Source organism: Ceratotherium simum, chromosome 19, assembly GCF_057802395.1.
Source record: "Ceratotherium simum simum isolate JZ-2026a chromosome 19, ASM5780239v1, whole genome shotgun sequence".
NCBI classification, from domain to species: domain Eukaryota; kingdom Metazoa; phylum Chordata; class Mammalia; order Perissodactyla; family Rhinocerotidae; genus Ceratotherium; species Ceratotherium simum.
In genome coordinates this window covers 34,910,457-34,982,545 of record NC_141918.1, presented here as the reverse complement: position 1 = coordinate 34,982,545, position 72,089 = coordinate 34,910,457, and positions in this window count along the sequence as shown.

Here is a 72,089-nt window from a genome sequence, read left to right as displayed (position 1 = left end):
TTTCTACTTTAAAATAAAGGATATTTCTTTTTCTATTTTTTGGTTGGTTGTTTGTTTTGGGGAGTGTCGTTAGTGAATGAAACCATTATCTCTACCTTGTTGTCTTATGCAATTAAGTTGGATCTCTTTGGAAAAACGAGTATATCATTTTATCACAAGATTAAATCATTGATGTCAGATCTTACAATAATCAGAATATTTAGCATTATATAGAGTTTTATAACTTAAAAATTGCTTGCACAACATTTTAAGAGTGAGAGAAAGAAAGTAAATGTATCACCGAGTAAAGAAAACACACGCTCCTTTTATCAACTCCGTCTCCACCTCCATCCTCCAGCCACACATTAATGGTTTTGTGCCAAGCAATTTCAAGGAGACATCTAGGAGGATATTTATGGGAGCATTTTCTTCCCCTTCTGGATTACCACTCCACTTTTTGCTGTGCCAGATCAGCCTCACAATGACTCATATTTTGAGAGGTATATAAAAATCAAAACATCAAGAAACCAAGAATTCACTAAAGGCTGGTATTAATTTGGAAGTCTACATTTTTACATGCAAGTCATATAACCAGATCTTCATCTAAACATTGCAGTTCGCTTTGCCAGTCCTACACCATAGAATATGAAAACTAAAATTTAGTTGCAGAACAAAGCATTTAAGCTTTCACAGGCTCAAAGAGGAACAATGATTATTTGCTTCCACCAAACTTCATAAACTTAATTCTGGGACGAGAATATTGGCCTCCAATGTTCTTTCCACTAAACTTATCGTTTAATATGAAAGGTTAAAATATCTAAGTATTTTTAAAAGTGTTTTCATTTTTACATTATTTTGAGATCTACAGTTTAACTTGAAAATTTACTGGGGTTGTAATACATTGGTATCAAAAATTAATTTTCTGATCTACCTATAAGTGTATCTTTTGAAAACTTAAGTGTAAATGTAAACTTCTTAGAGACTCTTGCCAAGAATGAATTTTTATATCCTATCATTCAAATTATGCATAGGGTTTACTCAAAGCTCTAATTTGAATTCTGAGGAACTGTTTCCTAAATGTGTATGTACACACACAAATGCATGTGTATGACTATATAAAAAACTCAGAGTGTGGATCCTCAAAGAGGTCAAGTTTAACAAAAAGTATTACTCATATTTTGATTTTATGCACAGCTGTGGTTTTTCCCTCTTCCGTTTTTAGTAGGGCTGTATCTTCTGTTTTTAGTGAAAACAAAACAAAGAGCAAGTTGGAGATTTATTTATGGTGAGACTGAATTTTAGTTAAAATTCAATATTCAGCTAGGGTAAGTGTGTATGTATGTGTTTAATTTCATCCATCAATATGGTTATCCATGATATTAAATCATTTCCAAGGTGAATTTCAATTTTTAAATCTAATAGTCTTAATTTAATTTCTAATAAAGAGAATTAGGTTTAGAATAGCAACATTAACAGAGGTGATATTTGCTTAACATTAATGTAATGTGAGTAATGTAAGTTACTATGTCTTGGAAGCCTAATTGTTAACACACCATCAAATAATCCAGACTGAGTGTTCTCTGATCGTCATGCTTCATTTCATTCATCCATTCAGCAAATCATTATTGTCTGACAAAAGATTAATTCAATTTACTCAATGAATTAACCATAATAGCAGAAAAAAAGTTTGTGAAATTTTTTTAATTAGGATCTAGTTTATTGCCTATCTTCAATTGTTGATAACATGAGGTTAAGAAAAGCAAACACTATTTCAGGGTTGATTATGGAAGGTATCTACACTTTTTAGGCACAAATATTATATTATTTTAGTAATTTCAGGACCATGAAATATTTTACATGGGCCACAGTCTGTTAGTTACAAACGTGCAGATTCTATGATGAGGTAGGTAAAAATGTGTATATAGTTCTAAAAAAAATATGAAAATATAAGACAGAGCATTTGAGAAAAGTGATTTTTTGTTATAATATTTAAATATCTGAATATGTGTGGGATATTTTATTTATATGCTTTGTATTTCATATCAAGCATAAAAATGTTAAAATATACACATTCATAATTTGGATACAATTTTAAAAGGATTCAAGTCATTGTTTTAATAGATTTCAATAGATTTAAAGAAGAATTTAAAGATGAATTAACAGACTTAAAGAAGAATTAATACAATACTTCTCAAGCTCTTCCAAAAATAAAAGAATGAACACTTCAAAACTTATTCTATGTGGCCAGCATCACCCTGATACTAAACCCAGAAAAGGACACTACAGGAACGGAAAATTGCAGGCTAATATCCCTGATGAACATAGATGCAAAAATCCTCAACGAAATATTAGCAAACCAGATTCAAAAGCATGTTAAAAGGATCATACACCATGATCAAGTGGAATTTATCCCCATAATGTAAAGATGGTTTAACATATGAAAATAAATAAATATGTTACACCACATTAACAGAATGATGGATAAAAATCATCAGATCATTTCAGTAGACGCAGAAAAAACATTTCACAAAATTCATCATACTTTCATGATAAAAACTCTCAACAAATTAGGCATAGAAAGAATATATCTCAACATAAAAAAGGCCATATATGACAGGCTTACAGCTAACTTCATGCTCAAGAGTGCAGAGCTGAAAGATTTTCTTCAAAGATCAGGAACAAGACAAAGATACCCGCCCTCACCGTTTCTATTCAACTAGAAGTCTTAGCCAGAGCAATTAAACAACAAAGAGAAATAAAAGGCATCCCAATTGGAAAGGAAGAAGTAAAATTGTCTATGGTTGCAGATTATGTGATTTCTTATGTATAGAAAACCCTAAAGACTCCACCAAAAACTGTTAGAACTAATACATGAATTCAGTAAAATTGCAGGATACAAAATCAATATAGAAATGCAACAGATTTTTGTATATGCTAACAATGAACTATTCAAAGGAAATTAAGAAAACAATATCATTTAAAATAGCATCAAAGACAATAAAATACTTTGGAATAAATTTAACCAAGGAGGTGAAAGACCAGTACACTGATAATTATAAATATTGATAAAAGAAATTGAAGAAGACACAAATAAATGGAAAGATATCCTGTGTTCATGGATTGGAAGACTTAATATTGTTAAAATGTCGATAATACCCAAAGAAATCTACAGATTCAATTCAATCACTATCATAATTCCAGTGGCATTTTTCACAGAAATAGAACAAACAGTCCTAAGATTTATATGGAACTAGAAAAGATCTCAAACAGCAAAACAATCTTGAGAAAGAGAACAAAGCTGGAGGCATCACACTTTCTGATTTCAAACTATATTACAAAGCTATAGTAATCAAAACAGTATGGTACTGGCATAAAAACAGACACACGGACAAATGGAACAGAACTGAGAGCCCAGAAATAAACCCATGCCTATATGATCAATGAATAATTGACAAAGGCATCAAGAATACAGAGGAAAACGGAAGAAAATATCCTTGATTTTGATCTTTGCAATGATTTTTGGATCTGACACCAAAAGCAGAGGCAACAACAGTAAAAATACACAAGTGGAACTACATCAAAGTAAAAAGTTTCTACATAGCAAGGAAAACAATCAGCAAAATTAAAAGGCAATCTATGGAATGCGAGAAAATATTTTCAAACCATATATCCAAGGGATTAATATCTAAATATATTTAAGGAACTTATACAACTCAATAGCAAAAAAAAAAAAATTTAAAAATGGGCAAAAGACCTGAATAGACATTACTCCAAAGAAAATAAACAAATGGTCAATAGGTATATGAAAATGTGCTCAACATTGCTAACCATCGGGGAAATGTAAATCAAAACCACGATGAGATATCACCTCACACCTGTTAGAATGGCTATTGTCAAAAAGTCAAAAGCTAAGTATTGGCGAGGATGTGGAGAAAAGGGAATCCTTATACACTATTGGTGGGAATGTAAATTGGTACAGCCATTATGGAAAACAATATGGAAGTTCCACAAAAAATTAAAAATAGAACTACCATAAGATCTAGCAATGCCACTTCTGGGTATATATCCAAAGGAATTGAAATCAGGATCTCAGAGAGATATCTGCACTCCCATGTTCATTGCAGCATTATTCACTAGCCAAGGGGTAGAAGCAACTTAAATGTCCATCGATAGATGAATGGATAAAGAAAATTGAATATATATATGAATATTATTCAGCCATAAAAAAGCAGGAAATCCTGCCATTTCCAACAAGCTGGAGGACATTATGCCAAGTGAGATAAGCCAGAGAGAGAAAGACAAATACTGTATGATCTCACTTATATGTGGAATGTAAAAACGTCAAACTTATAATAACAGAGACTAGAATGGTGGTTTACAGGGCCTAAGGGATGGAGAAATAGGGACGAGTTGGTCAAAGAGTACAACCTTCCAGTTATAAGATGAATAAGTTCTGGAAACCTAATGTACAGCATGGTGACTATAGTTAATAATAACGTATTGTGTACTTGAAATTTGCTAAGAGAGTAGATCTCAAGTATTCTTACCACACACACATGAAATTTTAGCTATGTGAGGTGTTGGATATGTTAATTAACTTGATTGTGGTAATCATTTCACAAGGTACACGTATATCAAAACATCATGTTGTGCACCTTAAATATATATGATTTTTATTGTCAATCATACCTCAATAAAGCTGGAAAAAAATTTTAAATATGAAATAATGGGTTCGAGTCATTACTAACTGATATGCTTTTTCAGTTTTGTATTTTTAATATTGTTTTAAATCAGGATTTATACTTGTTTTTTTTTAAAGATTTTTGTTTTTATTTTTCCCCCCCAAAGCCCCAGTAGACAGCTGTATGTCATAGCTGCACATCCTTCTAGTTGCTGCATGTGGGACACAGCCCCAGCATAGCCAGAGAAGCGGTGCGTCAGTGCGCGCCCGGGATCCGAACCCGGGCCGCCAGTAGCAGAGCGTGAGCACTTAACCACTAAGCCACGGGCCAGCCCCTATACTTCAGTTTTAATTATATATATATACACATAACATATACAGTATACATATATGTAAATAAGTTGGAAAAATGCCTGACACATATAAGTTTTCAATAAATGTTAGCTAGTGTTTTAAAATAATGGGAAAAAGATATTAACAAACACATTTTACGAAAGAGGCTCTTTCAATATGAAATAAAACTGTTTAAATGAAAATAAAGACGTCAAAATCAGGAAATTAACTGAAAATTTTACCCTTATGTACATTTTGTTGTCATATTGACACAAATAAGAATATTTCAATGTATAAAGTACAGGAAATAGATTTAAAAGCTCAGCATGGAATATTGGACATGGTTCAAGGATCCCAGATGTGGGAAAAAATATGCCAAATTCAGGGAAAAAATATTTGTCTGGATGATTTATGAATATATCTCTGAAACAATTGAGAAGAATCTGAGATTGTGTCTACATATTTCTTATAAAATATATGCAAATAACGGCCTTTATTATTTACTTTTTAGTCAATACCAGTAGTTTCAATAAACTTAGAAATTCAAGTTGTTTTAATGCATAATTTATTTTTATTTCGTATAGGTTTTTTGTTATGTGTTCAGTAATTTTAATTGATTTGAACATCTTGGCAATAAAAATTGTCAAACTAAGCTTTGTATCTAGACATTGTTTGTGTCTTTGAAGAAGATTCAGTTCAGTTCACCAAGCAGGATAATATAAATCTCAACCAATATAGAGAAGCCTTTTTTTTTTAACCTAGAAAATAATCCACATTGTAAGAAGTGTAGAAATAACTTGATTAACCATTCTACTAGGAATAAAGCTCGATTTAAGCAAGATAATGTGGGCCTAGTCAGAGTTGGGATTATTTTCTTTACGTTTAGTCACTGCTTACAGAGGAGGAGGGGGAGGGGGAGGGGAAGGGACAGTGTCACATATGGCTTCAACTCTCAATAACTGAGTACTCAAGAAATGTTAGCTATAGTATTATATTTTGTGTGATTTTTTTGGTATGCTTTTACTTTCTGTCTTGTTTCACTAGTAATCACATATTTGCCCCAAAAGGGTATCATTGAAAGTCATCTTTTTCATTAAGAGGAGAATTGTGGTAACAGTATTTGCTAATTAAAGAAACGGTTGAAGACTCACAGGCATTTTAAGACCATTTCCCAAACAGTGCTTGGCAACAAAAGTCTGAGTCATTAAAACAGCTTTAAAATTTACTATTGAATAATAATTTTAATAATGTTTCCTTTTGAGGCATTATACAAGCCTGTTTTCTAAAATTATATATGGTAAAATTTCTCCTAAAGAGCTTAAATTTTTGAAGAAATCTGTGGAAACAATGAAGCAAAGAAAAATTAATCAAGCAGTTGAACATAGCACAAATTTTATTGAAAAGATTTATAGTCTAGGTCTAATAACTTTTGTATTAATTTGTTAGGGCTGCCATAACAAAATACCACATACTGAGTGGCTTAAACAGCAATTTATTTTCTCACAGTTCTGGAAGCTGGAAGTCCAAGATCAAGATTTTGGCAAGTTTGGTTTCTCCTGGGACCTCTCTCCTTGGCTTGCAAATGGTTGCCTTACCGTTGTGACCTCATGTGATCTGTCTTCTGTGTGTCTCTTTGTGTGTCCAATTTTCCTCTTCTTTTAAGCACACCAGTGAGATTGGATGAGGGCCCACCGTAATGGCCTCAATTTAACTTAATCATCTCTTCAGAGGCTTTATCTCCAAGTACAGTCACATTCTGTGGTACTGGGGGTTAGGGCTTAATATGTGAATTTTGGGGTGACACAATTCAACCCATATCAATCCTCTTATCACAAGTGAGACACAGGTGCTTTTAAAATACTTTTAAAGTAACTTTAAAATTTTGCAAACGATGCTTTTAATGATTGAGATTATTTTATTTGAAGTTAGCATATCATAATTCAACTACTTAACTATCTTCAAACATACTGAGGAGGCAATGTTCTAAATACTATTTGATAATAGTAATATTGGCACCAGCAGCAGTAGTAACAGTACTAGTAGTACTAGTAGTAATAATAGTACTAGTAGTAAAGACATTTATTTGTCCTGTACCAGGGGCTCTTTTACAATATTTTTTGCTTTATAACCACACAAAATTGTTATCATCCACTTTTGACACAGGAAAGTATGAGTCAGAGAAGTAAAATAACTTATTCAGTGTCCTTAGCTATGGAGTTTTAGAACAAAGATGCTTCTATCACTGAAAGCCGTAATAGTAATAGTCAGATGTTGATTAAATGATGAAGACACATGAAATTCTTTATAGAATATTGCTTATGATCGTGGAATGAGGAAATATATTCATTCTTTGAGTGATAGTTATTGTACTTCTATTATGTGCCAGGCCCTAAACTAGACACAATTGCAAACAAGACAGACTTAGTATTTGCTCTCATGAATTAAGTACCCAAGGGGAATTTGTAAAGTACCTCACTGGAGAGACCAGCTCCAATTCCTAGAAGACATTTTCCATATTTCCTTTTAGCGGTGGTTTGCAGATATGCTGAGAGCATTATTTTTATAGCTTATTGTTGCTGATGGATTTCAGTCTTAGCCATTTCTTTGGCCTTTGGTGTTTTTTAGCTTTTATTGTTTGGGCTTTTGTTTCTTAATACAACTTGATATAATATTGGTGGGTCAACCTGGTCAAAGTGATTTTATGTTGATACAAGAAAATACTTTTCAATAAATATTTATAAAAATAAATATGTATTTTTAAGGTTGGAGAGTTGAGGGAGTGAGAAGAAAAAACTAACACAAAATGGTCTGTAATTCCAACTTCAAGTCTTTTTTCTCAATAAGCGAGCTTTTTTTAATTGGGCGAAAAACACAGCAAATGATTACATTAGGTGTATATGATTGAAAGGAAATGTAAAAAGAAAAAGTCATCACAAGAGTTTTCATTTGGAGTGGAAATTATCACCAAGGATTTGTCCTTGTCTCATTTCTTATTTTATTAAATCCATGACATTATTGAACATTGTGCCCTATTTCCCTGACATTCCACTGAATGAAAAATGATATAGTTCAGCTAATGATTTGATTATGGGTTAGAATTATATCTGATATGCCAAGATAAATGTTAACACTGATACAGAGTTTATGGATTCGTAGACAGGATTTAATTTTTGGAAAGAACTCTTCTATCAAAATTATTAATCATTTATTATTGTCAACAGAACTGTGTGGCAGGTTTCATTACACTGTAGTAAAAGATGTTGAATGTAAAATCTCTTTCTAGCCTGACTGTCATGCTACACCCAAAGTGTTTTAAGGAGGAACAATTTTTATCTGTCTTTTCACAGCGATTTACGCCATCATCAGTTTTACATAAAGAGAAACCCTGTGCCTGGAGAGAAAATATACCTGCAAGGAAAATGTACATCAGAGTAAATCTGCCTTCATGAGATCACTGGGGCCAGTGGTCTGATTACTAATCCATTTTGTATTTGTAGCAAGGCAAAAAACGATACTAATCTTCTAAATATTGAAAAAAAATTTTCTAGAGTTGCTTTAGTGCAAAATTAATTTATAAAATATTTTCTGTATCTATTGGTTTGAAAATAAGTTCTGCTTTTGTTTCAAGTAAGACAACTCCCTAGTAAGGATGTGTCTATTCAACATCTAACATGCCAATTAAAATGTAAAAATATTAACTTATAAAGTATTTTCAAAAACTGGAATATTTTAAGCATAGTCCTATCCTTCCTTAGAGTGAAATGCTAAATTGAGATGTGGCTTTTCACCTGATTATTTTGGTAGTCGGTACAATTGCTATATAACTGTAGTGCCACTCATCTTAGCAAATTAACTCGTTGTTTTATGCATAGTAAAACAAACAAATAAGCAAACAACAGAAACAAAAAAGGATTATGCCTTAGCAATCTAAATTGGAAAACCTCTGCTATTAGCTTAAAAAAAATAACTAGCTATAACAAGCAGAAACAAATGATTTGATTTCTCAGGATAATGCAACTTGAAGTGATTACATAAATCTAAGATTTAAATCATATATGCTAAAATCATGTGAGTTAAATGCTCTGGTAAATCATTTGAAAAATAATTTCAATGTACTGAAAAACTAAACCCTAGTGGCCTTAAAGAGTTAATGTGTTTTTAAAAAGAAAAAAAAAGCTCTATGTACTCCCAGGGAATAATTTATGCACTGGGAAAATTGGGCTGAAAAATGAAAACTCGTAAATGAAAGCCAATCTTTAATGAGTATTAGCATAAAAATTTATAGAGTACACACAAGATAGCAATTCGGGTTTTAGTTGAACTCTTTTGAAAAGAGACTATTTTGATTAGATCTAAGAAATGGCTCAACAGGGAAATTATATGTGTAGATTTTGAAATAATAATTTATTTTAAATGACCTTACCTTCTGTATGAATATGAGAAAAAGGAAAACTGGAGGATTGAATACGTACTTGGCTTAATTTTTTTTCTAACTGATGACCTTCTACCATGGTGAACATTAAGAACAAATATTCCCCGTGCTCACTATAAATTGAATTCTCCTTTTGCTGTCAGTACCAAATGAGATGGATAGTAATGGAAGAAGACATGAACAGTTTTCCTGCCGTAAATAAGTAGTTTATGTAGGAAGCATTAATATTAGTGACAATAGCTTACTTTTAATAAAAAATGAGGATCAACGCCCACTCTAAATACCAGATAAACAATGGATTTAGAAAAAAACAGGAAAAGTACCATTTACTAAAATGACAAGAATTGCCATGTCCAACGTGGATGTTTAATCCAGACTGACATCCATTGCTGTGCCTCCACACAAAGACAAGCTACACACATCTGATCACTATTTAAGGTTCTTCCCTGAGTGTCCTGATCTTTCTTGAATTGCTCCTGAGTTATACTCATTTCTAATCTGCTCTTCATGTCTTATTTATGGTTTAACTCCTACCTATTAATTTTGTCATTTGTATTTGTTTTTCCTTCATTAACTCTTGGATCTTTCTTAGGGACTTAGCTTAACTTTCCTACTGACTTTTGCTGTTCCCAACTCCACATTCAACTGGTCACAGACTTGTGCTGGTTTTCCTCTTTACTATCTGTAGAATGTGCCACTGCTCTCCCTCGTCACTACACGACTTAGCTCAGAATTTCATCTTCTCTCACTTCAAATATTAATACTCTGCTGGCTAGTTTTCTTGCCCAAATCCTTGTCAACTTCCAATTGATCCACTAAACTTTCCTGGAGTAATCTTTCTAAAATAAAACTTAGGGCCGGCCCCATGGCTTAGCGGTTAAGTGCGCGCGCTCCGCTACTGGCGGCCTGGGTTCAGATCCCTGGACCCGCACTAACGCACCACTTCTCCGGCCATGCTGAGGCCGCGTCCCACATACAGCAACTAGAAGGATGTGCAACTATGACATACAACTATCTATTGGGGCTTTGGGGAGAAAACAAACAAAAGAGGAGGATTGGCAATAGATGTTAGCTCAGAGCCGGTCTTCCTTAGCAAAAAAAGAGGAGGATTAGCACAGATGTTAGCTCAGAGCTGATCTTCCTCACAAAAAAAAAAAAAAACAAGTTAAATCAGTTCCCTGTTTAAAACCATTCAATGCCTCCTTAACCTTTTTGGGTATAATGCAGACTACTTTGCATGATATACAAGATACTTCATGGTCTGGCTCCTGCCTTACCTGTTTATAAATGTTTCCTAACAATCTTCAAAAGAAACACTGTACTCCAGCCATACCGAGCTACTTTTTCTTCTTTGAACAAGTCATATTGTTTCATACCTTTTTTTTTTGGCTTTATTGAGGTATAATTGACAAAGAAAATTGTAAGATATTTAATGTAAATGTCATGATAATACATTGTAAAAGAATTCTCCCCATCTAGTTTATTAATACATCCATGACCTCACATATTTGTCTTTTTTTTTGGGCGGGGGGGAGAACATTTAAGTTCTACTCTCTTAGCAAATTACAATCATACAATACAATGTTATCAACTACAGTCACCATGTTATACATGAGATCCTCAGACGTTATTCATCTCATAACTGAAAGTTTGTACCCTTTTACGTTTCACAGCTTTGTGCCGTTGTACTTCTTATCCTCTCTACTCATACCTTTCCTTATTTGTCTGTGACAAATGTAAATAAAGTTCTGAATACAAAGACCAAATGTGCGCTGCTATAGGAAGGGAAAATATCACGGATGACTTGGAACTTGAATAGCTCCCAAAGTATGAATAGCATCAGTGAAGACTGTCAGAAGGTAGTAGGAACCCAGGTCCTGCCTGAGAACTAGAGTGACTAACTATTCCAGTTTGCATGGGAATCAGGGGTTCCCCAGGACACAATATTTTCATTTCTAAAACCCAATAATCTTGAGCAAACCAGGATGAGTGGTTACCCCAAGACTCAAGAGCTAGACAGAAACAAGTTTTCTCTGTAAATGTCCCCAATGTTTCCTGAATCTCTTCTTGAACCTTTATCACTCACTATTGCAACTGCTTTGTATTTGCATCTGCTTTCCCATACCAGGCTATCAGTATCTTCAGAGACTGGGTCTTATTCACCTTTGTATCTTTAGCAACTACTTTCTTGTCAGTCACATGTTTTGTCCCCAGCAAATGTTTGATAACTGAGTGAAGGAATTGATGAATAAATGAATGAATAACAATGATATAGAGAGATTGAAAAGGCAGGAACAGGACTCATGTCCCAAAGGTTCTACACAAAGAAACAAAATTGATTTAGGAACTGAGACCTGGGGTGCAGATCTCAGAATCAAGCAAGAAAGCCGCTCTTCAGATTCTGGGGTACGAGAGTAACTTAGGTCAACAGAAGTCTCTTGATGTCTGGAAATATGAGGGGTATTAGTTTAAACTCTAGTTCCCACGTTGTGTGGAAGTCTAAATCTCTCTCCAGTACATTCATAAATTCTGGGAGTGGGCAGGATTTGTGGTCTGATGGTCACATCTGTCTTTGGGGTCTTGATTCCTCAAGTACCACATGTGTTTATACCAGCCAAAAACAGATGTAGAATACAGTCCTGGCCGTGGTTTCCACAAACAACCCACTCACTCAAAGCATTTGCAAAGTTGTAGAATGTACTGAAGATTTGGAGCCAGGTTAGAAGAAATGCTTATATTACAAACGTGAAAAAACAGCAGCAGCAACAATAAGACTTCAAATTGAATCTATGGCATCTGTATTGCTGTTCTAGAATATCCTCCGCCCATCTACAACAGGTGAATTTCTGCTGACACAGAACTGTGTGTCTCCTGTCCCTCTTCTTTTTCTTCTCTGTTCTTGTTTTTCTTCTCTCTTCCTCCACAGAAATAAAAAAATTTCTCCTTTTGTTTCCTGCTGAGCAGTGCAGCCTAGGTTCTTTCCAACTTCCAAGTTTCCTAGCAAATGGCTGCTACCCCAAGTGGCTTACCAAGATATATTCCCATAAAAAGACAGTTTTCACCCTGAAAAGAAGTTCTGGCCAGTCTTTTTGGTGATTACATTTTTATCTCATTATAAAAGGTCAGAAACAGATTAATCACCATGGTGCAATGATGATGAAGCTCACTGTTGGACAAAAGCTAATAATTTCTTGTTACATAATGATAGTCAGGACAGGTCCTGAGTGGAACTGGGTTCTAATCTGCTGAGGGTACAGACCATTTGTGACTTATCCACTAATGTGTCATTAGCACTTAGCCCAGTGCCAGGCGCATAGTAACTACTCACTAAGTGTTTTTGAATTTTAAAGAAATGAATGAGTTTGCAAGTTTGATGATGCAAACATTTGATCTAGTTAAGTCATTGGAATAAATGATCAGTTCAGGAAAAAACAATCAGTTAAATCCAGGTAACGAAAACATTGCCAATTTATTAAACACAATCAGTTGTTAGTAATCCCTGAGACTTAGTGATGCAATTTCACAATTGTTTGAAAAGTAGAAAAATAAAAACACTGAATAATCCTTTTCATATCAGTTGAAAAATAATTTTTATACATTAACTAAATTAATTCTTACTTTAAAAAATTATAGAGGCAGAAATAAAACCACCAATGAGCATTTTGCCTAGATGTGATATAACAGAAGGCATGTAATTGATTTGGGTTCAAAATTAATATTAAGGGATTAAACAAATAAATGTACTTATTACTTGGAAATTTATAATTAAATTATTAAAGTAAAGCAAACAGGCCCATAATAGAATGCTTTAATATTGCTAACACTACTATTCAGAGTTATGTGGAATGGTAAAGTCCTAATTTGTTTCAACAAACAATTCATAAATCCACAGAGTGACGTCAACGTTACCAAAGACGTAGGAATGATTTCTTCCCATACCAGGGTTAAAAGAATATCTTCACTGTTAGCAATAGTAAATTTAATCATCAATATAGGTGAAACACATCAAAAAACAAAACAGGAATTTTAACTGCAGAGTCACAGTTACATTAAAAACAATACTTTAGAATGATTTGGTACATGTGTGTGGTGATGGGTTGTAATTAGTATTTTGGTGGTGAACATGATGTAATCTATGCAGAAATAGAAGTACAATGATGTGCACCTGAAACTTTTACAATGTTATAAACCAATGTTATTGCAATAAACAAAAAATTAAAAAAAAATAAAATAAATAAATAAATAAATAAAGAGCTGGCAATACAAAAAAAAAAAAAACAATACTTTAGCATGAATGGTTTTAGAGGCTTTTGTCATTTTAAAAATCCTTTTGTAGTTTAAATATACATATATGTTAGAAATATTTTACTTTTGGGAGCCCTGGAAACAGTGTTTTGGTATTTTACTCCATTTCAGTTATTCTTCTCATGTATTATTTTTACACTTTTAAAATTCAGAGTCAAAGAAACAATTCTATTGACTTTTTTTATGGTGTTGTTAACAGAGACAATTATACATTATCACATAGTGGCATTCTGGTTTCTAATATTCTAGAGAACATTTAATGATGAATAGTAAGAGACTGAGAATGATTGAGAACCCAGATATTGTTTCAGTTCATTAAATCTACAAGTTAAATAATCACGTAAACATTTAAAGCCTATCCATGGGTTCCCTCGTAAAACGGCTCTCTCAAGTGTTTATTCTTCTCTCCTTCCATTTTACAGAGTTCAAAAATGGGAAGGCACATGCCTCTTTTGTGCTGGCCTTCATTTTTCACTGGCTCCAAGTGCGACTCAGACATCACAGCTATTTTAGCTAAAACCTGAGCCTATTCTGTACTGTGAGTAAACTCAGATTGTTAAGCAGCTCCGATTACAATTCCCACTTTGCTATTTTTCTCAGGGCTAGCAAGAGTTGCTAGCATTCCAATTTGAAAAATCTATAAGGGGAAAGAGAACTACATACTATTTTTTAAAAGTCTCATGTGGTGAAAGGAAACAATTTTGATTTGTTGAGTGAATCATTTTTATAAATCTTTTGAATGACCGAAATCTGAATATATAACTAATATACTCATTTTGGTGTGTCATTTTTAGGAGCTTAGAATTTTAAAAAGTTGAAATAATTGCAAATATGGGGCAAAATGAATGATTGAAAATTTTTCTTCTGAAAGGCTCCCCCACCCTTTGCTTCACATCAATTATGAATCCAAAGAGCTCTGTTAATTTTATTTGGATTATTTATGGCAACACAGTTTGCTTCTGACTTCTTTCGGTGGAAAGGTGTCCTAGGAACATTTTTATACAATTCTTAAAATTGCTTTTAAGAATCTTTTTTTCCTCTAATGAATACTTTAGTTGTAGTCATACCACATCAGAAGTGGCTAAAGTTCAATTTTTCAAAGTAGAATAAGGCTGTCCTTAAAAAGAAAAATAACAATATTAACTAGAGGAAATAATATATATATATTTACTTATTTATTTGTTTGCTTTGTTTTCTTAGATAAAATAGGATTACTCAGGGCCTATGTCCTGAGCAAGCAAGTTGTCCTAGTTATGCTCTCACGGGCACCTTGAGAGCTCTCGTGTTCAAGGGGAAGGGAGGTCGTGTGAAATGGCTTACAGTGACTTGAAAGAGTTCAAGCAACTTCCAAAGGTACCTCCTAGGATGTAATTTATATGCATAAAAAATCCACCTCATTTTTCTTAAAGACCAAAGTGTGTGATCTATATCCTCTAACACTTTTTTAGTCGTTATTTATTATCATAGATGTTGGAAAAAGAAACACTTGTTCATACTGCCATTTTCCCAGAGGTATATTTTTTCAAGATATCCTGACAACTTTGCCTAGTCAAACTTTAAATGATTCCAAGGTTTTTTATCACCAACTTGAAAAAATTTCAAATTGGCATCTTAAGTTTTTCCCCTGATATCTGTAATTAATCCTCTAACCTTACTAACCAATCTACCTAAATTAGTCTTCTGTACTGATAGTCTTCAGCATTTGTGGGGTAGAACAACAAAAATTCTTTTGTTTTTTCTTCCATAGAAATTTCTTGAAGTCATTTATTAGTCTTGAGTATTTTTCTTCTTTGAATTGTTAGATACATTTTGCTACATTTTTAAGTCCAGAGTATTTGTGCTACATTTAATAGTAGAAATTTCATTATTGTTTTGCTCTCAAGAAGTATTGTTGAATTATGTACCTACCCGTCAGTTGGTGATTCAGTCTGTATATTCTTGCACTGCAAATACTGATCACTGTATCTTTCTAATGAAATAGTTTAATCTTAAATATAATAATTTTATTTTCCTTATTTTCTTTAAATTGATTAAAAGTTTAAATGTACTCCTTTCCTGTATGTACACACATATTAAATAAATTGCTCTCCCTGCATTTATTTAACTGATATCTATTGAGGGTTAACTATGCCACTCTTCTAAGCGTTTGAGAGATAGTTGTCTCAATAATTTGAGAAATTATTTTGTCTGATAGCATCTAATCATTCTTAAAATTTCAGATAATTACCCCTATTGTATCATTGCAAATGAACTATATATTATCTATTAATCTTGTGCTTAATAGATGCTTAAATGGCAAATATAAGTTCCTAATAACTTAAATGCTCACTGATAAGTCCATCCACAACGTGTTCTGTTAGTGGTATTTATAGTGAATATGCAAGTAGATAGCAACAACTTTCCACAGGATCGTTTGGAGTAAGAAAGTATGCAAGTCTTACCAAGGAAAGTTAACTTTCAGACAAATTGTCTATTCTTTTGCAGTGCAAAAATTGGAAAATCCAGATATGTGATTCTTTTGTCCCTTTGCACATTTTCTATTGGTAATGAGATCTATTGGGCTTGGAAAAAAAGAATTTGTCTTCTTAAAATTTTAAAAATGTATCTTAAACCTATGCAATTAATTTTTTTCTTCTTTAGTTGTCCATTAGAATTTGGCAAACCTTGGGGGCAGATGGTTTATCTTCTTACCTGAGGAAATCATTTGCTAAAAGGATGATTCATAACAATTGTAGATAAAATACTTTTCTTGCTAGGAATTCTGACACCATAAAACTTAAATCATAGCATAAGTTGTTAGTTATTGTAAGATGTGTGTGTCAGTTACTATACTATAGACAACATGTCTTCTACTGAAGAGTTTTGAAAATAATAGCTCACCTCTATGGCTACCTAATCTGTACTGTAATATCGAATCCACTTCATAGAAGCTAGAACTCAAGTGAAAAATAAGATGGGACAAGCAATCTTTCAAAAATTGAATTGTGGGGCCGGCCTGGTGGCGCAAGTGGTTAAGTGCGTGTGCTCCGCTGCGGCAGCCCAGGGTCCGCTGGTTCGGATCCCGGGCATGCACTGACACACTGCTTGTTAAGCCATGCTGTGGCAGTGTCCCATATAAAGTAGAGGAAGATGGGCACGGATGTTAGCCCAGGGCCAGTCTTCCTCAGCAAAAAAGAGGAGAATTGGCAACAGATATTATCTCAGGGCTAATCTTCCTCACACACACACACAAAAATTGAATTGTGTGGTAGCTACTCAAGTATACGTATATGTCTGTGTGTGTGTGTGTGTGTGTGTGTTATATTAAATGCAGAGAGAGGTCTCTTTTATCCTGGGCTGTAACCTCCCAGAGAGTGTGAATATAACTCTTAACAAGGAGAGAAATAGGAGACAAAAGACACAAGTCTAAAACAATAAACATTCACATAAGCATCAACATTCAGACATGGGGAACCTGATACATTTTTACAAAAGTATATGCCTGCTATTGAATATTAATTTCAGGTTAATTCAAACCATCTGTTTTCTTTAGGCTTTTTGAATTTCCACTGTGTGTGTATGTCTCTGTGTATGTGTGTGTGTGTGTGTGTGATATATCTCATGGGACAACTTGCTAAATTCTCCTAAGAGTTTAATTTACATTTTCTATGTTTTTTCAATTAACATAAAAATCAGAGTGGAACTGAACTAATCTTAAAATAATTCATGAGTTAAAGTTTTACCATTAGCATAACAAATAATTCTGATTAAATGTATCCAGTAAATACACATCAAAGGCAAAATGTAAGCTCTTGAAAATTAATGTTATATATGTGCTTAGTAGACTCAGTGTTCACTGGACTTATTTCAAGTTTGTATAGTAGAATACACACATACACACAGGCTCTTGCATATTTAGAATAACCTCCCAAACGTCAGATTTATTTCTCAGTAAAAATGTCTTAACCCAAACGTACTGAACTCAAGTATTAACATCTCTCTCTTTTATATTACTAAATATCTATGAAGAGTATAGAAACAATATTGCATTCATTGTTTTGTGAGATTTAGCACACTGAAAAAATATTGCAGAAGACTTACATTCTTTCCTGCTTTTAAATTTGTGAGAACAATTTTATGCCACCGAAGATTGAATTTAATAGTCTTAAATGCCCCAGAAGTGTTTTAGAGAGTCAGTCTCTGAATAAGACACATTGTCTATCCTCACCTATGTGACAGGTTCATGCTTAAATATTAAATATTCTCAGATAAAACAGTAACCACAGTATTTTTCAGACAGCTGTAAAATAGTTGATTTTCTCACGAGGAATCCATTATGATGTTTAAGAATCCTTATAGTTAAGCCGTGTCATTGCACAGTTAGTTATAATCTTTTCTGTTGGAACTAAATCTCACTTTTTTCCTTGTGCCCTCATCAGAAACAAAGTTTCTGACCCATGCTTAACTCTTAATATATGTATTCAATAAATGAATGAACAAGTGGTCAGTTACAGTGTTTTGCTTATGAACCTCTATTGGCCAATATTTAACTGTCAAAATTAACAACTCTGAAATTGATGTTTCCCATTCTATTTTCATTGCATTGAGCCCTATTGTAATATACTAAATATAATATAGCAGTGTACTAAAGCTGAAAATTTCACGTATGAAATAGATGCTCAATTTATTTCCTGCTTGTAAACCCATAAACTTTCCTGTCTATACTATCCTAGTCTCTCTCTATCCTTTCTCTCTTTAGCCCAAGTCCAATCTTCCTACCTGTGCACTGCATTTCACCCTCCCAGCTCCTAAGGGAACTTGCTCCACCAGTGATCCTGCTCTCTGTCCTGCAATGGCATTTTCTCCCTCATTTATCTAAGGATATTTTCAGTATCAAGTGTCTCCTAGCTTAAAGCAGCAAATATGGAGTAGTTCACACTTACTGCCTGCCCTTCTTTCATTGCTGTTCACACCTCACCTGACTAAGATCTGGACCCCTTCCTCATCATCCCATTTAAGCTACTCATACAGTTTCATTACTGGCCATTTTACTGCACATTTTCCAGTTTTTCGTCTAATTTGACTTCTCAGTAGCATTGACAGGGTGACTGATGACTGTATCTTTCTTGTTGGAAACTTTCTCTCAGAAAAAACATTCAGTCTAGATTCTTCTCCTAATTTGCTTGGTACTGCTTCTCAGGTTTGGGTAGTCTTATTTTTTTTCCAAGAACCTCTTAAATACTATTCCTCCCTTTGCCCAGAGTACAATGGTGTGTCTTCTCGTGAATATAGTCGTGGGGCTTTATTTCTTCTTATCCTGCAAACTCTTTCTGTGAATTCATCCATACTGGCAGCTTCCACTGCCACTAAAAGGAATGATGACTTAAAAAAAAAATCTAAATTTCAAGGCCAGAATTCCTTCCTGGGGCACTTGGGACAAGCTGGATTCCTATAGTCCCAGAAGTACCTCTTGGCTGACCCCTTCAGCTTCTAGGAGGTAGTTATAGTTCTCCTGACTCCAACTGGCCTGGTTTAACTCTTCATGCTTTTGGCATTTTTTTCTACTCAATTATGTGTCATTTAAAAAAAAAAATACAAGTCTTGATTTAAATTGTTTAGCCTATCAATATTATGATTTTAATTCTATTTTATAAATAGCAGTAAAATTTAAGGATTTAATTAAATGAATATCAGCATAGATTATAATAATATAATGTTATATTTATATCATTTTAATTTTTTCAAAGGATAGTCTCATATTTATTCAAATCCTCACAACCATCACATAACTTTATTATTTATTTTATTGTAGGAAACTTAGGCTTCTAGAAGCTTGGAGGCTTGCCAAAGATCACACTAGTTAGTGACAGAACAAAGACTTGAAATACTTAGGAAAAATTACATACATATCTTTGCATAAATATTACGTAGTCTTTAATTGTTACCAATCACAAATTAATCAAATCTTGCTCTGGGCCTGAGAGTAGTTTTCCTCAAAGATGCTATAAAGAAGGAAACATTGTTTAAGTTTCTTATTTTCTATTAACTTGTCCATTTTTTTGATAGAAGTAATAGTTTAGTTCTAAGGCATAAGACAAAGTGGAAGACTAAAGAGGTAAATCGAAGACCGTATGTCACCTACAACTTGAGTTTTATATTCTAAATAATCAACAGTTAGTGACTGTATGTATGCTTTCTTTTGCAAGAGAAGCAAAATAAATACAAGCTAGACAGTATGTATCTAAAATTGGAAAATAGATCTTACATTTTTTTCCTTAAAGAATTAACAAGCAACTTCTCAAAGATTCGGAGAAATGGCCTGTCCCTAGTACATTTTGCTCGGTTCTCCCATATAGTGATGGCCTTGTGACATTTGCCTTAAGGGCCTTTGCTGATCTTGACACTCATTCCACATGTTTAAACAAAGCATGTGGTTTTGCCAGTGTTCTGCCACCAACTGGGAAACATAATCTCTGAATGAGGCAGGAGCCAAGACCCCAGAAGTTCTTCAGAGTTATCCTGGGACGAGACTCCCGGCTAGTAATGAGGGGGCAGTAACATTCCTCCCTGGCGCCTGCTGAAACAAATTTCAAGAATGGTAACAGGCTTGTTTTAGGGTTTTAAAACTATCAGTCTGGGATCAGCAGCCTCTTCTGAGATGCTGTGGATGCCAAATTCCAGCTGTCACAACTTGCTTCTGTGAGAACCTCTTGCTCAGTCAGTCAGAGACTTGGAAGATGAACTTCATTAAGACCATGCGCCACAACTCTTTTTATACACAGACCAAACCCAAACCACAAATCTCCCTCTTGAAAACTCCGGCCCTTCCTTCCTGGTTTGGAATACAGGGTCAGCATAAGGTTATCTGTAGGTTGGGTGTGAGCACCCAAACAAAATATTTAGCCAACTGTATGAGTAGTTTGTGGTTTCAGGTTTTTATTTCAAAATCTTTGCAGCCCATTAATCATTACCATGAAAGAGTCTTCATCAAGAGTTCATGCTCAGTTCACTTAGTGGGCTACAGAATCAGTGTTTGTATTTTCATAGCACAAAGAGAAAAGCGGTAGTTGACCAAATTGAATCAGAGACATGCCTAGAATTTGAGGTCTCCAAGCAAAGATTTTCCTCTGTACAAGATTTTCATTTATCTGTACATGATTGTACAGTAGCTAGTTGGGTGATATTAGTTTTCTTAGGGAGGGAAAGGTAAGGTTTCCTCTCCATCTATGCTTTCCCAGGACCAGAACCATGACGAAAAAATTGCTCATCAACAGGAAGAATAGCTGATCTTCAAAAAGTTAAGAGTGTTTAGCTGGTCATCTGCAGTGAGCCTTATACCTAGATAAAGTGTTTATTGGACCTGAGCAGTCTCTGATTACCCTCCTTAAACAGAATTTCCTAAGTTATTTTCAAGAGCAGTTAAGTAATTGTTAACAATAATTGAATTCTTAATAGGTACAGGGCATTATTCTGAGACTTATACTTGTATTAATGCATTTAATCCTCACAATACTATTATGAGGTGGCTATTTTCATTATGCCCATTTTATTGGCGAGAAATAATAGGCCCAGAAAAGTTAAGTAACTTGCCTAAGATATCACAGCTAAAATGTAAGATCTATTTTCCAATTTTAGGGGTGGAAGAAACAGGATTCAAAATTTGTATTATGACTTAAAATTATAGAAAGCAATGGATGGAAGGCTATGTTCATTGTTGTGGAACTTATTCAGTCTTTTGGCTTCCCTCTCAAAACTTCTAGGAGCCACTTAAACACTAGGCAACATGAAATAATAGTATGATTGGATTTTTAGCAACATTGCTCTTTCCATTATTATGATTTAGCTTTGTTATCTGAGTGGTCATTTTCAATAAGTCAACTGCAGTATTGATACCCTTGGCCAGTGTTTTGGATGGTGCACTAGGTTAGGAGTCAGAAGGCCTGGGTTTTAGATTCATCACTTCCGTGGACAGACTCTAAGTCCGTAACAAGTCACTTAACCATTTTGAGCCTGTTTCCTCTCTCTGTCTTACGGTAATAAGGCTTGCCATTCTCTAGCCAACAAACAGACTGCTTTACACATCAGAGACAAGAAATATGTTAAAGTACTGCATCCATAAAAATATCATATGGATGTAAGCTGTTATTAGTTATTGATAAAATAAACACCCATTAATCTTAAAGCCATCTGAGTGACTTAAAAACTAATAGCTATTTACTTATAATGCCAGCAATTCTGTCAGATGTTACAGTACTTAATTTTGATAAAGTACAACTTACCTATTTTGTCTGTAGTGTTTTTGGTGTTGTATCTGAAAACACATCATCAAACACAAAGTCACCTAGATTTAATTCTATATTTTCTTCTAGAAGTTTTATAGTTTTGCATTTTGCATTTAGGTCTATGATCCAGTTTGAGGTAATTTTTGTGAAAGGTATAAAATCTATGTCTAGATATGTGTTTTTTTTTTTTTTTGCATATGGATGTCCAATTGTTTTAGCATCATTTGTTGATAAAACTGTTCTTTTTCCTTAGTTGCCTTTCCTCCCTTGTCAAAGATCTGTTGACTATATTTGTGTAGGTCTATTTATGGGCCCTCAATCCTGTTTCATTGATCTATGTGTTTATTATTTAACCAGTAAGTCAATCAATCAGTGCTACACTCTTGATTATTGTAGCTTTAGGGTAAATCTTGAAATTGGTGGTAAGATCCCTCCAACTTTGTTCTTCTCCAGTATTGTGTTGGCTATTCTAGGTCTTTTGCCTCCATACAAATTTTAGAATCAGGTTATGAGTATCCGCAAAATAGCTTGCTGGGATTTTGGCTGGGATTATATTGAATCTATAGACCAGTTGCAAAGAATTAATATTTAACTATATTGAGTCTTTCAATCCATTTACATGGACTATCTCTTTATTCAGATCTTTCATTTCTTTCATCCGAGTTTTGTAGTTTTCTGTATTCAGACACAGTACCTATTTTGTTAGATACCTATTTTGTTTATAAAAGACCTATTTTATTTTACTTGTTGACACTGTTGTAAATGTCACTGTAGTTTAAATTCCAAATTCCAGTTTTTTGTTCAGTACGTAGAAAAGCAATTGACTTTTATATTTTTACCTTATATCCTGAAACCCTGCTGTACTTGGTTATTTGTTCCAAGAGTTTTTGTGTTTTTTTAATCAATTTTTTCAGATTTTCTACATAGAAAAGTTTGTCCTGGTATAAAATTCTTTTTACACATTGTTGGATTTGATATGCTAATATTTTATTGAGGAGTTTTGCATCTATGTTCATGAGATATTAGTGTGTAGTTTTCCTTTATTATAATGTTTTTATTATAGTATTTAAATGTATCAAAGAAATATTTCCTAACATAAATCAGAGTGCTAAATCCAATGGACAAAACTAATTTATGAGAGTAGTCAATAGCAAATGACAAGTATTTTTTCTCTGTTGCTGATCCATATTAATATTACATCTACTTGGCTTCCTCAACTCACTAGAACATATCTCCAAACCTGATGCTAAATAAAAAAGGTCTTTGATGACATACAATTTATATATATTAATGAAAATACATAGGAGATCACCATCAGAACTTATTTATTCCTATTTGATGTAAACTATTAACAATCTTGGTAATATGGCCTTCAAATTCACAAACTAGAAAAGACAAGTAATTTTTTTTCATAGTTACAAATTTTTTTCTTCTATGTGTTTGTTTTATTGAGGTCACATTGGTTTATAATGTTATACAAATTTCAAGTGTACCTCATTATATTTTGACTTCTGTCTAGACTGCATTGTGTTCCCCACCAAAAGTCTAGTTTCTGTCCATCACCATACATATGTGCCCCTCTACCCCTTTCGCCTTCTCCCTACCTATTCTCCTGTGGTAACCACCAATCTGTTCTCCATATCTATGAAAACACAAATAATTTGATTGGGGTTGGAGGGATGCCTAAAGAAGTCTTATTTATAGAAGTGAGAAATTACAGATGCCAATATTGGAGCACTGGCCACGTGAACACTGGTCAGAAGAACTCAAAAGAACAGTGGTATGGTTATAGATTCAAAGGCTTCTCTCATGTTATCAGGCAACAGAAGTACTACTATATTAAAACTATACACACTCATTGCTTTCACTTTGATGTCACTGAGTCCTCAAGAAAAGCTTGACTTGTGTCTCTAATGTTTTCATTCTACATACTCATCCACTTAAGAAGAGACAAATACTCGATGTGGTTCAGAAAAATTACCATAAAAAATAGTTAAACCAACAGAGAAATTGTTATATAATAAGTTTCCTTTACCTTTAAAATATCAATGCAGCACACCACATTCCCCAACACTGGCAAAACAAGTAAATTTTTGCACATTATAGCACAGTATTTGATTTGCAGAAGCATTTTTGGACAAAGCATTTCCTCTGAGCTTTTTTTTTTTTTCCCGGGGAAGCAAATCTGAATCAAGGATCTAGGAATGGGTCTATATCCTTGTGAAAGGAAATAGTGAAAACCAGGGAAACAGCACCTTTCAGCTTCCGCTCACTCAGGACCAAGTCTTCTGAGTCAAGTTTCTTGAGGCCGTATTTGGCACTTGGGGCCTTCAGTTCCTCCCCTCTATTTTCTGCTCAATCAATAGTGATCCAGATTTCACCTTCTGCTACTTCAATGAATTCACTCTCGCTGTTGAATCCAGAGGGCACTTTCCTATCGTTCTATTACTTGAATTTTGTGATATTTGACGTGATTGACCACCTTCTTTCTTTAATCGTTTTGCCCTTGGTTTCTTGGTCATTAGACTGTTCTGTTTTTCATCCTCTATCTTTTGCCAGATCCTCTTGGTCGTCTTCACAGCCTCTTCTTTCTCACTCATTCATAGATACGTACATCACTCTTTCCTAGAATTTTATCCTTGTCCCTCTGATCTTCTCACTCTACACTCTACTCATGAGCTATTTTATCCAAAGACATGATTTCAATGATCTCCTGTGTGTAACTCAGGCCTCCTTTTGGCCTTCAATTTTCATATCCAACAATCTTTTGCACAGCTCCACCTGGAGGCTTCATAGATGCCTTAAACCCACCCTGGCCCAAACTAATCTCATGATCTTCCGCCTAACTTCCTCTTCTATCTGTATTCCCTGCTGTATTAGTTTTCTATTGCTGTTATAACAACTTACCACAAACTTTATGGCTTCATACAGCACACATTTATTGTCATAATTCTGGAGGTCAGAAGTCTGAAATGGGTCTCACCGGGCTAAAATCAAGGTGTTGGCAGGGCTGTGTTGCTCTTTAGTGCTCTAGGGCAGAATCTGTTTCCTTTCCTTGTCCAGCTTCTAGAGGCCACGTGAGTTCCTTGTCTCATGGCCACTTATTCTAGTATGTGGCATCTTCAATTATCTCTTTGATTCTTACCTCCCTTTCTACCTTCCTCTTACATCTTAAAGAACTCTTGTGATTACATTGGGCCTACCAGGATAACCTAGAATAATCGCTTGGTTTTAAGGTCAGTTTATTAGCAACCTTAATCCCATGGCCAATCTTCATTTCCCCTTGCCATGTTACATAGCATATTATAGGTTCTGGGAATTAGGACGAAGACGTATTTGGAGGAGGCCATTATTCTGCCTCCCACATCTACTTTTGTGAATAACAGACCCACAAGCCAAAAGCCTGGGGGTTATCCCAAACTCCTTCTCTTCCTCAACTCTGACCATATTTATGTTACCAAGACTCATCAATGCTACATTCTTATTTTTCTTAAATCATCCTCTTTCTCCACACAATCTCTGATCCCTTTTCAAACACAAAAGTACATGTTTTCATCATTTCCAGCTCAGGTAACAGTAGCACCCTCCTAATTGTTCTCCCTGTGGCCAGTCTTGCATCATCCTTGCTCTCATAGTCCTAACCCCCCTGCATATTTCAACACTTTCACTGTACTCTAAATACATATATAGATATAGATATGTATAGAGAGAGATATTTTAAGATTCAGCATTGACTACTTCATTTTTATTGAAAGCCTCTTTCAATGGCTTTTCACAGCATCAGGTTGTAAATATCTGAGACTACCACTCAAGGCCTTCAGGCCTGGCTCCTGCAAACCTATTCACCCTCATCCCCAACACACTCTTTGCCATGTGCCCTATGTTCGAGCTACAGCATAGTCTACTCAGTTTCTGATTAAGTGATGCTGCCTCTTGCTTTATTTGCTTTTGCATCTGCTATATCTTTGATATCAAATGCTTGTCTTCCTCCATCATCTTCTTTCAAGCTATGTGTACTCATCCTTCAAGACTCTGCACAAACAAATCTTTCCTCAGAAAGACCCTCCTGCCCTGTCTGGGTGAAGAGTTATCTCTCGTCTCTGCTCACAGAGTACTGCATTTCTATGAGAATACTCAATCTGCTGTGTTTAATTCTGGTTTACTTGTCTGTCTCCTTCATGACCTCCTTGAAAATAGGAACTTTGGCTTCCATTTGGTACCATCAGAGCTACAGAGTGATTGGTAGAAAGCAGATACACAGAAACTGCTCAATGAATAAATAAGTCCTGTGGATATTAGTCTATTCTAGGCGTTAAAGGAATATTTCATCTTGAGCTTGCTGAGAACAGTACTAGAGTTAATTTAGTCTTCTAGGCTTTTCCCAGGTAGAAGCAGAAATTCTAATCATTGACATCCTAAGAACTGGAGCAAAATTTAGATGCTTTCTATCATAGGAGGTCAGAAAAACATTTCCTCTGGCTCTAGTTTAGAGCCATAGACCATGAAACAGGCTTATGAAAAGCAGTGAGGATGTGCACACCAGATAAATTTTACAGGAGTTGAAATGACATTTCCCTCTTGTCTCAATTCTTAATGGGCTGCTCATGGTCACTGGGGTGTTCATAGAGCCTCAAGGCTGGCTCCATTCTGCTGCCATCTGTCTTAGTTATAAGTACAATACAGGTTCCATATGGCTCCTTAATTCCAACAAGCCTAAAGCATTCTCATGTTCCACAGGGCTGGTTGAGACAAATGACTTACATTATTTGTTTTGGGTTTGGAATAACTAGGAAATGAAATTAATAATACCCCAAATCTCTCAAAATGCATTTCCTTTAATAGAAGAAGCTACAATGGGCAACTGGCATCTATGTCATATCTTCTCACATGTTTACCTACACTCTAAGTAGAGAAGACATTTTTGCTCTTAATGGAAAGAAAGTTACATTTTTATTTGTAGTCACTAAAACTAACATAATATCCACCAGATTCATGTTCAATTTACTATTTCTTTCATAGTATAGATCATTTTATTTGATGATGATGATGGTACTATTTTGTTGTAACTGGGTACCTCATGATCTGAAATTACATATACATTTATTCAATCAAAGATTTTGATTCAATGCAAAGGTTTCTCAGTTAATCACCTGAGCTGGTCTTTCATGAGGACCCTTTGAATCTTCAATTCCCTTGCTCTTTTTTCTATTTCATAACTGCCCCGCAGAGTCCTAATCCTTATCTGTGCAACCATCTGCCTTACCAATTATAGCTAAACAGTGCTGGAGAACCTATGAAACCAGCAAGTTGGCCTCAGTACACATTCACTGTCTCCTGGGTCTGATGGGACCTCAGTCAATTATCAATTCCTTTCTTGTCCTTCAGAAGCTTCTATCCTATCACCGTCAATAAAAATTCTGAAGCCTTACTACCTTAAGCTCTTCATGATCCAAACTCTTTCCCTCCTCTCCCACACCCCCACTCAACTTCCCACTTCTTATAGCCACAGACTACTCAGTGGGGCTACCTCATCCTTCATCGTAATCTAGTAGGATTAATTATTCCATTGAAGGCTAATTCATCCAACTATGCTCTCCCATACACTCCTTCTTCTCAAGGGGCCTTGCTTTATCAGTTGCCTCCTCTGTCTTGAATTATGATCTGCTCTTTTTTTACTGGATCTTTTTCTTCCTCAATAAAACATTCAGGTCAACATACCCTCCCGAAATAAAACATAAAACAAAGACTCTGCTACTGATACTATGTTTAGATTATACTAATCCTTGCACTCCTTTGTCATCAAAAGTTCTTAAATCCGTTCTCTGTACTTGCTGTCTTCACTTCCTCCCCCTTTCTGTCCTCCTACCTCCATTAACTATCTTAAAGGATGCACTCTTATCTTTCATGAAACTTTGTGCTTTTCTTATACCTCTGTTATCTGTGTGGGCTCCTTTCTGACTGTTCCTTAAACTATCAGTATTTCTAAGATTCTGCAAACTAAGTTAATTAGGCAATTCATGATCCTAAGTTTCATTTTTTGGTAGGTAATGGTAGTCATTATAAGAGTATGAGATGGTAAGAGCTACTTCTCCAGACTTGTACTAGATTATAATGAAGGCAAGACTCAAATCAAATTCTGCGTACAGACTACAGACATTTAGTCAACAAATGTTCACTAAAAAAGCAGACATTAAGTGGTTCTCTCTGATATTGATTTGGTCTTTAATTTTTGTACTGAAATCCATCTGCTTCTTTCTTTAGTTTCATTCGATGCCATTATTTGAGTTATTTTATATGTGTATGGGGTGAGTAAATGGGTGTGTGTGAGTCCTTGTATGTTTATGTTGGCATGTCATGAAACAGGTGGAAAAATTCAGTGACAAAATTTCAAACTTTCCCACATTCTTCTGTGCTAACAGCAGACAGAGAGAGAGGGAGAGAAAGGGAGAGACAAAAATATTTTATTTTCTTCAGTTCTGTTTATTTGAAAGTACACTAGCATTCAGAACTATTTTGGAACAAGTTGCAAGAACATCTGATGATAATCATTTGGAAAAATTCTTGGGGATCTAGGAGTTAATTGTAATGGCTTTTTATTTCCTTTTTTTAACTTCCTCTTTTAGAACAGATTCATGATTTATTTTTAGAGCAAAATTGTATCTTATTTAACTATATTCCACTTTTACAGTGATTTGAAATAGTTGAATGGGGCATCATTGATTTCTAAATCAGAAATATTTATAATACATATAACATTCTGGAATAATTAACTGAGATGATTATAAAATCACTCATAATATGTCAACCTCCCAAGTCAAATGGTTTTTATTTTCTATTTCTTTTAGTACTTATACACAGCATATCATTTTTTACAATTGTAATGATAGCATGGATAAAATTTCTTTTCTAATATTATTCTAATATTTATTTATCCCTGTTGCTACATAGTCTTTATATCACTATGTCTAGTTGTAACAAAATATGTCACATAGTAGATAAATATCCTTTTCCTCACTTACTCATATCCCTATTTCTTGGCATTTGTGTTTTCCCATTATTTGTTATTGTGAATATGTTGTATTAACATTTCCATAGATTACATTTTCTTTCCTGTTGGATTATTACTTAAAATAAATTCCCAGAAGTGATATTACTGGATCGAAAAATATAAACGTGTTTATGATTCTTGCTGCATACTTTACATTATTTCCCAGAAGGTTCAAAAAATAGTAACAATCATTTATTGATTAAACAATAAATTCCAAGAAACATATCGCTGCTAGATATTATATAGAAGTGAACAAGAAAGTCCTTGTCCTGGGGGAGCTAACTGTATATTCTCTCCTTGAGTGATCCATCTATTGCCATAGGTGAGAAAACAATTTATCATACATTAGTGGGCTTAAAAATTATATGGGGTGTTTAATTAAAATGCAAATTTTAAGGCATTAAATTTTCCGAGAGATTCTGAATAAGTGGGCCTCAAAGGGCATCTAGGTTGTCAACATTTTTGACAGTCACTCTCAGATGATTCTGATACAGGTGGTTCACAGACAACAATTTGAGAAATCCTGGTCTATGTGCCAGTGATATCCAAACCTGAGTCACTTGACCTGCCCGGCCCCAAGAGCTTCAGCCCCACTGACTGTAGAGATATACTCAACATATCTCAAACTGAACTCATCATCCCCTTCCTTCTCCCTTCAACAATGACCCTTTTTCTACTTCTAGGATAGTAAATATCTTCTCCCTCATTGCTACATTTATTTTATTGTTTAATGCCCACTTCTTTTTTTTTTCTGAGGTATAATTGCCATATAACATTATATTAATTTCAGGTATATTTCAAGTGTACAGCATAATGATTTGATATTTGTATATATTGTGAAATAATCACCACAATAAGTCTGGTTGACATCTGTCCCCATACCTAGTTACAAATTTTTTTTTTCTTGTGATGAGGACTGTTAAGATCTACTCTCTCAGCAACTTGCAAGTATGCAATACAATATTATTAACTATAGTCACCATGTTGTACATTACATCCACATGACTTACATATTTTACAACTGGAAGTTTGTGTCTTTGGATCTGCTTCACCTATTTCCCCCACCCTCTTCCCCTCGCCTCTGGCAACTACCAGTCTGTTCCCCGTATCTGTGAGCTTGGATTTGTTTTGTTTTAGATTCCACATATAAGTGAACTCACACAGTATTTGTCTTTCTCTGTCTGACTTATTTCACTTAGCATAATGCCCTCAAGGTCCATCCATGTTGTCCCATACGGCAAGATTTCATTCTTTTTATGGCTGAATAATATTCAAGTTTGTGTGTGTATGTGTGTGTTACATTTTTTTAAATGTCCATTCATCCATCAATGGACACTTAGGGTGTTTCCATATCTTGGCTATTGTAAATTATGCTGCAATGAACATGGAGGTGCATATATCTTTTCGAGCCAGTATTTTCTTCGGATAAATACCCAGAAGTGGAATTGCTGGATCATATGGTAGTTCTATTTTTAATTTTTTGAGGAATTTCCATACTGTTTTCTATAGTGGCTGCACCAATTTACATTCCCACCAACAGTGCACCAGGGATCCCTTTTCCCCACATCTCTCCAACACTTGTTATTTCTTGTCTTTTTGGTAACAGGCCTTCTAGCAGGTGTGAGGTTATATCTCATTGTGGTTTTGATTTGTGTTTTCTTGATGATTAGTGATGTTGATCATCTTTTCATGTATCTATTGACCATCTATATGTTTTCTTTGGAAAAATTTCTATTCAGATCCTCTGCCCATTTTTTTAATTGGATTGTTTGGGTTTTCTTGCTGTTGAGTTGTTTGAGTTCTTCATATATTTTGGATGTTAACCCCTTATCAGAAAAATAACTTGCAAATAGTTTCTCCCAATCAGTAGATTGCCTTTTTATTTTGTTATTGGTTTCCTTTGCTGTGCAGAAGCTTTTTAGTTTGATGTAGTCCCACTTGTTTATTTTTGCTTTTGCTGTTTTTGTTTTTGGTGTCAGAGCCAAAAAATCATTGACAAGATCAATGTCAAGAAGCTTACTGCCTATGTTTTCTTCTAGGAGGTTCATGGTTTCCAGTCTTACATTCAAGTCTTTAATCCACGTTGAGTTAATTTTTGTGTATGGTGTAAGAGAGCAGTTCAGTTTCATTCTTTTGCATGGGGCTGTCCAGTTTTCCCAACATCATTTATTGAAGAGATTGTCCTTTCCCTATTGTATATTCTTGGCTCCTTTGTCATAAACTAATTGACCATATATTCATGGGTTTATTTCTAGGCTCTCTATTCTGTTCCATTGATCTGTGTGTCTGTTTTTATGCCAGTACTCTACTGTTTTGATTACTATAGCTCTGTAAAATGGTTTGAAATCAGGGAGGTTGTTGCCCCCAGCTCTTTTCTTTCTCAAGGTTGCTTTGGCTATTCAGGGTCTTTTGTGGTTCCATAAAAATCTGAGGATTGTTTGTTCTGTTTCTGTGAAAAATGCCATTAGAATTTTCATAGAGATTGCATTGAATCTGTAGATGGCTTTGGGTAGTATGGACATTTTATCAATATTAATTCTTTCAGTCCATAAGCACAGAATATATTTCCATTTACTTGTGTCTTCTTCAATTTCTTTCATCAATGTCTTGTAGTTTTCAGTGTACAGGACCTTCACTTCCTTGGTTAAATTTATTCCTAGGCATTTTATTCTTTTTGACGCAATTGTAAATGGGATTGTTTTCTTAATTTCTCTTTCTGATAGTTCGTTAATGCCCACTTCTTTATGAGCATGACTTACAAATAATATTTTCTATATGGACAAGTTAATTAATTAAGTTCCTAAAGTTTTCCCTGAAAAGAAAACCCCCAAAATATTTAGTTTTATATTCATAACTCTTCAGGTATGTTTTAAATTGTTACTCTGGAAATTCTCCATAAATAGTGATCCTGTAGTAAAGTCTTTAGGAAAATATATTTGTACATACATATATATATATATCATATATTGTAAATATATATGTATGCGTGTATGTGTTACAAAGACACTTATTAGAATAAAAATGTCTAGTCTGAAGATATTGGAATAAGAAACTATACTTCTTTACATGTTTATTTTAAAAATGAGAGTTGGAAAGGACAAATTGAACTTTATTAGAAAGGTCCTGTATCTCAATCTTCTGTACACCCCTGCGCATCATTCTACCTTGCCACATTCACCTTGACCACTACAATGAAATTGCCCTTGTCTCTATCAAAAACTGTTCTTATTTCTTACATTACTTGAACTGTGTATGTAACGGAAAATTTAATCCACCTGAAATAGATTTAACTGTGTTTTTTCATTTGATCAGAAGTTACATCTAGTCATTGCCTCTTTAATGAAATCTTTCACGAAACTCACTTTTATCTTGATTTCTGGAACATTACTGTCTGCTGATTTTCTATCTCCTTCTATGTCTACTTTTTCTCAACTATAAAGGCACCTCTGTCTCCATCCATGTCACAACCATTGCTGTTTTATAGCGCTCAGTCTTCAATCTCCATTTTACTCTGATCTTCCTGGGGTTGATCTTATGTACTTTCATATTACCAAATATTGTTTATTTGTTACTATTCCACATCTACTATTAACCTCTCCTGATTCATATATGTTTGACTGTATTTACTAAAAGTATACAATTGTATTTCCCAAAGGTACCTGCAAAAATTATCTAATCGCTATCCTACCACCTGGACCTGTCATCTGTATTCTTTCTGTCAACGAATGTCATTGTCAGGTCAAAATAAAACAAAACAACATAACAACATATGCTAGCAGTATCATTTTACTAATCCTTCACACCCAAGGCCAGCAAATGAGCTGGTGTACCCTTTTGCAAGGCAAAGGATACACTTATGAAAAGAGTAATGTTGAGTGGATGCACCTTGAAGTTTGGCGGTCAGTATAGCCCACAAAAATGAGATAGCTACCAAGTAGAAAGGAAGAAGTCTTGCTTGTTTTTATTTCAGGCCTCTTGCCTTTTATGTCATTAGATTAGTGTAGGAGTTCTGTCAGCAGTCAGGGGTATACCCATTCTCACACGAGTGCTTCCCTATGCCGTTTCTGACGGCCTCATGGGGCCTGCAGCAGCCTGGCTGTAGCCTTTCAAACATACCTTGCTGTCCATGGCCTGATCCCAGCCTACTTGTGTGGTAATCAATGATATCTCATTCATCTATTGCCACCTACCCATCTTACAGTTTCCTGAACAAACCATTTCTGCAGATCTCATCCTTGCCTTTGCAACAGATGTTGCAATCCCAACCGCTCCCCAAAAAAACTTCCCCCCCAAAACAACCGAGACTACTTTTTCTATCTAGACTGAATGACCCCATCTCTTCTTCTTTGCCTGGCAAATTTCTATGTTTTTCAATCTTCAACATCTTCTAGGTAGCTTTTCCTCTCCTCCCAACTCTTCTCTCGTCCTAATTGGATACTGTTTCTACGTGCTCTCTTTGTCTTACTTTTATTAAATTACAATCTAATTTCCCTTCAGGCTGAATACACCATGAACTTTTTCATTAGCGATTTGTAGTTTTCACTACAAAGCCTATACATGTTTTGTTAGATTTAGATCTAAGTATTACATTCTTTGAGCCATTGTAAGTAGTATTGTATATTTTTGTGTGTGTGTGAGGAACATTAGCCCTAAGCTAACATCTGATGCCAATCCTCCTCTTTTTGCTGAGGAAGATTGGCCCTGGGCTAACATCCGTGACTATCTTCCTCTACTTTATAGGGGACACTGCCACAGCACGGCTTGACAAGCGGTGCATCAGTGTGCACCCAGGATCTGACCCTGCGAACCCTGGGCCACCAAAGTGGAGTGTGCACACTCAACCGCTACACCACCGGGTGGCCCCAGTAGTATTGTATTTTTAGTTTTTGTTTCTACATGATTGTTATCAGAATATTGAAATATGATTGAAATTTGCATAATGATCTTCTGTCCTCTGACCTTACTAAATTCACTTATTAGTTCTAGGAATTTTTATGTAGATTCCTTGGCTTGTTCCGTGTAGACTATTATTATGGACTGAAATTTTGTGTATCCCTCAAATTTGTATGTTGAAATCTAATCTCCAGTATGATGGTATTTAGAGGTGGGGCTTTTGGGAGATGATTAGGTCTTGAGAGTGGAGTCTTTATGAATGGAATTAGTATACTTATAAGAACAAACCAAAGAGCTTGCTCATTCTCTTTCTGCCATGTGAGGATGCAATGAGAAGTAGGAAGTTTGCAACCCAGAAGAGGGATCTTACCAGATCCCAACCATGCTGGTACCCTGATCTCAGACTTCTGGCTTCCAGAACTATGAGAATAAATTTCTGTTGTTTGTAAGCCATCCAGTCCATAGTACTTTGTTATTGCAGCCCTGATGGATTAAGAAACAATCATATTGGCTGCAAATATGTACATATTATTTCTTCCTGTCTGATCTGTACACCTTTTATTTCCTTTTCTTTATTGCATTAGCTAGAACTTCTAGCACTATGTTGAATAAGAGTGGTAAGAATAGACGCATCTTTGCTTTGTTTCCAGTCTCAAGGCAAAATAATCAGTCTTTCTCCAACAAGCATAATATTAACTGTAGGTATTTTATACCTGCTGTTTATCAAGTTGAGGAAATTTCTCTCTATTCCTAACTTGCTGAGAGTTTTTAACATGAATGCATTTTGCATTTTGTTAATTTTTTTTACATAAATTGGTATGATCATGTGATGTTTTTTCTTTAGTCTGTTAATATGGACATTGATTGATTTTTGAATATTGAAGCAGCCTTGCATCTCTGGGATAAAATCCACTTAGTCACAAAGTATAATTCTTTTTACATACTGCTAAATTTTATTCTGTAATATTTTATGAGGGATTTTTTGTCTATATTCATGAGGGATACTGATCTATAGTTTTCTTTGTTTTTACTGTCTTTGTCTGGTTTTGATATCAGGGAAATACTAGCTTCATAAAATGAATTAGAAAGTGTTCGCTCCTCTTTTATTTTTTGGAAGAGGCTGTGTAGAATTGGTGTTAATTCTTCTTCAAATGTTTGGTAGCATTCTTCAGTGAAACCATCTGGGCCTAGAGACTTCTTTGGTTTTTTTTTTTTCCCATTGCAAATTAAATTTTGGGTGAGTTGTGGTAGTTTGTGTTTTCAAGGACTCTTCTATTTCGTCTAAGTTGTCACATGTATGTGTGTAGAATTAATCATAATATTCCCCTGTTATCATTTTAATGTCTACAGATCTCCTATTTCACTCCTGATAGCAATAATTTGTGTCTTCTCCTTTTTTCCTTTGTTACTCTTGTGAGAGATTTGTCAATTTTATTGATCTATCCAAAGAACAAGCTCTTTGTGTATTTGAGTCTATTATGTTTTTGTTTCCAATTTCATTGATTTCTGCTCTTATATTTGCTTTTTTCTTCTTGTTTGGGCTTATTTTACTAATCTTTTTCTAGGTTTTTGAGGTAGGCCTTAGATTATTGAATTGAGACTTTTCCTTTTTTCTAATGTAATCACTTAATGCTATAAATTTGCCTTTCAGTACTGCTTTAGCTATCTGTTTAACTCATGGAATATTTAGAAGTGTGTTGTTTAGTTTCCAAGTGTTTAGAGATTTTCTTGTTATACTCCTGTTACTGATTTGTAATTTAATTCCATTATGCTCAGAGAACACACTCTATATGATTTTCAGTTCTCTTAAATTTATTTTATGGTCCAGGATATAACCTATGTTGATACATGTTCCATGGTCACTTAGAAAGAGTGTGTATTCTACTGTTATTGGATATAGTGTTTTAGAAATTTTAATTACATTATGCTAGTTGATGGTGTTGTTGTGTTCTTGTATATCCTTGTTGAATTTTCTATCAATTGTTGAGAGAGAAGAGTTGAGGTCTTCAACCATAATTGTGCATTTGTCTGTTTCTGCTTTTATTTCTATCAGTTTTCCTTCAGATGTTTTGAAGCTCTGGTTTTTCAGTGCACACATTTTAGAATTGGTATGCCTTGTTGATGGATTGAACTCTCTTTTCATTATACAGCATCCTCCCTGACTCCTTTTCTGTGCTCTAAAGTCTGCTTTAACCAATATTAATATAGCCACTCCTGTTATCTTTTAATGTATACATGATAGATCTTTTCTTATTCTTTTTACATCAACCTGCCTATATTGTCAAATTTTGAGTTTCTTTTAGACAGTAAATAGTTAGGTCATGTTTTTTAATCTACTCAATCAATACTCTGTGTTATTTGTGTATTTAGATCATTTACATTTAACGTAATTATTGATATGTTAGGGCTTAAATATGCATTTTTATTTTTTGTTTTCTGTTTGTTGTGTTCCTTTACCCTCCCTGTTTATAATATAATTGTCTTAAATATTTAATTTCCTCTATGTATATTTAGAACTACATTGGATAGTGCTATAATTTTTGCTTCAATCATTAAATATAATTTAGAAAACTTATGAAGAGAAGGAAACTCTTCATTTACCCATAATTTTGCTTACTGTGTGCTTTCTTCCTTCCTGATGTTTCAATGTCTCTCTCTCTCTCTCTTTTTTTTTTATCATTTCCTTTCTGTTTAGAAAACTTACCTTAGTCATTCTTTCAGTTTAGATTTGTTGGAAACAAATTCTTAGTTTTCCCATATCTGAGAATATCTTGATTTCCCCTTCATTTCTGAAGAATATATTGAATATATATAACATTCTATGTTGAAGTATTTTTCTTTCAGCACTTGGCAAATGGTGTGCCACTTCCTTTTAGCATCTATGGTTTCTGATGAGAAATCTGCTGTTATTTAAATAGTTTTTCTCTAATAGGCAAGGTGTTGTTTTTTCTTTCTGCCTTCAAGATTTTTTGCTTGTCTTTACTTTTCAGAAGTTTGTCTATGATGTGTTGTAGTGTGGATTTCTTTTGGTTTATTCTATTCAAGATTTCCTCAGTTTCTTGAATTTGTAGGTTATGTCTTTCACTAAATTTGAGATCTCTTTCTCTTCTCTGTCCAGTTTCCAATAGCATGAATGTTAGAACTTTTTTTATAGTACCACAGTCCTCTGAGGTTCTGTTTATATATTTTTTTCAATCTATTTTTTCTCTGTTGTTCAGATTGGGTGATTTCCATTGTTTTATCTTCCAGTTCACTAATTCTTTCCTCTGTTCTCTCCATTCTTCTGTTGAGAGCATCAATTAAATTTTTAAAATTTTTTTGGTTATATTTTTCGGCTCTAAACTTTCCATTTTGTTTTTCTTTATATCTTCTATTTCTTTGCTGAAACTTTCCTTTTTTTTTTTCATTTATTTCAAGTGTATTTATAACTGCTGTAGAAACATCTTTAGATTGCTGCTTTAAAATCATTGTAACATAATTCTAATACCACTGTCATCTTGGGGTGGACATCTATTGATTGTTATCATTCAGTTTGAGATCTTCCCGGTTCTTGGTATGATGTGTGATTTTTCTATTGAAGCTTGAAAATTTATGGCAATATAGTAACAGACTCTGGATCTTATATAAACCTATTTTAGCTGGTTTTGTCTGACATGACCCCATCAGGGGAAGAAGAGGTTCTCTGCTTTGTTGCTACCAGGTGGAGGCAGAAGTTCAGGTTCTACCAATAGGTGTAGAAGTTCAGGTTCCCCACTCAGCTTTTGTTGAAATTACCACCCTTGCTGTGGGGTGGTAGTGAGATTTCTGGCTCCCCACCAGGCCTCCATTGATATTGCCCTGGCTGAAAAGGATAGGAATGCCTCATTACTGCTCCCTATGTAGCTACCAGCCACATCACAGGGGCAGGGGAATTTTCCTTACTGCTCAATGATGTTGAAAGTCCTGACTCTCTTCTAGGTTTCTTCTTACACTGTCTCAGCAGAGAGAGGGAGGGATGGCTTGTTACTACTGAGTGGGAGTGAAAGTTCAGGCTCCCTCTTGGTCCCCACTAACACCATTCAGTGGGGGACAGATGATCTTGTTAATGCCAAATGTAATGAAAGTTCTGGCTCTCTACTTGGCATCCTCTGACACTACCTTGGTAGTGGAGGGGGGTGGATTGGATTACCTCATTACAGCCTGGCAAGGATGGAAGTTTAGACTTACCATTTAGCCTTTGTCGACATGGATGGGGATGGAACCACATTTTTTTTTCTATGATGTTACGTTGGAGTGTAGTGGTTATTGTCTAAAAGTTTTCTGTCTTGTTATGTTGACTATTTCCTTTTCCTTTGGCTGAGAGAGTAGTTTTTGTTGGTATCTATCTATCTATCTATCTATCTATCTATCTGTCTATCTATCTATCTATTTTACCTGCACCTGTGGGTGTTTCTGAGTTGTCAGCTTCCTCAGTTCTAAGTCAGATATGTATATGGTAAAAACAAAACACAGGGAACTCAGCACATCCCCAGTCCTAGACGGTCTATCTTTTCCTCTCCACCTTTGAGTCTTCTTATGTTTTATATATAATGTCCAGGGTTTTTAGTTGTACTTAGCAGGAAAAATAGGAAAGTATGTCTACTTCATCTTCCCAGAAGCAGAAGTCTGAAAGTCTTTAAGACTTTTAAAACTCGTAAAGTATAACATTTTAACATAAAATTTTTTAGTCTTTAGAAGAAAAATTAAATGCATATTTCATTAGTGTATACATCCAATATTACTTAACATAACAAATCTGTCACAGAATTACCTAATCACCAATGAAATAATCACAGATCTTATTCAGAAATGTCCTGTTTACTGAAATTTGGAAATGACCTAATGAAAAATTGACATCAGGCCCACCATAGAAAGTGTCCAAAGGCTGGAAAATCTGCTGATTAAAGAATCTCATGGGGGTATCATTTATCTTTCTCCATTTCTCTGTTTTCTTAAAATTATACTAACATTCCTAACTTGATCCAATATGATTTCATTTGGGAAGACTACAACTGCAAAGATGAAAACCCTAGAGTTTTAAATTTGTTAACATGTTTTACATTATTTTTCTTTAAAAATTTTTTTCTGTTCCCTAATTTGGCTGGCATAAGAGCAAAAACTTGCTCAATGCTGCTTAGAGTAAGCCCCTACCTTGATGAAACAGTAGGTTGGTAAAAAAGCAGCATCTTGTTTGAGAAATAAGGGATGATCATAGTGCCTCTGGAGGGCTTTCTCCTTGTTAGCATGTGGACATGGGCTTGTGTGTGTGTCGGGGGGGTGTACATTAGGGCAGGTGGAGCCAGTGGGAAGCAAATTTTCCCCAAGTGTCAAGGCTGCCTTGGAATGTTTAGGTCTGGAAGAAGGTTTTCGTCTCTGCTCTGAGGCCAGTACTCATCCATGAGCCTGTGAGGTGGGCCACTTTCTGGGCCACACGTAACCTTGCTCAGATGGTTTCACTTCATCGGCAGTGGAACATTATTATCTCATTCCCTGCCCATTTTTTCCCCCTATTTCCATTCACTTAATTAAGGAAACATTTTTATTTTAGTAATAAACTAGCTCATTCTTAACCAGAGGAAAGAAGGCATTCTGATAATTATTTTTGAAAAAAAAATAGTAATTTAAGATACAGTCTGTCTTGGTAAGCTTAAATGAATCAGAGAATTAAATAGTTGGAGAGTTATACACATATATATACATATATGCTTCAGCCTGTCACATCACATATACTCAATAATACCCCATAAGCAACCCTTCAGATATTTTTTAGAGGCATCCTCCTAGAAATTGCTAACCGTCTGTGCTAATTTTCCTTCTTGCTCAAAGCTTCAAATGTTTATTCAAATTGCAGCCACTTTAGTATGCACAGCAGATTTTCAAAACAGTGAGCTCTTACAGTTCTTTACCATACGCTCAGTATGCTTTTGGGAATCATCAGTATTTAAATTATCCCCATTGAGAAATCAGTTCCTATGGAGGTAAACATGGGGAAATCATTTTTGTTCCTTTGACTTGTAGCTGTGTTGCTCTGCTAAGAACTACAATAGAACACAGAGAACAAAACACAATATTTGTATATTTTATGCAAGTCATTCCTTTAAGCTATGTTGACATCTAACTAGTATGTCTTCGTTTCCAGCCATGTGGGATCACCAGATATTACTTCTGAGCGAAGTTTATTTTCAGAAGTATCACAAGAGAGGGAGGACATGTAATTTGGATTCTATTTTAGATATTTTAAGGTAATTCCATATATATTTCAGAACAGCCACATGTGAAAGATGCATCTATTAAGATAGAAATGTATAAATAAGGATTAATAACTTTTTAAAAACTATGCATATAAAGTGGGGGGAGGGGAGGAATAGTTGTGAACAACCTTTTTTCTGTTCTCCAAACTATATTTCTGAGACAGGAACATTATGCTGGATTAATGGGTCATTAAATGTGAGAATTCAATGACTCTCTTTTAAGAGTGATGCTCTGAGCATCAGGACTCGGCATAAGCATAGACATCTCCCTCTAGCTGTTTTCACTTAGATTATGTTTCAGGCACTCTTTCAACCTTGCAGCGATGACCGTAGTCAAGCATTAGATTCTCTGTTATATGAGTACTGGTATTGCTGGACTATCGCCTGATTAAAGAAATTAGTATCTGCTTGTTTCAGTGGCCATTCTGGAAAACAGAGCACATGATCAAGATGCAGATTATTATTACAGTATATAAGTAAACTGCATTGTTATTGTTGTAGGTTTTTTCCCTTTATACAAGTTGTAAGATGTTAACCTTCAATTTACAAGACATTTCTTCACTCCTGGAAAGAAAACTGAAAATGTATTGTCCTTATCTATAAAGATGACAGGGTCTATTGCCCACCAGAGGTTCAAATTCACATCTAGCTCTAGTGTCTTGTCAGGAAAAGGCAAGCAAAGATGAAAAACCTAAATTAACCAAAGAAAGCTAGCCCAGTTATGTGGCACATTGCAGCAAGCCTCTGTTTCTTGGCCTTAAAATAAATTCTCAGTTTGTAGAATTCAGTAATATATTAATAATTAAATGTCAGGCAATTGGCAACTTTGTGAAGATGATAAAAATAGCATAGTAATGTAATCACATTCTGTAGAACTTTCCATTTTCAAAAGTGCTTTCATATGCATAATCTCATTCACTCCTCACAATATCATACTATATAGACTAGGGAAATGTTATTTTCCTCATTTTTCAAAGGAAACTAACATTCATAGAGTTGATTGACACAGATAAGAAAACACAGAATCAGTTTGGTAACCTGGCCTGATTCCTACCTGGTCCCATGCTCTAATCAACAGATTAATTCCCATCAATTCCAAAATAAAATTTTTTAAGGCTGAGTTCCCTAGAAGCAAAGTCTAAGACAGAAATTTTCTTGCAAATGATTTACTGAGGGAATGTTCTCTGGAGAAACTTCTAGGGTTGTGAGGAAAGCAAGAAAGAGCAGGGGAAGAAGCCAGAGAAAGATGGGGGCTCAGGAGAAGTCTAGCCTCGGCCTGATCCCACAGGCAGCTTTGGAGTGTGAATTGAGCCCGAGGTTTTCCCACCCAAAGGTAAGAGAGCTGTCATTACTGTTTTCTCCCCGTCAGTCAGTCATTAGCTATGGACACCCTGGGGGTGGGGTGAGGGTGGGGAGAGGCTCTCAGGCATAGGCCAATGAGATGGCTCCCAAAGTAAACCAAGGACACCACTCTGAAGAAGGGTATACAGGAGAACAACAGCTGGGGGTGGGGGCACTGGACCACTAAAGGTACCCCGCGGAACCTGCTACAGGTAACTAATTATAATTCTTCTTTGAGAAATGTTTCCTTTTGCATTTTATTGTGAATAATTTGAAGCATATACCAAGTAGCGAGAATAATATTATGAACTCCTATGGACTCATACCCATCATCAGTTATAATCAACACATGGCCGATCTTGTTTCATCTGAGAGTTACGTTTTGAAGCACAATGGCTGTTATTCTCTGTATTCAGGAACACCAGCATACACAGCATAGTTTAAACAATTATTTTGATTGTACAAGTCTCATTAAGGAACAATTAATGGAAGGAGACAAGGATTTATGACATATGCGTTTCAGTCTTGGTTCTGGGAAGTTAGGAGACTGGACAGACGTTCCCTGTGATCATTTGGAGCTTAAACACTTGATAATTTCCTAACCAAAGGTAGCTTAGAATGAATAGCTTTTATCCTCAAATGCATTCAGAAGTTTTGCACCCGTCCTCTAGTGATTGTTGAACCCAAGACAGACTCCCAGGTGCAGCTTGTCCAAGAGCGGCCATCTTCAGATCGCCATAGGACAGATGGGCATGCCAGCTGGAGCCCTAGGGTGGGGGTCTTGGTGGATTCCTGTTGCTCATAGGATGAAGTCCACATTCTTAGGTAGTGTGCGCACAACACCCCCCCAACATACCTTTCCTGCCTTAGCTTCCTCAAGTCTCCCACATCTATGCTGTGTTCTCAGCACGCTGAACTGCTACTCCTATGTCACCATGTCCTTTGGTGTGACTCTGGGCCTTTCAACTTTCTGTCCCTCTGCCTAAATTCTGAGTCTCTAGATTTCTGTGTAGAAAAATTAGTCCTGGTAAAAATTCAGCTCAAACATCATCTACTCTCACAATTATTTTTCAGCTTCCATTTTTTCCTCTTTCCACACTTTCTTTCTCCTTCATCCCTTCTTCTTTCCACCCTACCCCACCCCATCTCTTCTTAGGCAAAGAGAGATTTCTTTGTCTCCGGTTAACAATCTACATTCCTAGAAATATCGATAGTGCCTTGGTGCCCTCTTTACATTTGCATGGATTGGGAACCTAGAAAACGGTGCCCCCAAAATTATTGTTAAATGAACAAATGAATGTAGCTCCCTAGTTTGATTCCCATGGTGTTTGATAGGTGTATTTACTGTGGCTCATGCCACATTTTTTGGTGATTATTTGCTTCCATGCCTGCCTTACCTATTGTGATGGTTAATTTTATGTTTCAACTTGACTGGGCTAAGGGATGTCCAGATAACTGGTAAAACATTATTTCTGGGTGTGTCTGTGAGGATATTTACAGAAGAGATTAGCATTTAAATCAGTAGATTGAGTAAAGGAGATTACCCTTACCAATGTGGGTGGCCATCATCCCAACCACTGAGGGCCCACTAGAACCAAAAGGTTAAGGAAAGGCAAATTCTCTCTTTCATCTTGAGTTGGGATATCCATCTTCTCCTGTTCTCGAACATCAGAGCTCCTGGTTCTCAGGCTTTTGAGGCCAGGTTGAATTATACCACCAGCTTTCCTGGCTCTCTAGCTTACAGATGGCATATTGATAAAGAAACTAATATCTCAGCCTCCATAATCATATGAGCTAATTCCCATAATAAATCTCCTCTTATATATCTTTATACATCCTATTGGTTCTGTTTCTCTGGAGAACGCTGACTAATATACCTATTGTCTTAATTTGGGTTTTCCCAGAAACAGACCTTAAGATAAGAATTCTAGAAGATGTAGCTTATTTGTGGCATGATATCAGGAAACATGAATAGGGGAGTGGAGAAACAAGATAGGGAAGGAAAAATCACCACTGTGGGTAACAGGAACTTAAACCTGATGGGGAATTCTGGAATGTGTAGAACATGGACTTCAGTGTTATCCTACCTGCAAGTGATTAATTTAGGGCTGTTTCTGGGAGGCATTAATTTCCAGCCCTTCAGCCTACTGCAAATGGGCAGAGCAGGATTTGATGGCTAGAAATGGCCCTCAGATAAAGAGATTCAGGTGCTGGCTGTTGGAAGTTAATCTGGCATGCATGAAAATGGTAGTGCTAAGGGAATTGGACATGGCACCGAGAGCATCTATTTTACTTATGGATTGTGGGAGTTGCTGGATTTTAATCAAGATATATTCTTCTTTTACCCCATCCCCTCAAGCTAATGATAATGTAGAGCACCAAATAACTGCTATGAAAGGAATGAATAAATTGATAAGTGAATGGTATGATGAATGGCTCTACTAAGTTACATACATGCTAAGTCCAACCAGGCTTCTGGGTTCACCAAGGATACCTCGGATCAGTACAATAACCCCATCCTGGAATGTGATATACTCTCCCAGACTGACAGATTTTAAGACCCTCAAGCTGAGTCCTTTCCAACACCACGTACCACTGAAATGCCACCCCTGCTATATGTGGTAATTCTACTCTCCAATTGCGGCTTGTTGGCTAAAACCACAAAACACAATCAGAAAAGGCCTTGATATTGGTAACCTAATACATCCCAAATTTTTTCCAAGCCCATTTTCCATTAGGTTGCCAGTGTGTGGTTATTTCAAGAGGAATGCAATCCATGTGGCTCATTTACATTTACCTCTTTAAATATTACTTTATAAAAACAAGTTAATGTCCTGAGGAACATTTTCAAATATATTTTAATTTGAACATATATCTCTTTGCTTCAAAGATAATTTGACCCAGAAAAATGAAATTAATTTTTGAGGATTTTGAGTATCAAAAGGTTTTAGGATCAAGTTGGGTACGCACTTAACACAACCCAGATTCTGCCATCAGTACTGTATAAAGCAATGGAGAATTTTGATCACAGTTACTGTATTTGGAAAATGAGTGTGATTATAATGATTTGGTGTTAAAAAATTTGACCTGGAAAAAAATGCATTATAGCAAATCTTCCAGAGTAAATGAAAAATATGTGACTTTAGATTCTCTGGGATATTTAATATAAAATGATTTATTAGCATATGCTGAAGATATTAAGAAAAACAATAAAACTGTCCATGGACCTTAAAAAAGCAGGTAGCAAAATATTAGTATAAGTTTGTAATAGAACCTCCAATTTTATTTTATTTACCTTATGTTAAATTTTATATATGTTCATGAACAAATATAGTGCATGTATGTGCAAGCAAGCATGCACACACATACATGCTCCCAGGAGAGGAACTTGTATTTTCTTTTACTTGTGAATATGATATTGTTGCTACAGCCTAAACTACATTGATGTCATGTATCATGACATGTATCATGATGCTTAGTAACATCATAGGTAACCTCTTTTATTTTCCTGAAATCTGTGAGAATTTAAGATTTTATGTTAAAATTCTTTTTCCAATACTTTTGTATAAAAAATTTCAAATTTGTGGAAAAGTTAAAATAAATTTATGGTGAATCTCATATACACATCACCTAGATCCTACCATTAACATTTTAATATACTTGATTTACTGCATAACTACACATCTCTCTATCCTTTCTATCAATCCTCAATTTTTTTGGATTCTTTTCAACATAAATTGCAAATCTCAATACTTAAATACTTCAGCACAATAAAGTCCATGATAGATTACCTTTGAACAAAACCATGTTTTGAAAGATAAACAAGGATAATTTTAATACTTTTGCATTTTATAGTCTTTCATAGTTTACAAAATATCTTATCTCAGAACACCTTTATGAAACTCATAAGAAAGATTTACCATTCCTATTTTTAAAAAAGAAAAAAAAACTGAAAAGAATGTAGCATATGTCCTAGCTTATAAAACTAATATGTAGCGGATTCCATAGATCAGAAAGGTAGGTCTTGTGTCTTCCAATCCAATTCATTGCCAAATATACTATAAGGCTGAGTTGTTTACATTAAAGATGCATGGGTACTTTTGTTAAAATATATAGATATTTTTAGGCAATATTATGGTTTTTGCTTCAACAATCAAACATAATTTAGAAAGCTCAAAAAGAGGAGGCAAATCTACAGTATTTACTTATTTTTTTCACTCTTCCGGATGTCTCAGGATTTTTTCTTTTATTGTTTTCTTTCTTTTTCAAGAACTTCATTAGCCATTCTTTTAGGGCAAGTCTTCTGGTGACAAATTCCTTAGTGATAAGAATCACTAAGGATATTGGTGAAGGATACTTTTGTTGTATATAGAATTCTGGATTGACAGTTCTTTCAGCACTTGAAATTTAGTGCCACTTCCTTCTGGCCTGTATGGTTTCTGATGAGAACTCTGCTGTCATTCTAATTATTTTTCTACTTCTAGGTTGCTTTCAAGACTTTTTTCTTCATCTTTAGTTTTCAGAAGTTCAATTATGATGTTATTTGGCGTGGCTTTCCTTGAGTTTATCCCATTTAGGGTTGTACATGCTTCTTGAAGTTACAGGTTTATGACTTTTACCAAATTTGGGAAATTTTCAGTCATTATTTCTTCAAATATTTTATCTGTCTCATCCCCTTTTCTCTCTCCTCCTGGAGTTCCTGATTGCTTGGTCCCCCTATTCTACTGTTGAGCTCATTCATTTTATTTTTTTTTAATTTCAGGGTTTTCTTTTTTTATTTCTAAAATTTCCATTTGATTCTTTTTTATATCTTCATTTTTTTTTGTGAGACTTTCTATTTTTTCATTTGTTTCAAGTGTTTTCATAATTGCTTATGGAAGTATTTTTATGATGGCTGCTTTAAAATCTTTATCAGTTAATTCTAATGTCTGAATCACCTTGGTTTGGGTATCTGTTAATTATCTTTTCTCATTCAAGCTGATATTTTCCTGGTCTTGCTATGATGAGTAATTTTTTTTATTGTATTATGGACATTTTGGCTATTATGTTATGAGACTCTCGATCTTATTAAATCTCTAACATTACACCAGAGGGGAAGAGCACGCTGCCTTGTTACTTCCAAGTGGGGTGGTAATTGAATTTCCCCTACTGCTGGGCTTTGATGGGAGTTTAGGCTCCCCACTTGTTTTCCAATAATACCCCCTTGGTTGCAAGGGGGAGAAGTGCCTAGTTACAATATCTCACATAGCCTCCACTAACACTGTGGTCAGAGGGAGACCTCATTACTGCTGGGTGGTAATGAAAGTCCCTGTTTTCTACTTGGACTCCTCTGATACTCTCCTGATAGGGAGAGGAAGTGGTACCTTGATACATCTAGATGGAGGTAGAAGTTCAGGCTCCTTTCATGGTCCCACTGACGCTGCCAGTGGAGACTCCTCATTATTCCCTAGTGGAAATCAAAATGCCACCTTCTTACTTGATCTTCTCTGATATCACACCTCTGACTTCACCCTGGTGGGAGGGAGGTATGCCTTGTTACAGTCAGGGCAAGGGTGGAAGTCTAGTCTCCCCATTTGGCCTTTGCTCCCATGGGAATATAGCCACTTCTGTGTGTGTGTGGTATTTTGTTGGAGTTGAGCAGTTACTGTCTAAAAGTTTTCTATCTTACTAGGCTGTCCTTTTCCTGGTCCTATAGCTACAGAGAGCAGGCTTTTCTGAGGCTTTTTTGTCCAAGCCATTGGTTGGCGTTGCCATGTTGCTTGCTTCCTCAGTGCCCAGTCTGCTATATAGGGCTAAAAGAAAGCCCAGGGGATTCACCACTGGGTCTTTTCTTGGGTCTTGAAGGTCCTAGCCAGTCAGTCTTCAGAGTGCTCTGATGTTTGTCTTATTTGTAATGCCCATGGTGTTTAGCTAAACTTAGCTGGAAAAATAAGAAGAAGTGTGTCTACCACACTTCACCAGGACTCAGTTCATTTTTTTAACAGAAACGTAGAAAGAAAAAAAGTAAAAATTTCTTTTAATGAGATCATACAATCTGTATTAGTATTAATCAAAACTATGAAAGTTCTACATAAAAAGGTTAGAAAAAATACAAGAGAAAAATATAAATGATAATTAGATATCTACTATAATTGATGTCTAGTCTCTAACAGAGTAACCGTTATGAACAGATTTTGTTTTGATATGTGTACATTTCAAGACAAAAAAATCCATAAACCGGAATATATAGATATACAACCAAATATAAATATTATTTTCTAATATTTTTAAAAAGGAGGGATAATGTTATACTCAGAGATCTATATCTTTTTTGTACTCAATGTTCTCAGAAATCAAGATATCAACACACTAATTTCTATAGTAGCTATATGGATTCCACTGTATGGTTGCATGTTTATTTGTTTATCCCATCCTCTGGAATCACTTAGGCTTTTTTTTGGTCATAAATCACATTAACTATTCAAATAACATAGTTTTTGTTGTCATATCTATAGTATAATTTGGTAGTAGTGGATTTTGTTGGTCAAAGGGCATATGTACTTTTAATTTTTATAGATATTTCCTAAAAAGTTGTCCCAGTTTACACTTTCACTAATAGTAAATGACAGTGCCTTTCCCACAGCCCCACCAACTGTCATATTACTAAACATAAACTATGTATTTTTAAGTGATTATGTGTCTAATGGCTGAAAATCATATATTACTGTCAGTTTGATTTGCATTTAATTATGAGTAAGGTTGCATCTTTTTCCACTGTTTTCCCACTTGCAGCTCTTCATCTATAAACTACTTAATGGGCCATTTTTAAATTGAGCTCTTTATCTTATTTATTCTCAGGAATTATTTTTCACTAGAAGAGATTGTCTTTTCTTTTGATTTTATTGATGATATTTTTGCTGAACAGAACGTTAAATTTTTTTTTCCTTGTCAAATTGGAAAACCTCATACTTCATGGTTTCTGAGTTTTGTAATTTTCTTCAAATGTCTGTTGGGATTTTGATTGTAATTGCACTGAATCTTTTGGTCAGTTTGGAGAGACAACATCTTACAGTGGTGAATTTTGAACGTAATATATTTTTGCATTTTTTTAAGTCTTATTTAATTTCTACCAATAATATGTTGTAATTTTCAGAGTAAAGATGTTCTTCATCTTCCCTTAGAATACTTCCAAGATTTTTATGGTATTGTACGTGTTATTTTAAAAATGTAGTTTTTGATAGTTTTTTCTGGCACATAGAAATAGAATCGAATTTTGCTTGTTGACCTTGCTTTCAGTATCTTTCTGAATTCATTTATTAATTTGCATGTTTGCTTTTTAGATTCTTAGAGTTTTCTATGTGCAATAGCATACCAACTGCAAATAATAATAATAATCTTACTTCTTCTTCTTTATCTTTACATCTTTTATTTATTTATCTTATTTTCTTATTGCACCAGCAAAAACCTCTAGTACAATGTTGAATGGAAGTGTTAATATAGGGTATCCTCATCTTTTTCCTGATTTCACAGAGAATTTAATATTAGTTAATGACTTACCACTAAGTATAATGTATGCTGTAGTGGGTTTTTTTGATAGATATTTTTTATCAGATGAAGGAAGATCCCTTTTATTCTTAGTTGGCTATGAGTTTTTATCATGAAGGGGTATTGCCTTTTGCCTGAATTTCTGAAAAAAATCATATTTTTCCCTTTTTTGTGTTAATGTGGCAAATTGCATTTATTTCTTTTCATATATTAAACCATCTTTGCGTTCATGAAATAATAATCCTTACCATTAATGTTTTTTCATGTTTGGGTATCAAGGTCATATTGATTTTATAAAATGAGTTGAGAAGTATTTCTTCATTTTGCATATGGAAAGTTTGGAAACATTGATCACTGAAGTCAACTAGATCTGGAATTTTTTTTTTTACTACAGGTTTTGATAATAAACTTAATTCTTTAATACATATATATAGATCCATTCATATTTTCTGTTTTTCTTGTCTCAGCTATGGTAAATTTTGTTTTTCAATGAATTTATTCATTACACCAAATTTTCATATGGATTGCTGTAAAGTTGTTCATAATATTCCTTTTTCTTTATAGTCAGTAGGATCTCTAGTGATGTCCCTTTTTTTAACAGAAAGAGTATTTTATCTATTAATGCAGTCTAATGACAGATACTGCAGATAGGACAGCACTGCATTGTAAAGTAGGCTTTTCTTTGTTATTCTTGTTTTTAGCTGGGTGAACTTGTACAAGCTTCCTAAAAATACCCAAATGTTAAAATAGTCAGCCATTTCATAATGGGAGTCTCCTTTATAGGTTATAATTGAATTTAGATAAAATCTATTACTTGTTGGATAACATGATATTATAAAATAGATGTGACCATTTGAAGTAAACACCTATTTAATCAATTTTTATTTCTAATTTGACCATTGTTTTGCTTCCACAAAAATACCCTAGAAAATGCTATGTTCACATATTGGGTAACTTCATAGGAAAATAAATTTTTTTGTTTTTGGTTTTTAATGAAGTTTAGTTTTAAAACTTTGATAAAGCTCCAAAATAGATTTGGCTGTAGAAAATATCAACCTTGTATAATTTTTACTTACCCTCAATTGTTCTCCTTTTAAAAGTAGTTTCCTTTATCCTTCCAACTATTGATCCATGGCAAATATATCTTCCTATGACTTTTCAGACCTATATTACTTACTATAAAGACGCCTTATAACAAACCACAAAGAAGATTCTGCAGCAAAATTTCTAATCAGTTAAGTATTATTTAAAAAGTTGCCATATGGTTTGTATTTTGCTGGATTCTAAGTGAGAAAAAAAGAGAATTGTTGGTTGTCATACTTGCTTCCGATGGCCTATATTATTTTACTGACAAAAAACCTAATATCTAAAACAGCTAGAAGATAAGACAAGAACTCATATATTGTTGATACAAATATAAAATAGTACAATTACTTTGGAAATCTGTCTGGCAGTTTCAATTAAAGTTTACCCTACACCACCCACTCTATAATCCAACAATTTCACTCCTAAGTATATACTTAAGTGAAATGAATACATAGTGTACACACACACACATAATGTGTACAAAAATTTTTATAGAAGTGTTATTCGTAATAGCCCAAAACAGGAAACAACTCAAATGTCTATCAACAGGAGAATAGATAAACAAATTGCATCATATTCATACAATGGAGTATGACACACTCATAAAGAGAAAACATACTACTGATACACGCAGTGAAATGTTTTAAGATAAAAAATGCTATGCTAAGTGAAGAAGCCTGAAACAACAGCACATACTGTATGATTATATTCATATGAAGTTCAGGATCAGATGAAATTAACCAATGGTGATAGAAATCCAAAGAGTGGTTGCCAAAGGATTAACTTGAAAGAGGCACGAAATAATCACTCTGGTGATAGAAATGCATGTCTGGATCTGGCTGATGGTAATCAGCAGTGTGTCCTGATAAATGTTTTAACAACTGGCTCTCTGGGGGGAAAAAAGTCCTACTGGGCAACACTCACCAATTTCTGAGTTCTACATAACCTCATCATGGTTGATTTCAAATTACCTATGTGATTTTATTAAAGCGAAGCCAGGAAGAAATGTGCACAGCAGCTGTTGTGTGCCGGATGAGCCGGCCTGGGTACATTATTGATTGCAAGAGTGTATGCATTTCTCAAAATTCATCAAGCTGTACACTAAAGATTTGAGCATTTTACTGTATTTGTTATATCTCAAAAATACCAAAAAAAAAAAAAAAAACCCAACCCAATTATATTATAATAAGAAGAAAAACATGGAAAGTTCCTCTAACCCCTTTTAGTAACCTGAAATCTAACATTGAAAGGGTCACTCACTAACAGTGACATTTATTTTTTCACTAAGATATATTTATGAAACATCTAAGTTTGCTACTTTAAGTGGGTTATAAAGATGAATAAGCCATGGTTCTTATCCTTTCGTGAGCTTAAGGTGCAATTAGAGAAATAAATATATTGAATAGTTGCAACATATAGTAAGAAATGTAAATACAAATTGCATGCGTACATACATGCCAAGTACCTGGTGTTATAAGACACACCTAATAAAACAAGAAAAGAGAAGAGAACTCTTCACAGTATTTTCCCTCCAATTTCTTGCTTTAATTGAAACCTTAGTCCCCAGTTTGCCTGGGTGAAAGTGGTTCAACATCTTTCTAGCTCTCCGATGATGTTACATGACGATATTCTTGTGCCTTCATGAACCCATGATTTTTATTTATCATTCTATACTTCTTAAAGCACCTGCCTTCAGGTCACATACTACATTCACTGAGGACTTTCCACCTGCTTACAATGGCCTTCTACACCCCAAATCCTGAAATCATAGGACATTATTTCAGCACCCATGAGGATGGCAGTCCACTCAGGACTCACTCAATCCCTGTGACCTTCATCTGTGTTCCACCCCAGCCATCATCTTTTAAGTGTATACTGCAGCATTATTAGCTGAAACTTCTATAACTTCAAACTCTAATAGCCAACTTCCTGGTCTCAAACTTCCGTTTTTCCAACTTTTTCCACACCTCTTTTCTCTCACACCTATTAAAAGTATCTTAGATTTCAAAAACGTTTCCAGCCCTAGTCCTTGCCCCTTACTCTTTCTCTGGGGTTAGTAGTTCTATTTCAGGCCTTCCTCCTCTCTTCCTCCTTCCTGTCTGGCTCCCAAGGTTGATTATTTAATTATCTCATTTTTTGGCACTGGAAATATACTAAGGTTTCAATAAATATTAGTTGATTGAATAAATGAAGATCCTCAATTCTCATTGCCAGAAATAAGTGCATGGTGACTCTGCTAACACAATGGTTTTAGGAAGAAACGATGACAAATTTAATTAGTTTTGAGTTAAAATTATATTTTATTTAACACACTGTGTTAAGGTGGGTAAATATATCTTTTCAGGGAAATTACAACATGCATATATGTTGCTCATCTGAATTATAACAATTCATTCAACCTTATAAAATATTCTTTAAAACTGGTAGCCCTTTTTGTGTTCTAAATATTTACAAGCTACAGTTAGATCTGTTTAAAATTCCCAAACTGAACTGTGCATTGTTTGATACCATTTTTTCCAGCTTTAAGTTGTCCAGGCTTGATCAGGCTCCATAAATCCTCTGTTAACCATTCAGGAAAGGTAGATATTTAAATATTAATGAACAACAACATTGCTACTTACTAGGGTGGCACCTTTCTGACAATTTTGTACTCTTTCTTAAAGACTCAGTGCTGTAACATCATATGTTAGTAATTTTAATTCTAACTTATGAATTGTCTATCCTGCCCCTAAAATGATACATGGGTTTAAAGTGCATTTCTGAAATTATTTTTAGTAATTTGGATATAATTATTAAAGTTATTTCACATTCTATAAGTGTTTCAACATCACTTATTTTCAAACTAAGTTATTGTATTGTTTAAAAGACATGGATTATCCCAAACCCCAGACTTATGTGAACAGACACCTAGAGATATATGGAATGTATTTATATATTAAGGAAAATTAACATTTGTTTATCTAAGAAATATTAAAAAATAAAATCTATTTTATTTGGAATATTTTCCACCTTCTCAGACCATCAAGTTATAATAATATCACTGTAAATCTGAAAATTTTTTTGCTAGTAAAAGCATATTGGGGTATAACAACAGGAAATACAACTATTCTACCAGACCAGCTGATGAAATTTTACTTGGTGTTTAAGAATTGGTCTTTTTCACTGTAAAGGGATACAGTTGGCATAAGCTGAGGGATTTGATAAGAAATAGCCAACAAAATTTCATGTTGTGCTTTCATAGGGGGTGTCCAGGAGGATCAATTATAGATATTTTTGGACAATTTTATCTATTTTTGCTTTACGTAATCGGTGACTTATGTAGGTGATTATATAGGAGTTTTTACATTGACCAATAAAATGCCTAGAAGCTACTTTTAATGTATGTTACCTCGCCATGTTGAACATAACATAGTCAGTCATTTTAATTTCTTTTTATTTATTTTTTGAATAAAGAGAAGGTATAAATAAACAAAATACTAAATAAGTATTAATAACATTCATGTTCAGGGGATTTTCTGAGTGTAAATTTAAATTGATATTTATTTTTATACTAGAAATGAGAATACTTAAGTGATATTTTAGGATTAGTCAAAAAATTTCTCCTTGTTCAAATTCTGGTAAAAGAGAGAATCCAATATATCTCTTCCACATTGAGTCAGCATTCATTCTACCAAGTTTTGGAGCAATTCAGAGTCTATTTTATGTTTAATATGCTTTATATTTGAAAATAAATACCAAATATATACATGTGGTAGAATGGGATGGGATAAAATGATTGGATTAATCGGGTATGTCTTGAAAACTGATCTAACTGCTTTGGCACCAGGAATTAATTCTGTTTCTAGTGGGCCTATCTAGTGAGTTGCTGGCACAATTAAATGTGTTAACACCCAATAGTGCCAGGGTATATTGATACGAGTATGTTCAGCAAAATATTAAAATGATGCATTTGGTTAATTTCCAAGGAATTTATTTATGAATACTCTCTCTTGAGCTAGGTGTGTCTCTGTAAAAATGTTTTTATTTTGTTTTTGGCATGTCGTTTGATATTTATGGAAAGAAATAACTTTCTATCACCAAATGGACTTTCAAATATAATAAGTTTCAATTAAAAACAAATTAACTACAAAGCTTATCATATATATTCAAGGAGAGTTTGTTTTGCCATCCCAAAATGATCATAGGACAATTTTATTCTATCTTTTCAAATATCACTCTGTAACTCACAGGTTAAATGCCAAAAAAGTTTTTGTTTTGTTTTAAATTTTAGTTTATGTGAATTGCTTAAGTCCGCAAAATTCAGAAGGAAATCTCTTCAGTACATATTTTGTTAAAAGATTTCCAGTATTTCCTGCATCTGTTGGGTGGAAATGGTACCCAATACAGCTTTTACAGCTATTTCAACAAAAAAACAGAGGTGGACAGAATATAAGTTGAAAACAATGGAGGAAAAAACATTGTTGGTTATTTTTAAAGTTAAAAAAAAGTTTTAAGCCTAGTTCCTGAAGATGCTAAACTATTAGTTATTTTTTATCCTATCTGAATTCTTTCAGTCTCTTAGACCTTAAGTTAAAAGTAACTTCAAGGAAGTAATGTTTAATTTATTATTACATGTGTATTCACATGTAAATCTCTTAGTTTCTAGCAGTTTCAATTTCCAGGTATTATTAATTTTTCTATTAGTCTATAAACCATGGTTAATTATGGGAAAATTCCATTTTATTATATTATGTTAAAACTCCCCTGTCATTGCAAATAGCATTATTAAAATTATTAAAATGCTATTTGGAATTCTGAATTAATCTGATACGTTCATATATATGTTTCAAATCCTTTTAAAACCATAACATTAATAGAAAGAACATTTATAATAGAGAATCTGACTTCATTTTTGATGTTTGATCGCTGACACCTTTCAAGACCCATCTTCCCCTTCTTCTTTTGCACCATCTGGGCAAGCTGATAAGAAAGCTCGCACGCACTCCCTGTTTTGCACGGGCAGGAAGTTTAAACCTTGCAACCTCCAGCCCAGCCTCTGGAACTTTTTCCTAGTCCCAAGCCCCAGCCACTTATAGGCTCAACCTACACTTTGTGTCTCACTCAGCCTAACCTGAAGCTGCTGATACCTGCCCAATTCTCCCCAGGATCTCTCATCAGATTGTCTCTTTGAAGGGACACAATACAGTTGTATCTGGTTACCCATGGGAGTGCTTCTAGAGCTCTGCCATGGCACACAATATTTGCGGACAAGATCTTAACCACATCCAGCTTTCTCTAGGAACACAGATATGGTACCGCATTAATGAACTAAGCTCCACAGCTGGATTCACCTCCTCTCTCCCCGTGATGACCTCAGCCCTGCATGTGTATTCACTTCTCGTTGTGACATTGGCTCCACAGCTGGCTTCATCCCTGATTGACCTCAACGCAAAAGTTGGAACTGTTGCACTCATTCTGGGTAGAATCATCCACAACCTTAAGTGCCATTATAAAACCTATGAAAATATTTTTCACCTCCTATGTCCCCTTCTACTCCCCCAGCTCTTCTTTCCTGATTCAGCCCCAACCACTGTGAGCTACTCTCGCTTCTCCCTCTTCCTTTTTGCCTTCTGTTCCCCAGACCTCTGCTTTCTTAGCCCCATTCCCTGATATGACATTATCCACCATGAATGCATTACAAAATAAGTTTTATGTAAGCCTCACTAAACCAGCAGCCCATATTTTAAAGCAAACTAATTGTTGGGTAGGTCATAAGACACCCTCTCAATTGCCTGGCCAAACTACAGCCTCTTTAGCTAATCTTAAGAGACTTTACAATAGTACAGTTGACCCCCTATCAATCTGTTAAGCTGGCCGCATCTTTATACCTAAATCTAAACTGCTCTGCTGGACTTCCTTTTAAAATGCTAACTCTAACTATTTAGGATGGCACCTCTAATATTCTCATCAAAATACTTACTGACAATGTATTAATTCTTGGTTGTCCAAGCAAAATCATAAGCCTAAGATTTTAGTCCCCAAGGATTATTGGTTTGATTGACCTAAATACCCCTCAATTTTATACTTATTTATTCTTCTACCTCAGTCTTTCCCTCTTTGACTTGCATCCTCTGCATTTTGGGGCTAAATATAACCTTACTATTGTGCAGAACATATTCATGTCAATATGTCCTGTCATAATTGTGAACACACTTAACTATGCCAACAACTCACTAGATAGGCTTACTAGAGCAGAATCTATTCCGGATGCTGAAGCAATTAAATCAGTGGTCAAAATACACAGATTTGATCTAATCCTTTGATGGCATCCCATTCTGCCACATGTGTAGTCTAGGGACGTAGCCTATGTGCCCTATAGCAACCATGTGCCCTCTTGGCCCCCTTCTGGGAAGGATGCCAACCATTTGGGCAGGACGCCCAGCTGCTGGGGTTTGTAATGATCCAGGCCTGGTCACCCCGGATCCTACCTTATCTCACTCAAAGAACATCACGGAGGAACACAAAGCCCTTCCATGTGAGCTACTTTCCTGGGAATGCTGGCCGTACCAGGGACAGACCCTCTTGGTAAGCACATAGCCTTTGTACGGCCCCCAACCCCCACCCAACCTGTATAAGCAACCCCCTCTCTGCCAGTGGTAATGGTGTGCAGTTCCGTCCAACCGGCCGCCACTGGACACTCCCCATAAGTAAATCCCAGTAAACCTACCTGTCTCCTACACTGTCTCCGGGTCTTCTGCCTCTCCGCTCCTTATCCTGCACTGCTTGCACAACTGGGCGTGAGGCCAGACATACAGACACACGTTTTGTTTTGTCATACTTTGTCAGTTCCTTTGTTTTCGGATTCTGGCAACTGCAAATCTTGTCCTTTTCTGCTTCTTACGCAATATCTGAAAACACTAGTTGTCACATCCCCTCCTTCACTTTGTTACTTTGCTTCCTGCTCCTCTCCTGCACTGTCTGACTGCTTCCCTTGGCTTTTAGCTTCACCCATCTGTTCATACTTCTGTGGATATTTGCTCCCCTGTCTCGTGGATTTTCTGCGTCATGTTGCCCTTTCTCCTCTATGCCCACCACTTACACAGGGCTTTCTTGACTTACCACTTTCTAGTCTCAGTCCTCTTTCTTCTCCAAAATTTTTTGTTCCCTCAATAAACACTGAAATTTGTCACTTGCTTCTTTAACCTCTCTCTCGAGTTTTGGCTCTGTCGGGAGTTAGAAAGTGTGCCTATCTCTTGTGGGATCACAGTGTGCAGGGGTCACCCCTGCACCCATTTGCTCTTCTCGTCTAAAGCCCCTGCTTTTCTATGAGGAAACACTTTCTCCAGGTCTTAGTCCATGTAGTTTGAGAGAAGCTGATCACACCTCTGCCTCCTGGAGGATTTATGTGAAGCTCCTTGGGGCTAATAATATTTAAAGCACCGACTTTTGTGGAAGTATAGGAAAATAAATAACTTCTTTTCTGTAGGGCTTACTGTAAGATTAGATATAATCTTGGAGATTCCTTGCAATCACCCCTTGGAAGGGATTGCTTCTTTTGTCTCTTCACATGGTGAGAAGGGAGATCTGACTTGGGGCCATAGATTTGTAAATCAGTATCAGGTGTGCCACAGGGTAAGCCAAGGGTGAAAATGAGCTCACTGAGGGACTATCTATAGAGTGAGAAAAACTGCCAAATGGAATTTTGGGGGAAAGTTCAATATTTCTATGGTTAGGTGGAGGAAATTAAATCCATAGAAGAAAAGAGAATGGACAAAATAAGTAGGAGGAAAATTGGGAGCTGTAGCTGAAATAAGGCAGAAGGAGGGTTTTGAGAGGTAGGATATGATCAACAGAGTTAAAATCTGCTGAGAGGTCTAGTAAATTGGACCTGAAAACTGGGTGGTATTTGGTGATCTTGGCAAAAGATATTGAAGTAAACTGAGGAGGGAATGGGAAAGGAGGAAATGGAGACAGCAAATGCACCTGCTCTTTCATAAAGCTTGACTCTGAAGGGAGGAGAAAGGTAAGGCAGCAGCTGGAGACTAACAAAGGATCAAAGAGAGGTACTGTTTTAAGATGGAAAAGATTAACATATTTGAATATATTGATAGAGAATATGGGGAATATGAGAGAGAGAGAGAATTGAGGAAGAGAGGGAAGGAGGGAAGAAAAAAAGGAAGAAAGAGTTACTTGGTAGAATGAAGTCTTTAAAGATGTTGGTGGGAATAGAGGTCAGACCACAAGATGAAAGGAAGATCTTCTCTATCCTGCATCACTTATCCCCACCCTGCTCCCAGGGCTGAGATTTATGACTAGTTAAATTTATTTTATAATTACTTAAGGTCATCTCAAACCCTATATACACTAAATAATCCCTAAGCTTTTCTCTGAAAACCTATTTCCCCTCTTATATTGCTTATCTTGGTAATCGTACCACCATATACGTCACATACACGTTCCCAAGTCAGTAGTCTCATATTGACATTTTGATCTGCCTTACCTGTTAATTCATTAATCAATAACATTTTTTTGGTTCAAGTCCTTATCATTATTTACTGAAGGTAATCATTAAGAAGCATCAAGAGCCTCCCGAGGATATCCACCCTCCTTCTTTATAGCCCTCTGCAGGCAATCCTTTCTTTACATTGCTGCCAGAATAAAATGTAACAAAAAAAAAGTACATTACCTAGCTTAAAAATCCTTCAAAATTTACCATTACCTTAAGGATAAAATTTAACATACCTAACCTGAATAGTACATAAGTCTTATTTTGGTTGGTTTCACCTCTCCAGTATGTCTCTGATAGAGGACTTCTTGCTTTTCCCAAACCGTCCCTTCCTCTGACACTTCGCACAGGATCTGCCTAGATTTGCCTTTTCTACCTTCCTCATGTATCTTTTTAAAAATAATTTTATTGAGGTATGATTGACATATTAAAAAACTACATATTTAATGATTCTAACTAGATTAGTTTGAGTTTCAAGTATACATCCATGAAACCATCACCACCATCAAGGCAATACACGTATCTGTAACTTCCAAAAGTTTGCTCCCACTCCCTTTATTATTATGTTTCTTCGGTGGTAAGAACACTTAACATAAGACCTAGCCTTCTAGCAAATTTTAGTACCGAATACAATATTGGTAGTTAAAGGCACTATGCTGCATGGTGGATCTCCAGAACTTTCTTACCTTGCATAACTAAAACTTGAACCCTTTAACCCTCACCTCCCCATTGCCTGGTTCTACCAACCCCTGGCAACCACCATTCTACTCTCTGCTTCTATAAGTTTGACTATTTTAGGTTCCACATACAAATGAAATCATACAATATTTGTTTATCTCTGTCTGACTTATTTCACTAAGCATAACATTCTCCAGGTCCATCCATGTTGCCAAAAATGCCATGATTTCCTTCTTTCTAAGGCTGAGTAATATTCCATTGTATGTATGTACCACATTTTCTTTATCCTTTCATCTGTTGCCAGACACTTATGCTGTTTTCATATCTTGGCTGTGGTGAATAATTCTGCAATGAATGTGGGAGTGCAGATATCTCTTTGAGATCTTGATTTCAATTCCTTTGGATGTACACCCAGAATTGGGACTGCTGGATCATATGGTAGGTAATTCTATCATTTTTTGAGGAATATCTATACTGTGTTCCATAATGGCTGCCTCAATTTACATTCCCAACAATGGTATACAAGGCTTCTCTTTTCCCCAGATCCTCACCAACACTTGTTATCTGTTGCCTTTTAGATAATAGCTATTCTAATAGATGTGAAGTGATATCTCACTGTTGTTTTGGTTTACATTTCCCTGATGATTACTGATGTTGAGTCCCTGTTACATACCTGTTGGCCATTTGTTTGTCTTATTGGGAAAAATGTCTATTCAGGTCCTTTGTCAAGTTTTTAATTGGATTATTTGGTGTATGATCCTTTTGTGCTGTTGAATTAAGTTTGCTAGTATTTTGTTCAGGATTTTTGCATCTATGTTCATCAGGGATATTGGTCTGTAATTTTCTTTTCTTGTGATGTCTTTGTCTGGCTTCAGTATCAGGGTAATTCTGACCTCGTAAAATGTGTTTGGAAGTGTTTCCTCTTCCTCAATTTTTTGGAAGAGTTTGAAAGGGATTGGTATTAATTCTTCTTTAAATGTGTGATAGAATTCACCAGTGAAGCCATCTGGTCCTGGACTTTTCTTTGTTGGGAGGTTTTTAGTTACCGATTCAATCTCTTTACTCATTATTGGTCTGTTCAGATTTTCTATTTCTTTTTTTTTTTAATTTTATTATTATTATTATTGTGAGGAAGATCAGCCCTGAGCTAACATCTGTGCCAATCCTCCTCTTTTTGCTGAGGAAGACCAGCCCTGAGCTAACATCTATTGCCAATCCTCCTCCTTTTTTTATTTTCCCTTTTTCTCCCCAAAGCCCCAGTAGATAGTTGTATGTCATGGTTGCACATCCTTCTAGTTGCTGTATGTGGGACACCGCCTCAGCATGGCCAGACAAGCGGTGTGTTGGTGCACTCCAGGGATCCGAACCCAGGCTGCCAGCAGCGGAGTGCGTGCACTTAACCGCTAAGCCACGAGGCCGGCCACCAGATTTTCTATTTCTTCATGATTCAGTCTTGGTAGGTTGTGTGTTTCTAGGAATTTATACATTTCTTCTAGGTTGTCCAATTTGTTGGTGTATAATCATTCGTAGTAGACTCTTATGATCCTTTACATTTCTGTGGTATCAGTTGTAATGTCTCTTTTTCATTTCTAATTTTATTTATTTGAGTTCTCTTTTTTTCTTAAGTCTAGCTATAGGTGTGTCAATTTTGTTTATCCTCTCAAAAAACCTCTTAGTTTCACTAATCTTTTCCATTGTCTTTTTAGTCTTTATTTCATTTATTTCCTCTCTGATCTTTGTTATTTCTTTTATTCTAACTTTGAGCTGGGTTTGTTCTTCTTTTTCTAGTTCCTTGAAGTGTAATCTTAGGTTGTTTATCTCAGAATGTGTATTCTGCTGCTGTTGGATGGAATGTTCTGTATATGTCTGTTAGGTCCAACTAGTGTAATGTGTAGTTTAAGTCCAAAGTTTCCTTATTGATTTTCTGTCTGGATGACTTATCTATTGTTGAAAGTGGGGTATTGAAGTCTCCTATTGTTGTATTGCTTTCTACTTCTCCCTTCAGATCTGTTAACATTTGCTTTATAGACGTAGGTGCTCCAATGTTGGGTGCATAAATATTTATAATTATTATATTGTCTTGATGAATTGTCCCCTTTATCATTATGTAATGATCTTCTGTATCTCTTTTTATGGTTTTTGGCTTAAAGTTTATTTTGTGTCATATAAGTATAGCTACCTGTCCTTTCCTTTGGTTTTCATTTGCATGGAATATCTTTTTCCATCCCTTCACTTTCAGCATATACGTGTCCTTAGAGCTGAAGTGAGTCTCTTGTAGGCAGCGTATAGTTGGGTTTGATATTTTTTATTCATTCAACCACTCTATGTAAAGTATGTAGTCAGACCCCTTCCAGGGAGAGAGTGGGAGATGGCATTTTTGTCAGTTCCCTTTGTGCTGAGCCCTTATGCAACAGCCACAGTGAGTGCTTGCACACTCACTGGGCACATCCGTTAAGAACTACTTCTTTGTGTTTGCTATAGTCCTTTGGGACTCATGGGTGCAATCCCCATTGGCCTTCAGAACTAGGCGTTTTGAGGGCCTGTTTCTTGTACAGGAGCCTTAAAAGTTGGGGTGCTGGATGTGAGGTCCAACCTTTTTCCTCCCCCAAGAGAAGCTGGAAGTTGGGGGGTCTCACCCAATTGAATGGCGCTATGCCAGGAGTAGAGTTTATGGCAAACAGGGCACAAAACTGTGTCTCAGCCTTTCCTACCCATTTTGATGTGGGTATTTTCTCACTTGCTCAATGGGTAGGAGTCATTCGGCTAGTTTCTGGATTTCTCTCAAAGGGTATTGCTCCATGTGTAGCTGTTCATTTGGTGTGTCCTTGGAAAGAAGGAAGTTCAGGAGCCTCCTATGTTGCCTTCTTGGCCCCACCTCTCTGAGCATCATTATTTCTTTGAATAAGATTTTTGCTCCTTTCTCTTGTTTCTGCTCTTTCTGTGACTCCCATAATGCAAATATTGATTGATAGTGTCCCATATGTCCTGGAGGCTTTCTTCACTCTTTTTCATTCCCTTTTTCTGTTTGTTCGTCTGACTAGATAATTTCAAATGATCTGTCTTTGAGTTCACTAATTCTTTCTTCTGCTTGATTGAGTCTGATGTTGTGGCTCTCTATTGAATTTTTCAGTTTAAATATTATATTCTTCAACTCCAGAATTTCTGTTTGGTTCTTTCTTATGATTTCTATCTCTTTACTGAACTTCTTATTTTGTTCATATATTGTTTTCCTGATCATTTAGTTGATTATCTTTGTTCTTTTCTAGATCACTGATCTTCTTTAAGATAACTATTTTGAATTTTTTGTCAGACGGTTCATAGATTTCCATTTCTTTGGGGTCAACCACAGGAGATTTGCTTAGTTCCTTTGATAGCATCATCTTTCCTTCATTCTTTGTGTTCATTAAAGCCTTGCATTACTGTCTTCTAATTTAAGAAGCAGTCACTTCCTCCATTCTTTACTGACTGGCTTTGGGAGAGAAAGACCTTCACCAGTCAGCCTGGTTCGATTCTCATGGTCTCTCAGAGCTCTTCTATGGTTGTACTTGCTCCACTTCTCTTGTTCTCTTTGGGGAGAAGTCTTAGGATTGTGTGCCTTCTCTCAATCCCTCAAAACCAGATTGGGTGCTAAGAGCCTCCCATTTATTTTCCTTAAGGCAGTGCCCTGAAGTTTTTAAGGTTGTTCTCCTTCTCCCAATCCAGCAGAGTTGAAAAAGCTGCCAGGATCTGGATCTGCCATTGAGATCCATATATCTCTGCAGGAGCTTGCATGTGCCATCTTTGGTGGCACATTGGGTGTTGACCACAGAGAGCATGCAGGATGTTGGGGGTAAGTGTTGGCTGATTGGGTGGGTTTGCAGTTGAGTCATCCTGTGGAGTTCATGGGTGAGCCTTTTGGTGGCATCCATGAGCCAGTTATCAGGATCTATGACTGGCTGTTGAGACCCATATGACAGTTGCTATAAGCCCTTGCCCCCTTTCCCTGCTGCTGGCTGCCACCTGACAATTCAGTACTGCTGATCCCCTGAGTAATCTGGATGGGATAGGGTAGAAGTGGGCCTCCTGGGCCAGTATTCCACAAGGCTGGGGAATCCAGGTGCTCACTTTGCTCTCATTCTCCTCTTGTGGGGAAAATCACAGGCTGAGGTGGCCTCTCTCAGCACCAAGTTATGCCACCTGGGGGAGGAATGAGGCACATAAAGTGAAACTGCTCTTCTTACCCTCTTCAATGCATTTACTCTCGGATATTTTGCTCCACCAGAGTGTTGGAACCTCTCAGCTAGATTCCAGTGCTCCCACAAAGATATTCTCATCTCGCGATGGTTACTAAAATTGGTGTTTCTGTGGAGGAATAAGGGTTAGAACTCCTAGTCTGCCACCTTTCTGACATCATTCCTCCCTCATATTTCTAAGCCCTCTTTATCAGGCTACCTCTTCCTCTGGTAATCTTTTGGGTGAAATTTGGGCTCTATGGGAACACCCATGGCAACCTACGATTTCCACTATTATAATTTTTAATACTGTATCAAGAGTTTTTTGTCTGCTTCCCTGCATGCTGGATGATATTTTAAGCTCTTCGAAGTCAGAAATTGTGGCTTATATGTCTATATTCTTAGCATACATCATAATAACTGACACACAACGTTCACTCTATTTATTTATGTTTGGATAAATGTATTAATTAATGTTGCAGGATGGCTATATAAAATTTTAAAACGGGCTTCTTGGCATCCTCATTTCTCCCCTTTGTATTTTCTCTTACTTCTCTCTTTCCAAATTTGTAGGATCTTCATGATGTCTCTAAGGTCTTTCAGAGTCAGCATCTAAGACACTATCTGTCCAGCATCCCTCTCTTCTCCTGAAAATGCTTCTCACTCTGCTTCTCTCCAACATTCTTGTGTGGTTCATACTGTTGATTACTGGAAATAGTTGATTGGCTCTAGAGTGATCCAAGACCCATATGATTCAATCAGGATTCTTTACTGGGACTATTTGAACCAAAACAGAGGAGCTGAAGGAAATAGTTTTTCTTTGGTGGTATATTTTAGGAAAGGTGAAACTCCATGTTCTGTAAAAGAATTTGGTATATAGTCACAGACTCATACACACACGCGTGTGCGCTCACACACACACGCACACACACAGACTCACACAAAGAAAGAGAGAAGTTGGCATAAACAGAAAGATAGGACAAGATTTTGAGAACAACTGCAAGTGATTTTCAAGGCCTTGGTATTAGCTGTTTGTAACACCCAGCTTTACTGTATGTCTACTCATAGTGCAGTCATGCCCCGTTTTTACTGAAATATTTCAGGTGGTTTTCTGTCACTTGCAACTGAAGGATTTTGAATAACAATATCTATTTAGAACTCTTAGTTAAGGAATATCGAAAAATAAACCTTTTGTATCCTTCAGGTTTTGTGAATTATTTTGCAGTAACAAATAAACCTACATTTCACTGGCTTCTAACAACAAAGATTTATTTCTCTCTCCTATTAAACGTGAGCTGAGCATCACTGCGGGTCTTATTCATTATATGATCCAGACCAAAGAAACAATCCTTATTTGGGATATATCATTCTCATGGTAGAGGGAAGGAACAATTGCAGGACTGTAAAATAACTCTAAAACTTCCGCCGTGGATGGCACACTACACTTTCTTTCTTATTCAGTTGGTCAAACCAAGTCACAAGGGCCAAATCTTTGTCAACATGATACAAAGTATTTCCTCCCACAAGGAAGTCCTGTATATCATATAGCAAAGGAGGTGATGTATGACTCTTATAAGAAGGATGATGAATAATTGATAACAAGAATACAATCTACCAAACCAAGTTTTTTCCCTAAGGTATTCCCTGTCCTCAAGTTACGTTTTTCCCTCATCAAGGCAATTCATCCCATTAAAATCTCACTCCTCTTACCTGATCTCAGATACATATTAGGAAAAAAAGAATGGCCCCGGACTAAAGCCTTCCCAGAATTATTTCCTTGTTAAAATAGGGGTTGATTAAAAAAATAATAAAAGAATTTGGAATTGTTCAAATAATAGGAGAAGAAATAAGTGAAATATCTCAGCCAGTGTGAGAGAAATACATTTTGAGTTATGTCTGCTTATTTTATCCCCCTTATAACTACTCAGTATCATCCCTACCTTACTTTAAGCTCCAGGAGAGAAGATACAAGAGCAAGGAAGCATGGTATGGTAGTTACACATACCCTACTTTGGAGCTAGACCCCCTGGATTGAAATCCTGGCTCTACTATTTCCTAGCTATGTGACATTGGATAAGTTATTCTCACTCTCTATATCTGAATTTCAATCAAATAATACATTTTTTTTGTGGGGTTAAAAGGGTTAAGCAAGTCCAGAAAAGGCAAAGAATTTAAAATAGTATCAAGCATGGATATAAATTTTTGTTGTTATTATTATAGAGAGTAAACTATCTTGCTTATAATCACATTTCTTGTGCTTAGCATAATGTTTATATATAGCAGGCACTGAAAACATTTATGTATTGAATAGATGAAAGACTATATGAGTAAATGAATGATTATATCTTTGTATATATTTTTATGCATGTGAATACGCAACATGGTATATATATGTATATATAGACATATAATTTTATCTTTATCTGGTAACACATTTAAAATGTAGAGATAGTGAAAGTCTTACATTTTTAAAGCTACACAATCATTAATTTTGCAAGATGTCAGAATTTGAAAGGAAATTATCAGTGAAAAGCCATGAAGATGTTTCTGTGTAATGGAGGGGCAAAAGGAAAGAAGGATGGCATTTATTCTTCCGCCCTGTCACTTTGGCTTTATGTCATCTGCCTAAAAGGTGGCACTGAAGTGTGTGATTGGTTTCATAAGAGCCTTAAAAATGAAAGGGAAAAGTGATTCTTGTATATTAAAACAAAGGTACAGCAGATTCAACAGACTGAAAGAGAATGAAGAACATGAAAATTCACATTTGATTGTGGATACCAGTGTCTCTCTACTACCCTGAAACTGACAGCCAAGATGAACAATGGGTATTAGGCCATTGCTTTGTGTACTGATGGTTCTCTGTATTCAATACATATTTCTAGTATTAGGGAACATCAGCAGCAATAGCTAACTGGAAACTTCTAACAACGAGAATCACAAAATGCTGAAGCTAGAAGGAAACTCAGGTCTTCTGACTCCAGGTCCAGCATCCTTGCCCTGTTCTACAATTGCTCAGCCTGTTAGGCAAAGGAAAGAAAACATTTATCAAATGTGGCAAATTTTACATTCAATAATTTCAATATATATAAATTATTCATTCAAATTCAGAGATCTTCTTGATTTAAAACAGGATAATTGCAAAACTGAAATTGAAATTGCAAAACTGCCTTCCCAAACCAACATCACTAATCATAACAGTGATTAGAGGTTTATGTAACAGGCATTCAGTAAACAGTTCATGATTCATTCCTACCTGAAAAATGATTTTTTTAAAAAGATTATTTTAGTCTAATTTACATACAATAAAATGTCTCAATTTAAAGTGTACAGTTCAGTGAGCTTACGCAAATGGGTACAACCATGTAACCATCATGAACAAGACATAGACTATTTCTTTTACCCTAGAAAGTTTCCCCATGTCCCTTTCTCCCACCCTAAAGTCAATCACTATACTCACGTGTAATTTTTGCTTGTTCTTGAACTTCATGGAATTTAAATCCTGCAGTATGAACTCTTTCATTCTTCGATTTTTTCATTCAACATAATGCTTTTGAGATTTTTCCAAGTTGTCGCATGTATCAGTGGTTCATTCCTTTAACTGCTGAGTGGGATTCTATTGTGTGAATGTCTTACAGTTCATTTCTTCCTTTTCTCATTAATGGACATTTGATTTATTAGTTATTATGAATAAAGTTTCTATGAGTGTTATTGTATTATAATTTTTGTGGATGTGTGTTTTCCATTTCTCTTAGGAGTGGAATTGATTGGTCAAAGGATAGGTATCTTTTTAACTTTATAATACATTGCCAATTTTTCTTTCCAAAGTGCTGATACTGTTTTGCACTCATACAAACAATGGATGCAAGTTCTAGTGGCTTCATATTCTCCCTATATCAATATTGCCAATCTTTTAAATTTTAACCATTATAATGGGTGTGAAATAGTATGTCATTATGCTTTTAATTAGCATTTCTCTGGTTACTAATGATGTAGAGCATCTGTACAAATACCTATGTTCGCATCTTTTCACTTTTATCTGTAGGTCTATAAGCCGTCTAATATTAACTTTTATATAAGATGTGAGATAGAGGTCAAGGTTTTTTGTTTGTTTGGTTGGTTTTGTTTTTAAATGTATGCATATCCAGTTGTTCCAGCACCATTTGTTGAAAAGTCTATCCTTTCTTCATTGAATTATTGTGTTATATGGGTCAAAAAGTATAATTGGTCATGCATGTGTGGTCCAAAAACACTATTCTGTTCCATTGATCTATTTGCCTATTTGTATACAAATACTACATTATCTTGATTACTGTGGCTTTATAGTGAGTTTTAAAATCAGGTACTGTAGGGACAGGCCTGGCGGTGCAGCGGTTAAGTGCACGCACTCTGCTTCAGCAGCCCAGGGTTTGCAGGTTCAGATTCCGGGCGTGCACCGACGCACCGCTTGTCAAGCCATGCTGTGGTGGCGTGGCATCCTGTTAAAATAGAGGAAGATGAACACAGATGTTAGCCCAGGGCCAATCTTCCTCAGCAAAAAAGAGGAGGATTGGCATTGGATGTTAACTCAGGGCTGATCTTCCTTGCAAAAAAAAAAAAAAATCAGGTAATACAGTTTCTGTAAATTTATTATACTTTTTCAAGATTGTTTTGACTAGTTTAGGTCCTTTTTTCCCCATAACTTTTAGAATCAGCTTGTCAGTTTCTACAAAAAAATCCTACTGAGATTTTTGAACGGGATGACACTGAATCTATAGATAAATTTCTATTGAATTAACATCTTAACTATGATTCTTCCAATCCACGAATATGTTATATGTGTCAATTTATTTAGCTCCTCTTTAATGTCTCTCTATAAGGTTGGAAACTTTTAGCATAGAAGTCTTGGATGTTGTTGCTAAATGTATTGCTGAATATATCATCTTTTCTAATGTTACTGTAAATGGCATTCTTTTTTTTTTTTTTTTTTTAAAGATTTTATTTATTCATTTTTTCCCCCCAAAGCCCCAGCAGATAGTTGTATGTCATAGGTTCACATCCTTCTAGTTGCTGTACGTGGGACTCGGCCTCGCGCTGGACGGAGAAGTGGTGCCTCGGGGTGCGCCTGGGATCCAAACCCGGGCCGCCAGCATCAGAGCGCGCGCACTTAACCGCTAAGCCACGAAGCCGGCCCTGTAAATGGCATTCTTACCTTCATTCTCAGCTGCTTGTTGCTGGTATGTAGAAATTAAATTGATTTTGTATATTGACTTTCTATTCTTATTACTTTTTTCTTTTTTTATGAGGAAGATCAGCCCTGAGGTAACATCCATGCCAATCCTCGTCTTTTTTTTGCTGAGGAAGACCGGCCCTGGGCTAACATCCGTGCTCATCTTCTTCTACTTTATATGTGATGCCACCACAGCATGGCTTGACAAGCAGTGCGTTGGTGCGCGCCGGGGATCTGAACCTGCAAACCCCGGGCCGCGGCAGCGCAGCGCGAGCACTTCACTGCTGTGCCACTGGGCTGACCCTGACTTTCTATTCTTAAATCTAGCTGAAATCACTTTTTTTTCCCCAGTAAGTTATATATGATTTTGTCACATGTAAATAGTAATGTAGCCACCACTGCAATCAAGTGTGTCATTAACTATGTGTGCAGTTGACTGTGCCATCACCACAAATATCTGTCTCATGCTACCCCTTTTTTTCATAGTTATCCCCTGTCCCCCGACATTCCTAATCCCTGGCAACCACTAATCTGTTCTCTATGTCTATAATCTTCTAATTTGGAAAATGTTACATAAGTGAAATCATGTAGTATGTGACCTTTTGAGATTTTTTTTTTTTGACTCATCGTAATGCTCGTAAGCTCCATTGAAGTTGTATATATAAATAGTTTCTTACTTTTTTTTGTTGAGTATTATTCCACGGCATAGATATGACATTTTGTTTAACCATTTACCTATTGAGAGACATTTTGATTGTTTCCAGTTTTTTCTGTTGCAAATAAAGCTACTATGAACATTCACGTACAGGTTTTTGTTTGAATATAAATTTTCATTTATCTGGGAAAAATGCCCAGCAGTGTGATTCCTGAGTCATATGATAAGTGTATGTTTAGTTTTTCAAAGAAACTGCCAAACTATTTTTCAGAGCGGCTTACCCATTTTGTGTTCCCATTAGCAATGTGTGAGAAATCTAGTTTTATTGCACCTTTGCCAGCATTTTATACAGTCACTATTTTGCTATTTTAGTTGTCTAATATATGTTTTGTGATATCTCATCATGGTCTTAATGTGCATTTTCCTAGTGACTAGTGATATTTAAGATCTTTTCATTTTTTTCCCCATCCATATATCCCCTTTGGTGAAATGTCTCTTCATGTACGTTGCCTATTTTCCAGTTAGACTGTTTGCTCTTTACAGTCGAATTTTGAGGGTCCTCTATAAATTCTAGATACAAATCCTTTGTCATATGTGTCATTTGCAAATATTTTTTCCTAGTCTTTTTATCTTCTTAACAGTCTTCTGTGGTATGAAACTTCTTAATTTTAATGAAGTCTGATTTATCAGGTTTTTTTTCTTTTATGGATCATGTTTTTGATCATATCTAAAAACTCTTCACCAAGCTGTAGTTCTTAAAGATTTGCTCTTTTGTTTTATTCCAAAAGTTAAATATGATCCATTTTGAGTTAAACTTGTATAAAATATGAGGTTTAAATGGAAAGTCTTCCTTTTTTTTTTGCCTATGGTATATGAGGCAAAGACTATTCTTCCTCTACTGAATTGCTTTTGTACTTTTGTCAAAAATCAGTGGCCTGTACTTGTGTATACTTGTGTATTTTTATTTCTGGATTCTCTATTCTGTTCCACTGATGTATGTGTTTATCCGTCTGCCAACACCACAGGTTTGGTTAGTATAGATATATAAAAAGTCTTAAAATTGGGTAGAGAGATTCCTTCCACTTTATTATTCTTTTCCTTAAAAAAAATCTATTCTAGTTTCTTTACCTTTCTGTAAAATTTTGGAATAATATTGTCTATATCTATAAAATATCTTGCTTGAATTTTGATAGGAATTGGCTTAAACGTACATTAATTTAAAGAGATTTGACATTTTTATAATGTTGACCATTACAATCCATGAACATGATATGTGTCTCCATACCATTTAGATCTTCTTTGATTGTTTTTAAATCAATGTTGTGTAGTTTTCAGCTTGCAAGTCCTAGACATGTTTTGTTGATTTATACATAAGTATTTATTATTCAGTTAGTTTACTTAGTATTATTTATTTAGAAATACTGAAGTATTTAATTTTTTGAATGATTGTAAATGGTATTATATTTTAAGTTTTGGTTTCCCTTTGTTCACTGGTCATTTATAAAAATAAAATTGATTTTTTTATGTTGATCTTGTATCCTGTGACCTTGGTGAAATCAGTCATTAGTTCTAGTAGTATCCACCCCCCCCCCAAAGCCCCAGTAGATAGTTGCATGTCATAGCTGCACATCCTTCTAGTTGCTGTATGTGGGACGCGGCCTTAGCATGGCCGGAGAAGCGGTACATCAGTGCGCTCCCGGGATCCGAACCCGGGCCGCCAGCAGCGGAGCGCGCACACTCAACCGCTAAGCCATGGGGCCGGCCCAATTCTAGCAGTATTTTTGTAGAGTCCTTGGGATTTTCTATATAGACAATCAGGTCATCTGCAAATAGAGACAGTTAATTTCTTCTTTTATCATCTTTCTGCTGTTTTATTTCCTTTTATTTTTGCCTTCTTGCATGGGCAGGAATTTCTAATGCTATGTTGAATAAGAGTAGAAATCCTTGCCTTGTTCCAGATCTTAGGGGAAAAGCATTAAGTCTTTCACTACTATTACATATGATGTTAGATGTAGGTTTTTGTAGTGGAGGGAGTTTCCTTCTAATTTTTAATTTGCTGAGAGTTTTATCATGAATAGATACTGAATTTTATCAAATGCTTCTTTGCATCAATTGATATGATCATGTGTTTTTTTTCTCTAGCCTATTATATGTTAGATTACAGTTGATTAGTTTTTCAAATATTGAACCAGCTCTCCATCCCTGGAATAAACACCGCTTGATCATCACGTATAATTCTTTTTATATACTGCTCAATTTTATTTGCTATTATTTAGTTAAAGATGTTTGTGTCTATACTTATGAGGGATATTTATTTTGTAGTGTTCTTCTTTATTTGGTACTGCCTTTGTTTCTTTTTGTATTAGGGTAACACTAGCCTCATAAAATGAATTGAGAAGTGTCCCCTTTTCCATTTTCTGCAAGAGATTATGTAGATTGGTGTTAATTCTTCTTTAAACATTTGGTAGAATTCTCCGGTGAAATCATACAAGGCCTTGAAATTACTGTTTGGAGAATTTTAAAATTCTGAATTCAACTTCCCCGATATTTTTAGAGCTACTCATGCCTGGACTACCAGACACCATGTGGTTTTTAAAGAACTTCATAATTCTGGGAGCTACACTTTTCTTCCACAAAGGGTATAATAATTAAAAAGGAACCCTGACTCTAGGTATCACTTTACTTTTTCTAATTCATATCTG